Source organism: Pipistrellus hanaki (genome assembly GCF_964339955.1).
Source record: "Pipistrellus hanaki genome assembly, chromosome: 16".
NCBI lineage: Eukaryota > Metazoa > Chordata > Mammalia > Chiroptera > Vespertilionidae > Pipistrellus > Pipistrellus hanaki.
In genome coordinates this window covers 763042-830207 of record NC_140518.1, presented here as the reverse complement: position 1 = coordinate 830207, position 67166 = coordinate 763042, and the positions used below count along the sequence as shown (strand labels likewise).

General features: G+C 71.4%; 1 protein-coding gene across 2 annotated transcripts; it reads left to right on the top strand.

The window, feature by feature from the left end:
• Positions 1-25207: 25207 nt before the first annotated feature.
• On the top strand, positions 25208-66755 carry BAHCC1 (BAH domain and coiled-coil containing 1). Of its 2 annotated transcripts, none has more exons than XM_084861870.1 (28): positions 25208-25583; positions 28831-29149; positions 42182-42361; positions 48478-48600; positions 50890-52599; positions 52726-52831; positions 53214-53407; positions 53522-53680; positions 53872-54101; positions 54196-54526; positions 55269-56099; positions 57157-57356; positions 57456-57592; positions 57900-58028; positions 59337-59454; positions 60066-60334; positions 61699-61877; positions 61960-62252; positions 62685-62795; positions 62873-63017; positions 63231-63345; positions 63432-63507; positions 63606-63714; positions 64125-64244; positions 64328-64504; positions 64590-65749; positions 66103-66339; positions 66419-66755. In XM_084861870.1, the coding sequence occupies exons 2-28, from the start codon at positions 28999-29001 to the stop codon at positions 66623-66625; spliced, it is 7797 nt and encodes a 2598-aa protein (XP_084717996.1). In that variant the 5' UTR covers positions 25208-25583; positions 28831-28998; the 3' UTR covers positions 66626-66755. The 2 variants fall into 2 exon arrangements, with proteins under 2 accessions (XP_084717996.1, XP_084717997.1); XM_084861871.1 differs by having other exon boundaries at positions 25209-25583; positions 62688-62795.
• The last annotated feature ends 411 nt before the right edge of the window (positions 66756-67166 follow it).

Sequence of the window (67166 nt, the reverse complement as noted above, 5' to 3'; positions counted from 1 at the left end):
TGACCTGGCCCTGGACCCAGGGCCCCCTCTCAGCCCCACCCTCACAGGATGGCCCTGAGCCCCATTTCCGGACGGGGCAGGAGCGAGCGTGGCCCTCCGTGCGGGGACAACCTGCTTCCTGTCCGCTCTGCCGTCAGGGGTGGGAAGAAGGGATGGGGGGCCTAGACCCTCCATCCAGAGCCAGGCCCACTGACCTTGGCTGTTTCCTGCCCCTCTCCAGGAGAGTGCAGTCTGGGGGTGCTGTGGGCTGGGGCAGGACGGGGTGCTCAGTGGACTCCTGCTGGGCAGGGACAGGGAGGTGCAGAGATCCTGCCGGGAACGGGTGCCCTCCAGCCTGGCTCCCCTCTCTGGGCCCCAGAACCCCCCCCCCCACCTGCCTGGGAAAGGCTCCCAGCAGCTGTTTCTGGAAACAGCTGGAGGCTGGGGTCAGCGGGAGGCCAGCGGGAGCGGAGGGGGGTGAGGCCGGAGGCCCCCGCGGAGGGGCCCAGCCCCTCGCCTCTCCGGCCGGGCCGAGCGGGGTGGCCGGCCAGCCGGCAGCCGCAGGGGCACGCCGAGTGCAGGGCTGCGGCGAGCCGCCAGCAGCCTCGAACAATGTGGTTTCAATCTAATTGTCCCAAAATATTGTTACAACACAGACCACGTGCCACCCGCTCACCTGCAACTAATCAGCGGCCAAGCTACCGAATGGATCGGTTCCACACGGGGGCCGGCGGCAGGGAGCCGGAGCCGGAGCCGAACCCGGTGCCCGGGCCGAGGCCGCCCCGCCAGGCCCGCTGCCCGCTGGGGGTGAGAACCGTCAGGGCCCATGGGGGGCGCGGTGGACACTCCTCTCTTGCGGCCCCCACCCGCTCCGGGGGCAGTGCTGGGCGGCACCAGCCCCTGCGTGACGGTGCACCCAGGCCCCAGAGGCCGGCCGGGCACGGGGGCCAGAGCCGGTCAGCAGAGGCCGGCCGGGCACAGGGGCCAGAGCTGGGTCAGCAGAGGCCGGCCGGGCACGGGGGCCAGAGCCGGTCAGCAGAGGCCGGCCGGGCACAGGGGCCAGAGCTGGGTCAGCAGAGGCCGGCCGGGCACGGGGGCCAGAGCCGGTCAGCAGAGGCAGGCCGGGCACGGGGGCCAGAGCCGGTCAGCAGAGGCAGGCCGGGCACGGGGGCCGGGGCGTCCCCATCTTCCCTGCGCCCGGACCACCACCGGGGCCTGGGCCTCCGCTCCTCAGGAAGTGTTAGCTGCCGCAGGATGACACCTCGGCCTTCCGCCACCCCGGCCGCTCGGCAGTGAGCCGTGATCCCTCCGGCCCTCCGGGCGACGGGTCCCATGTGCTCGGCAGGGAGACTGGCGCCATGGAGTCCCCCGGACAGGCGGGGCCCCTGGCTACGGGGCTGGGACATCCACCCCTGGTTTGGCCCGAGGTCCCGGCTGGCACCATGCACACTGCTGGCCGGTCGGACGGACAGACGGACACAGCCCTCAGAGGAAGCCCGCGGCTCGGGGGGAGGGGACAAAGCCGACAAGTGTGAACTCTGACCTTCGGAGCCTGGTGGCCGCTGGCCACTGAGCTCGGCCTGAGGGTGGCGATGTGTCCACACAGGCGCTTCCCCAGCTCCAGGGGGACCTCCTTTTTGGGGGGGTCAAGGTGCCATTCAACCACTACATTCAACCCTCACCTGTCACCACGCTTTCTTTAAAAAGAGATTTTTTAAGACCAGTTTTGAGGGCGAGAGGAAGGCAGAGGGAGAGAAACGTGGATGTGAGAGTGGGTACTCGGCGGCTGCCTCCAGGGGCTGAGCCTGCAGCCCCGGGTGTGCCCGGACCGGGAGCCGGCACACCGGCGTGCGCCCAGCCCCGGGTGTGCCCAGCCCTGGGTGTGCCCAGCCCCGGGTGCGCCCAGCCCTGGGTGTGCCTGGACCGGGAGCCGGCACCCAGACGAGCGCCCAGCCCCGGGTGTGCCCAGCCCCGGGTGTGCCCGGCCCCGGGTGTGCCCAGCCCCGGGTGCGCCCGGCCCCCGGTGCGCCCAGCCCTGGGTGTGCCCGGCCCCGGTGTACCCGGCCCCCGGCTGTGCCCGGCCCCGGTGTACCCGGCCCCCGGCTGTGCCCGGCCCCCGGTGTGCCCGCCCCCGGCTGTGCCCGGCCCCCGGGTGTACCCGGCCCCGGTGTGCCCAGCCCCGGTGTACCCAGCCCCCGGTGTGCCCAGCCCCCAGTGTGCCCGGACCGGGAGCCGCTGGCAGCCTCTTCGCTGTGCAGGGACGACAACCCACGGCTGACCACTCCGGCAGGGCCGCCTGGGACCCGAGAGAGCACATGGGCCTAGGCCCCTGGCAGCGATGCGTGTGAGACCCCACAGATCACCCAAACCTTACCTGTCCGGGCCTCCCCTCCTCCCCGCCCAGAAGGGGACGCAGTCGCTGTGTATCTCCTGCCGGGCTGGGCCTGCCGAGCAGGGAGCCGCCGAGGTGGGGGGACACCCCGGGGGGACACACACACACCTGCACAGCCCCTCCCACTGTCCAGGCCGCTTACCAGTAAAACACACCACAGAGCCCGCTGCTGGACTGAGCGTAAGTGTGAAGCTCAGCGGCTTCAGTCCTGCACTGTGCAACCCCCCCCAGGCCCCACCACCAGTGCAGCCCAGACAGAAACTCCGTCCCCATCGGGTAATAACCCCCTCTCCCCTCTCCCCCGGCCTCTCGGTTCCTCTCCGTTACCTTCCGACTCCAGGGTCTGCCTGTTCTGAGGTAAATTACACTCCGTGTCTGGGTGAGAATCTTTCCCTGCGCCCAGTCACCCCAGCTCACCCGCGTCTACCCTGTCAGTCCTCACCCCCAGGCGCCCCCCCCCCCGGCCGGCGTTTCCGAGGAAGGGCCGCCGTGCCTCAGCTGTGGGCTTGGCAGGAGCCATGGAGGCCGGCACGCTCTGCCAAAGGCACTTTCCTTCGGCGTGTGAGGAAAACCACACTGAGCGCCGACCTAGGAACCAGGAGATCTGGGTTCGATTCCAGGTCAGGCACAGGCCAAGGGGTTTCGGGTTCGATCCTCAGCGGGGGGCGTACAGGAGGCAGCCGATCCATGATTCTCTCTCATCCTGGATGTTTCTTTCTCCCTCTCCATTCCCCTCTGAAATAAATAAAAATATACTTTTAAAATAAAAGAAAAACTGAACCGACACATGGCACCCGTGATTTCGCAGACATTAACTAACGCTTGGACCAGATTGGGGGGGGCGTGGCTCACAGGATGGGGTGAGTGAATGATGGACAGCTCAGGGTCAGGAAGCTCCCTCCCCCATCTGCTTCCCCCCCTCAAAGGGGCCTGAGGGCCTGGGCCCCTGGACCTGCAGGCGAGGGCGGGAGGTGCTGAGTGGGTGGGCACTGCCCCCGACCCAGCCCAGCAGGTGCCCCCGCTTGGTCCCAGGTGGTGCCGCACACTGGCCGGGCCATTGGCCTGCTTCCTGCCCGGGAGGTGAGAATGCTGCCCGGCTCCGGCGCCCACGGGAACCGCCCCCGGGCCCCGGGGACAGGTGTGCGGCCGGCCTCCCTCCCACCCCACACTTGCCGCAGCCGGGCGTCGGTGCCACTGGCCCTGTCCCAGGATGGCACAGCAGCTGGCTCACCCAGGCCTGGAACCCGGGCCGGTCCTCCTCTGCGCTGGGCGGGGAGCAGCTGCTTTGAGGGCGGGGCTGAGGCCTCGGGGTTCCCTCAGACTCCGCCTCAGGAGCTGGGGCCTCCCTGTGGGCACAAGCGGCGAAATGCATGCTGCCCTCAGGCAGAGCTCCCCCACACCCGCCGGGCCAATCCAGCAGCCAGCCCGGGAAGCAGGCCCAGGGGCGGGGCCTGTCCGTGGCTGCCGGCCTGGTTCGCAGCCTGCTGTGTGGCCTTGGCCAGGTTCCTCAGGGTCTCTGTGCCTGGTCCTCGCCGTGGGGACCCACGTGCCAACGCGGGCTGCTGCCACCAGAGCCAGGGCTTTCCCTCCTCCTCCCTCCCTTCCTGCCCTGCGCCCCGCAGCCGTGGGACAAACCATTAGGCGGGCTGGTGCTGGGACGCGGGCCCCACAGCCCCCGAGGCCGGAGCGTCAGCAGTGCTCTGGGCGGACCGGGGTGCCGAGGCCGAGTCCAGTGGCGGCTGCTGCCTGGGAGCCTGACCCCCAGGACACGGGCCTCCCTCCTCCCTCAGCCCGGCTTCACCCGCCCCCCATCAGACCGCCCCCGCTTCATCCTGCTCACGCCTGACCTCCTGGAGGCGCGGCTGGCGGAGTGGGGGTCTTTCTCGTGTCCCTCTGAGCGTGGTCACTGCAGGAGGCAGGGAGCCCTCTCTCCCCGCCCAGCCCTCCTGTCCCCTCGGTGGGCTCTGCTCTCCTGCTCTCCAAGGACAATGTCTGGGCGGGGCCTAGAGGTCAGCGGCCAATAGGCAGCCTGGAGCATCCTTGGGCCTAGGAAATCGCCTTTGCTCCTAGGAAACCACATCATCCATCCACCCCCCACCCCCCTTCCACCCCTCACACGCCCTGGGGAAGAGCCCCCCCCTGCAGCCCACCCCGGCCTCAGGGCGTTAGTCCACGGGCCACACCACACCCACACCCCAGGCCACTCTGCGGGCCGGGCTGGGGGCTGGGTTCCCACCAGGCCCCTTCACAAGGTGCCCAAGGCCCAGCCGCGGAGCCCGGAGCCCAGGCAGCTGCCTGCGGCCCAGGCCTGCTGGGGACCCGCCGCCGGTGCCACGCCGCCTGCTGGGGGGGTGGGGGCAGCGTCCTGAGCGGAGGCCTCTGCCCAGCGCTGGGCCAGACCCCCAAGACCTGTTCCTGCGGAGTGCGGGTCCTGCTGCCCGGACCCCTCCCCGGGGCCGGCTCAGTAATGAGTGCGTGGCGGGAAATTATTAATTTCCACCCAAGTTCACTTCTGGGAAAGTTTGCAATTAACTCGGCCCGCAGAGGCCCGGGAGGGAGAGGGGAGCGGGGGCTGGGGCAGGGGGACCCCACGGTGCTCGGAGCTGGAGGAGAGGACGGAGGAATGAGGACACCCCCACCCGCCTCCACCCACCCCTGGCCGCGGGCGAGCGGCAGGAGGGGGCAGGGTGCGCCAGCCTGTCCTCCGGGCGCCAGTGTCTCCTAAGTGTGTGTGTGTGTGTGTGTGTGCGCGCGCATGTGTGTACATGTGTGTAACTGTGTGAGCGCATGTGTGAACATGTATGCGAGTGTGCACATGTGCATGTTGGTGTGTATGAATATGTATGTGTGCATACATGCAATCGTGTGTGGTTTGTATTAGCATGCATGTGTGTAAGTGTGTGCGCGTATGTGTGATCATGTATATAATTGTGTGGTTTATATGAGCGTGTGTGTTCGTATGCATGTGTAAGCATGTGCGTGCATGTATGTGATCGTATGTGGGGGGTGATAGGCTGGCCCCAGTCCTGAGTGTCGAGGGTGGACCTCGGCGGACGGTCTGGCTCAGGCTCTGGGTGTCGGGAGCCGGTGGTGGAGGCCAGGGGCCGCCTGGGCCCCAGCCTGGTCCTCTGCAGTTTCGTTCCCCCTTTTGTGCGAAGCCGGGCCCCACCTTCCCGTGGGCTCGGCCGCCCAGGCCTTCGTGACCCTGGCTCAGCTCTGCCCTTCGGCCTTGGTCCCGCTGGGTGCACAGCACCTGGACAGGACGTGAACCCCCCCACCTCCCCTCGGAAGAATCCACGCGTGCAGGCAGGCTTCCTGGCCCCGGGGTCTGCGGCACAGGCGGCTGCTCTGGGCCTGAGGCCCCGGCCGCTGCCGGGTGTGGCTGGAGAGCCACTGGGCCCAAGGTCCTGAGCCGGGGAGGCCCTGCCTCGCGGCGGGCGGGGGCTCCGGCTCCGGGGCCGGGCCCGGCCGGAGACTTTTCACCCCTTTTCACCCTCCCGCCAGCCTGGCCGCACGGCTCCCCGCGCCCTCCTCGCTCTGCAGTCCTGGTCCGGCTTCACGTCGGCCGATTCCCCTCCCTCCTCCCAGGACCGCCCGACTGCCCCCGCCCAGCCCCACCAGCACTTAGCAACGTAAATTAAAATAAATTGCATTTTCAAATCGCAAATAGGGGCCATTTTATCGTTTTTATTGCATAACAACCATTAATGAAGTACAGTCCCAGCCGCCTTAATTGCCTGGGGACCAAAGTTCATCCCTGTCACCGGGCAGGCGGCGTGGCCGTCACAGCCACGCACCTGGCACCGCTTACACGCAATAACTCACGGCGGGACGGGAGCCTCGGGAAGGTCCTGCGGGCCGCCCCGGGGCCGCCTCCGGAGTGATGGATGGGCGAGGGCCCTCTTCCTGCCCGCCCTCCTGGCCACGGAGGTGGCTCAGCGGAGGCTGCTCTCCCCAGGCACCGGGAGGGGCGGGGGGGGCAGTCCCCTCACCTCCCTGGGCCAGCAGGAGGTCTGGGCCCTGCTGCCCACAGCAACCCCAGCTCCCACCTCTCTGGCCAACAGGTGAGCCCACAGCTGCTGCCCCGTTGAGCCCGGGTTCAGCCTGTGGGTGGGGCAGACGGACAAAGGACCCAGCTGAGACAGTGCAGAGGCCACGGGGACCGGCTGCCTGGGGGCATCCAACCCTGGAAACCCAGCAGGCACCACGGAGGCTGCCTCCCTCCCAGCCCCCCGCCCCCACCCCCAGGGCATTAATCTTTAACTGCCTCTGGCCAGCGCTGACCCCAAAAGCAAACAGGGATCGGATTCCTGGGGAAGGGACACTGGTGACGGCCGGCCTGGGGTGACCAAGGGGTGCAGGCAGGGGTGGAGGGGAGGCCCAGGACTCGGGGGCCAACCACTGGCTTCCCTGGGGTTCGGAAGGCTGCGCCCCCTCCCAGAAGTAACTGGGACAAGACCCCAGGCGGAGGAGGGTTTTCGGGGTACCCCCCCATCGCCAGAGGAGCAGGGAGGGGCGCTGCCTCCAGGAACCGCTGGGCCATTGTCACTTCCCGGCCGGAGGGCTCCTCCAGGAGGCTGTGGCCACGACACAAATAAGGTTCTGGAGAAAGCAGCTGCCCGCAGGCACGCGCCCCCTCCCAGCCCGCCGCCCGCTCAGGGTGTGCGGCCGGAGGTCAGCCCCCCGCCCCCGAGGATGGGGGGCGCCCTGCCCCCACCTCGTCCCAACGACCCTCTGGGAGGGGCCGGGCAGAATCCGGCTTCACAAACAGTAATTGGGGGGCAGAGGACGCCTGTCTGAGGCGGCGGCGGCTCCTGACGAGAAGGGACAGGCTGGGCCGCGGGCAGCAGCACCAGGTCGGCGTTGGGCCACCAGGGCCGCCGTCCTGGAGGGAGGGAGGGAGGCGCAGGGGCGGTCAGAGGCGACCCGGACGCCCACTCCCCGGGCGGCAGTGGGTGGAGGAGGCAGCGGCCCGGGCGAGCCCTCGCCCAGTGCGTGGGGCAGGCCCTGTGGGCGCGGCGGGTGCTGCTCGGTGGGCCTGGCGCACTCTCTCCAGCCCCTGCCGGGAGGCTGACGGGCGTCCGGGGCAGGCAGAGTGGCCAGCCCTCCGGGAGCTTCCGGAGCCGGCGCTGGGAGGAACGGGGACGTTTTCGGGATCTGGGGAAGCAGCGAGCGGCCCCAAGCCTTCAGGGTGCACGGCCCACAGGCAGGCGGGCACCTGGCCTTGAGGACGGACAGGGAGGTGGGTGGGGGCCTGGGCCGCCCCGCCGCCCCTCCTGGGTGTGAGCTCCTGTCTCTCCCACAGAAATCAGCGCTAATTCCTGGTCTCCCCCGGACGGAGCAACGGGGTGTGTGTGTGGGAGTGGAGGAAGGAGGGTGGGGGTCACACCCACTGGATTTTTTTTTTTACTTTAAAAATTACGTATTTTATGTCACAATCGCTTTCGTTAAGACCACAAACATCCAATTTGGCTCTGCTCAATAGCATCAGCCAGAGCGTCCTCACCGGAGCCATTGGGGTCTGCGCTGTGAACCCCAACCCATCCGCCATCGGCCGCTGTGGATGCGGGTCTGCCCGCCTCCGCCGCCCCGGGCGGCCTCCTGGAGGCGGCGGTTACCGGCGTGGCCGGGCCCTCCAGCGCCCCCCCACTCACCTCCTCTCCGCGGGTCCGCCTTTACCCCACCGCCCGGGCCGGGCTTCCCGGTCCCTCCGCCTCGGGCCCGGCGGCCGGGCAGCTCCGGGGCCCGCGGCCGGGGCTCAGCCGTGCGGGCGGGGCCGGAGCCGGTCTCCACCGGCCTCGGGGCGGGCGCGCTGGCGGACAAAGGAGCCGCCCGACGGGTTCCCCCCACCCCCTGGGCCCTCCCCATCACCCCCCCAGGCAGCCTGCACCCCGACATTTATCTGGCTCACAGGGGGGTACCTCTCCCTTCCTGGGACGGGGCCTGGGGGGCGTCACTCTGTCCACACCCCACCACAGCATCAGGCTGGGGGCTGGGGCGCTGGCCGGACGGGGGGGGGGGGTACCCCGAGAACACTGCCCTCCCCACAGCGCTGCTGGGAGGCGGCGAGGTCACCCGGTAGCTCCGAAGTCCCCAGGGACCCGGGGCCAGGGCCTTCTCAGGCCGCTGAGATTCACGGCCCGGTGGGTGCCGGCCGGCGCGCCCCGCGCTCTCCGGTTTCCGTCCTCTTGTCCCGCCGCGTCCGGCGGGCCCGCGGGGCGAACAAAGGCGGCGGGGGCGGGGCGGCGGCGGGTTCCCGGGCGGGGCCCTCGGCGGCCCAGGCTGGTGCCCAGCGCCGCCCCGCCCCCGGCCCCCGGCTCTCTCCACTCGGACCCACAGCCGGGCTGGGCCAGGGGCGGCGGCCCCCTGGGTTCCCGCATCGGCCGCACGGACCCGCCCTGGCGGCGGCGGCGGCGGCGGCGGCGGCGGCATCGCCCCAAACCGCCGGGAGGGCGCGGGGGCGCGGGCCGGGGGCCGGGGGCGCGGGCGGAGGCGGGGGCGGAGGGAGCCGGTCCGGCGGCCGCCGCGGGAAAGGGGTCCCGGGCGGGGAGGCGGGAGCGAGGCCGCCCCTCTTCGTGTTTTTAACCCAAAATGGAAAACGCTCAGTGCCGCACCCACAGCCCCAGAAAAGGGGGCCGGGCACCCGTCTCCGGCGCCTTCTCCGCCGGAACCGGGGCTCCGGAGGCGGGAGCCATTTCGGGGGAAAGGGGTCCGGGCCGTCCTTCGCCGGATGCGGGTCTCGCCCGAGCGCAGAGCGGGGGGCGCCCGGGGACCCCGCGTCCTGTCCCCGGAGCGGAGGCCGGAGCAGCCCCTGGCCGACCTTCCCTCCTCTCCGCCCCGAAGCCTCGGGCACATGGGTTCCCCGGTTCCCGCGCAGCCCCTTCCCCACCGCCTCCCCGCTCAGTCTGCCCCCCTCGGCTCTTTGTTCCAGTTTAGGGGGGGGGACACCAACATCCCTTCCCCGCTAACGCAGTCTCCCCGGGGCAGGGGTCCCTTCACCCCATGGGAGTCCTCCTCTCCCCGCCCCGGAGGAGGCCTCAGGACCGACGGGGAGGGGTTCCCGAGGCCCCTCCATCCGGGAGAGAGCCAGCGTGCCACCCCCGCTCTCCTAAAGGCCCCCCCTCTCCTAAGAGGCCCCCAAAGTAAAAGCGGCCCTTTCCTCCGACCCCCTCCAACCCTCCGCTTTGTTGTAGACTCGGCCCCGTCCCAGGGCGGGGGAAGAGGGACCCTACAGGCTCACATTCCGATTTCTCCCCCAAAAGACTCCCCAGGAGCTGCTTTTGTTTGAAGTGGGCGTGGGGGAGGGGAGGGGGGCACCCCTCAAAACAGCGACCCCCTCAGCGCCCCCCATCCTCGGCCCCAGCCCCGGGGCTGCGAGGGTTCCTCCTGGGCCAGGGGAGCTGCGGGTCCGCATGGGGCCAAGGTGGGGTCTCCCGGTGCTGAGCTCCGCCGGCCCCGCGGCGGCCGGGCAGGGCGCTCGCTCTCCAGGAGGTGAAGGCCTGAGGGACGGGACCCCTCCCCAAGGCGCCTCCTCCGCGCCCGGCCAGAGGCGGGGGGAGGCCCCGCGGGCCTGCGAGCGCTCCGGCCGGCGTCCCCCGCCCCCGGAGGCCTCCGGGGCCGCGGACGGACCGGGCGGAGGCCGTGCACACAGCGGGTCTATTCGCTCCTGAGCCGAGGGCGCTCCGGGCGCGGGAACAGGAAACATACCTGGCGGCTCTCCGCGGCGGCGTGGGGACCCCGGAGCCCGCCCGCCCGGCCGCCCCGCCTGGTCCCCTCCCCGGCGACGCGCCCTCCGCGCCGGCTCCGCGGGGAGCGACCGGGGAGGGGTTCCCGAGGCCCCGCCCAGACCGGCCGGGGGCTCCGACGCTGGAGGGCCCGTCCGACGCCCGGCTGCGGCTCGGCTGCAGGTTCCGGCCCAGGAGCGCTCTTCTCCGGCCGGGCTCCCGCCTCCCCACGTTCCCGCCGAGATGCGCGGACGGACCGGGCGCGGAGCCCTCGGGGAAAACGCGGCGGCGGCGGCCGGGCTGAAGCCCCCGGCGGCAGGGGTTCGGGCGGAGGGGCTGGCGGGCTCCCCGGGCCCCGCGGCCACCGCCCTCCAGGGGCGCCGCGCCCGCCCCCGCCGAGGCGCTCCGCCCCGGCCCCGCCCCGCGCCCGGGTCTTCCCGCAGCTCCCGCAGCCCCTCCCCGCCCTCCCCTTCCCTCCGGCCCCCACCGGCCGCACCCGGGTCTTCCCGCAGCTCCCGCCCGCCCGCCCTTCCCCCCACCGGCCCCCACGGGCCGCGCGCCCCGAGGTCCTCCCGCTGCGCCCCGGCCCCCGGTGCGGCTCCTCCCTCCCCCGCTCCGCCCACCTCCCTCCGCCCCGCCCCGCCTCGCCCCGCCCAATCACCGCCCGCCTGCCTCCGCCTCGCCCCGCCCAATCACCGCCCGCCGCCGCCGTTCCCTTTGTCTGGGCCGCTGGAGCGGGCCAATGAGTTTGCGCGGAGACGCGGGCGGTGCGCGTCTTAGCCAATGGGCGGGCCGCGCGGGCGGCGAGGGGCGGGGCCGCGCCCTGGGTGTCCGGGAGCCCGCCTCGCCTCCTCCAGGCCCGCAGCCAGTGTGCGCGGCCGTGACGGCCGTTAGTCCCTAACGGTTGGCGGCGGGACGTTGGGGTGTTTGTTATGCGGCATCGCTGGGCAACAGCTGACTAATCCCCCCCCCCCCCTCCGAGCTCACACAGAAACGGGTGCCCAGGAGCCGGTGACAAAGCCCCGGAATATGCGCCTCGGCTTGGCGGCGGGCCTGCGCCTGGCGGGGAGCGGATGTGGGAGCTGCATGCCGCCCCGGGGAGGCCCAACATTTGGGGGAACCGGGAGCTGGCGGCGCCGGAACGCGCGCGTTTCCCGGTCTGCAGCCAGGAGCCAGGCATGGGGATCGCAGGCTGGGCTCTGCCCTCCTCCTCATGGGTTTCTGTGCCCCACACCTCACAGGGACAGAGCATTTACATCCTCAGGGGGGGAAACAAAAATTAAATCTAAAAACTGTCCAAAAGCCCTCGTCGGTTTGGCTCCCTGGACAGAGCCCCGGCCTGTGGACTGAAGGGTCCTGGGTTCGATTCCCCGTCGGGGCACGCGCCCTGTTTGGGCGTGCAGGAGGCCCGTGATGAGATTCTCTCGTCACTGATGTTTCTCTCCCTCCCTCTCTGAAATCAATAAAAACATATTGGCTTTATGAGTCCAAAACTCAACTAGACATTTAAGGTGTAAACGTTTGGACACTGAAATAGGAAACACCCCCAGGGCCGTCGAGAAGCACACACACAGCTGAGCCTGGGCCCGGGCAGGTGGGCGGGCGCTCACACGGAACTCTCCGGAAGGCGGCGGGGACTGGAAGACGGTGCCACGCAGGAAGGGACGAAAGCAGCGTGGAAACAAGCCCACGTTCTCTGAGGCGCATTATTTAACGCAAGGAACCCCGAGGTCAGAGGCCACAGGCAAAGGCCGCAGGAAAACCACTCGCCTGAGGAAGACCGGGATGTGGCATTATCTGTCATAAGTCGTTAAATATTTTCATAGATTTTAGAGAGAAGGGAGAGAGAGAGGGAAACATTGATGTGAATGAGCCCACACCCTGGGCCACAGCAGCAGCTGCCAGCCCGTGACGACATTGAGAACAAAAGGATCAGACACATCCTCCAGGGAAAACCCAGGGACAGCCCAGGGCTGAGCCAGGAAGAGCCGCACCAGCCCTGGAGGCCGGCTCCCAGCGGCGGAGGAAGGTGAGGGAGGGCCTGCAGCCTTCTCGGCCACACCGAGCACCGGGAGAGTCTCCCACAAGCACCATCGGAAGTAACAGCTCCATCGTCCACCTCCTGAGAGTGAGGACGGAGCCCGAGGAGGCCTGGGCCCCGGAGCCGAACGGCTTTCCGCCAGGACACAGGCCGGAAACACACTCCCCTCTGGGAGGGCCTGTGGCCTCACCCGCCGCTTGAGGGAGGGGGCGGGGGGGGTGAGGGTGTGGGGGGTAACTTGGGGGGGTCAGTGGGGAGGGCTCAGGGGAACTAGAGTGGGAAGCCCTGTGACTTCCCGATGGGAACCGTTTGGATGCTGGTTGTTGTTAGTCCTCACTGGAGGGTGTTTTCCGTGTGTTTGGAGAATGGGAGGGAGTGGGAGACAGAGAGAAGCATCGATGTGAGACACGTGGATGGGCTGTATCCCACACGACCCAGACCAGAGCCAGGGGTCTAGCCTGCAACCCAGGCACATGCCCTTGCCCGGAATCGAACCCGGGACCCTTCAGCTCACAGTCCCGTCCCCCCACATCCACTGAGCCACACCAGCCGGGGCTGGATGCTGATTCCCTGGTGCCGGGGTGGGGGAGATGAGGTCAGACATGCACACCAGACGTTTGAAGTCGCCCTCGGTGAACTGTGAACGGAAAGATGGTGGAAACTCTGGCCTGGGGAGAAACAGGATCGGGCGGAGACGGCTGGCTGTGTCCCCAGAGGCAGGAGGCGGGCGGAGGGCACGGGGCACAGGGCACGGCGAGGAAACGGAAGCCACACACAGGACGGACGGACGGACAGACAGACACAGGTCCTGGCCGCCCCACGGCGGGGCGGGTGGGACAGGACGGACGGACAGACAGACAGACACAGGTCCTGGCCGCCCCACGGCGGGGCGGGTGGGACAGGACGGACGGACGGACAGACAGACAGACACAGGTCCTGGCCGCCCCACGGCGGGGCGGGTGGGACAGGATGGACGGACGGACAGACAGACAGACACAGGTCCTGGCCGCCCCACGGCGGGGCGGGTGGGACAGGACGGACGGACGGACAGACAGACACAGGTCCTGGCCGCCCCACGGCCGGGCGGGTGGGACAGGACCCCCGGCCCGGACCACCAGAGGAACGGAATAAATTCACAGCAGAAACCCCACGGCCCCTCCTCGCTCAGCAGCGGAGAGGAAGGAGACGCAGAGAACACGCCTGCCCGGGGCTCCGGCTGGAGGGGGAAGTCAGGATAGGATCACGAACTATTTATAAGCGAAGGAGCCATGGAAACGCTGACCCTCGGCGTCCCCGGGGAGAGCGGGCGGCAGTCACGGACAGCAGGGGGCCGGGACAGAGACCTGAGTGTTTACCGGGACCTTCCACAGAGCAGGCGGCCGGCCCTGGGCAGGGTCTCCGTCTGCGTTTGGGAGGACGGCGGGCCCCCGGGCTTCGGGTGCTCGGGCGGGACTCGGGGTCCCGGCCAGGAAACCGGGCTCTTCACTGGGGGTGGGGTCCCTGAGGAACCCTGGGGAACCCCGCTTGGAGGGGCGTCTCCAGTGTCTCAGTGAGGCCTTTTTTGGTTACGCTTTTTGTTTTGAAATAATTACAGATCCCCATGGAGCTGCTGGGAACATGCAAACACACACACAGAGTCCCTGACCCTTTCCCCAATTCCGGCCATGGCCACAGCATGCCAAAGCCTGCCTCATGTCACCGCCCCGGCTCCCACCGCCGGCCCAGGCCCGGAACGCCCCTCACGGGACCTCTCACCCACTCTCCACGGCCGCAGCCTGTCCCCGCCCGCCCTGGCCCGGCCGCCCCGCTCCGTTCTCCCCGCTCCGTGCTGCGGTTTCCAGACCCATGGCCTCGCGACGGGCCTGCTGGGGGGGGGGGGGAGGGGGGAGGCACACCCAGGCTGCTGTGCATAGCAACAGCGACCTCTCTCTCTCTCTCTCCCTCTCTCTCTCTCCCTCTCCCTCTCCCTCTCTCTCTCAATGTATTTTTATTGATTTCAAAGAGGAAGGAAAAGGGAGAGGGAGAGGGAAAAGGAGAAGGAGAGGGAGATAGAAATATCAATGAGAGAGAATCACGGATCGGCTGCCTCCTGCACGCCCCCTACTGGGGGTCAAGCCCACAACCTGAGGCATGTATCCTTGACCAGAATTGAACTCGGGACCCTTCCATCTGCAGGCCCACGCTCTATCCACTGAGCCACACCGGCCGGGGCTGCCGCTTCTCTTTCTCCCTGGGCAGTGTGGACCAGTCTGCCTGGCCGTTTGCTCTGGCACCTCTGGACGCCGGTGCCAGGAGCACGGCCGAACCATCCTCCCGTCTCCGGGGAGTGCCAGGAGCACGGCCGGTTTTTCAAAGAAACCACCCAGCTTTTCCGGGGGGGGGCTGCTGCGCCCCCCACCCCCAGCGAAGCCTGGTGCTTCCGTGGCTGAAACCTGCTGGCCTGGGCGTGGCCGGTGACTGCTCTGGCCCCGGCAGGTGTCGCCGGCCTCACGGAGGCCACGGCTCGCGCTCCCTGGTGAGCGCGGTGACAGCACTGTCCGGGGCCGCAGAGCAGGGCCGGAGCTGTCTCCGCCCGTTTTCTAACCCAGGCTCCTTCGTCACTGCCGCGGGGCTGGGGCTGAGCGTCAGGCCTGGTTTCCAGCTTGATCCCCAGTAGGGGGCGTGCAGGAGGCAGCGGATCCATGATTCTCTCTCATCACTGATGTTTCTCTCTTTCCCCCTTTCTCTCTGAAATCAAAATATTTTTTGAAAAAGCTCATTCTGGGCCTGAAACCTAAATGCTGGCCAGGCCCAGCAGGCTGCCCTCGGCACAGGTGTCGGCCGCCAGGGACCAGAGGCTGGCGCTCCCCGGGCCCCCTGAGCAGACCTGCCCCGCCGCCCCCCCCCCCCCCCGCAGGGCGGGGAGCTGCTCAGGGGCTCGGGGCTCGGGGGGGGGGGGGGGAGTCAGAGGCTGGGGAGCCGCACAGAGGGGGCCTCGTGCCAGGGCGACGAGGACACTGAGGCCCAGAGAGATCCCACCCTCCAGGATGGCACGGGCCTGCACTGCCCCACACCGTCTGGGGGCGGGAGGGAGGCTGGAAAGGTCTGGAAGGCCCTGGGTCCCTGAATGGAGTGTCCCCAATGGGGGCCTGGTGGCTGGGGCACTGCTCACCGCGCCACAGGCTCAGCGGCCGATGAAGTGTCTTTATTTGAAAGGCCTGGCTCCCACGCTCATCCGCGGTCCCGCCCGCGGCCAGCGAAACCGCAGGCAGGTGAGCGCAGGCTGAGTCCCGGCCTCACCGGGGGCGCGGGCCGGCACCCCCTTTCCACACCCCCCAACATGTCCCCACCCTGGTGTCAGTGCCTCTGGCCACACCTGCACCCACAGAGTCCTCTCCACACCCCACTCCGCGGCGGCCTGGGGGGCGGGAGCAGAGGCCCCTGGAGAGTGAGTCTCCAAACCCACCGAGCCACTTCCTATGACACGCTTCGTCACGCCACACGAACATACAACACACGATATACACACATCAGGGGTCGCTCATCGAAGGCGGAATCGGAATGTGGGTGACGGCTCTCCTGGGAGCCCGCGAGGTTTAAAACACGGAGCCCCCCTCAGGCCGAGGTCGGTCCGTCCGCAGGGCTGGCTCCACCTGGAGGCTCGGAGGGGGACTGCGGTCTCCGGTCCTCTCCGGGTCCCCTGGGCTTGTGGCCACACCACTCTGTCACTCGGCCTCTGTCTCCGCCCGCACAGCCTCCCGGTGTGTCTGTCTGCTCTGTGTGCGCGGCCTGGGCACAGCCCCGATTCAGAATCCAGCCGCCACCTCCTGGTGTCCGGCTGAGGCTCCAGCACGGAGCCACGCCACGGCCGGGCATGGGAACCTGAGGAACAGAGACGTATAGAGACCAGGAAAATGCCCAGGAGCCCTCCCGCACAGGCCTGGGCTGGGCCGGAGCCCCTGCCGCGGGGCTCGGGGGGGCCCCTCATCACCCCACCTTCCCGAGAGGGAGCCCCGCCCGCCCACAAGGAGGGCCAGACCCACGGGGCGGCCCCAGCCCTCAGGCCCCCCTCCGCCCTCTTCCCTCCGGCTCCAGGAGCCCCGCCTGACACCCGACCCGTCCTTCTCCTGCAGAGGCACCTGCTGGGCCTCCCTTTCGCCATTGGCGCTGAGACCCTGGCTGGCTGAGGGGTGCTGTGTGGGGGCCCCCCCTCTGTGTGTGACCAAGAACTCCTCCCGGGGCGTGTGCAGAGGCAACTGACCGATGTTGCTCTCTTTCTCTCACTCTCTCTCTCTCAAAATTAATAATAATAAAAAATATCCTCAAAGAGTCGGGCCGGTGTTGCTCAGTGGTTGGCGTCCACCTAGGAACCGGGAGGTCACGGTCCCTTCAATTCCCGGTCGGGGCCCAGGCCCAGGTTGCAGCCTCGATCCCCAGAGAGGAGCGAGCAGGAGGTAGCCATCCATGATCCTCTCCTCTTTGATGTTTGTATCTCTCCTTCTCCCTTCCTCTCTGACATCAATACAGATAAAATGAAAAATAAAAAAAGAACTCCCACAATCAGGCGCATGCCGGAGCCAGACCGGATCAGGGCTCATCACCGTGGCTTCCGTTCCCAGCGGGGCCTGGAGTGGCTGGATGCCCCCCCCGTTACCTCCCCCTGGGCCCCCCCAACCCCGCTGCCGGCCTCCCTCCCACCCTCCCAATGGCTCAGCGTGGGAACCGGAGAAATCCCGCTGGGCAAACTGCTGCGACCCTCGGGGTTGACACTGATGCCTCCACCCGGCGCCGAGCCCGGAAACACCGGGCCTCTGACGCCCACTCAAGGGTTAACCGCGGCCCAAGCGCAGCCACTCGGGTTCGGAGCCCCAGGCGCTGATGCCGGCTGGTCCCGTGGCCGCACGGAGCGAGGGGCAGACAAAGCCGTGTTCATCGGGCCCGGGTCGCCGATACAGCACAAGGACCCCATTCTGCGCCGTCCCCAGCTGCGTCCCTCCCCAGGAGCCTGGCGGGGCCGGAGGGGGCTCAGCTGCTGGGGCCAGGGCTGCGGGGCCTCCGAGCCGGTTCTGCCTGAGCGGTGCGACAGCTGCAGTCAGCCGGCTCGTCACGCCGCCGCTGCCGCGGACTCCTGAGCCTGAGGGGGTTCCATCAGCCCCACAGGCCCTTTGGGTCAGCCTTCCCGACCCTGCGCCGGGAGCAGCCCTCCCAGCGGCAGGACGGGCCTGCCGGGCGCAGCCTCCATCAGGTCTCCCACCTCAGGCTGGGCCCACGGAAAACAGGCCCTGGGGGTCCCCTGCGGGTGCTGCGCCCCGAGGCCCACGCTCTTGGCTCTTGGGGGCGTCCTGCCACGGCCTGCGCCCTCTCTGAGGCAGGGGCTGCCAGGACCACAGGCCGGCCCCACACCGGGTTCACAGCAGAGTCTGGGCCAGGTCCCCAGCCCCGTTGGAAGGCAGGCACTGGCTCTGTCTCCGCCCGTGTGCTCCGCCAAAACAGGCACCGCCATCCTGACCCGCTGCCCCGGGCTCCGGCGTGTGGCTCCTGGAGCCAGGAGGACAGGAGGGTGCTCTCCCTGAGCCCCGGGCCTCCCCCTCCATGTCCTCTCTCAGAAGCCCCCTCTCCCCCACTTGTTGAGAGCAGGCTCCCAGTCCCAGTGCATCCAGAGCTACATTGTATCCGGCTCAGGCCGTCCCCGCCACAATGTACCAGCCATGTCCCCGCTACAATGTATCAGGCTTAGGCCATTCCCACTACAATGTATCAGCCACGTCACCGCTACAATGTATCAGGCCCAGGACATCCCCGCTACAATGTATCAGGCTCAGGCCGTCCCTGCTACAACGTACCAGCCATGTCCCCGCTACAATGTATCAGGCTTAGGCCATTCCCGCCACAATGTACCAGCCATGTCCCCGCTACAATGTATCAGGCCCAGGACATCCCCGCTACAATGTATCAGCCCGTCCCTGCTACAATGTACCAGGCCATCCCCACTACAATGTACCAGGCCCAGGGCATTCCCCCACTACAATGTACCAGGCCCAGCCCCCCCCCCCCCCGCTACAATGTATCCGGCTCAGGCAATCCCCGCTACAATGTATCAGGCGCAGGCTGTCCCCGCTACAACGTACCAGCCATGTCCCCGCTACAATGTATCAGCCCGTCCCTGCTACAATGTACCAGGCCCAGGGCATTCCCCCACTACAATGTACCAGGCCCAGCGCCCCCCCCCCCCCCTACAATGTATCAGGCCCAGGACATCCCCCACCCAGGGCGTCTCCCCCCCACTACACTGCTTCAGGCCCGGGGCGCAGGGGGGCAGTGGGCAGTGCCGGAGGAAGCCGGGGACTCAGTCCCAGGGGTGGAGGAGGGGCGGGAGCGCTCTGCGCCCGGGCCTGGCCGCTGCCCTCGCGCCCCTGGGAGTGACCTTCCCGCGGCGGACAAAGGCCGGCGGGGTGGCGGCGCCGGAAGGATGCGGCGGCGGGGTCGGTGCCTGGAGGCGCCAGGCGCGCCCCGGGAGCCCCGCGCGGGCCGCGAAGAGCGGCGCTCTGGCCGGGCGGCCGGGGCCCTGCGTGCTCGCTGGTCCCCGCTCGCCGGGAGCCGGGGCTGGGCCGGTCCTCCCTGCGCTCCCCGCGCGGTGGGGATGGAGACGCGGAGGTGGGGAGTGAGCCAGCGCCCGGGCACGTAGGAGCCCCGACCTGGGCCGGGCCCTCCAGAGCCGGGACTGGGCGCGTGGCTCCCGCCCCGCGGGGCCAGCCCGGAGCGCGGAGGGCGGCCTGGCTTCTGCCCGGGATGCGGCGGGAGCTGGCGGGTCGCGGTCCCGCCCAGCCCGCGGCCGCAGCCGGATCCGGGAGGAGGCATCGGCGGGGCTCGGAGCGCTCCGCCGCGGCGGCCACACCTCCCCGCCCCGGCCTCGGTCCGGGCCGCAGACGCAGGGCGGGCGGAGCGGGGACTGGAGCTCGCTCCTCGCCATCAGTTTTCCGTTAGTGTCACCGGCCGTGCGGAGAGGGAGCGCGTCGCCCAGGCCGTGAGTTTGCGGTGACGGCGCTCGGGCCGCCTCCCGGTTGTAGGGCCGGGAGCCGCCGCCGCCGCCGAGCCGCCCGGTAGGTGCTGCGCGCGCTTCTCCCGACGCGGGTCCCAAAGGCCTTTGTTCCCGGCTCGGACGCAGGGGCTTCGACCCCTTCCCGCCGGCAGGCGCCGCTTTAAAAGCAGGAATGAACACAGTCCGGCCGGAGAAGGAGCGCCCGGCCCGCTCTGCTCCGGGGAAGCGGGGGGAGGGGGCAGCGGGGCCGGCGGCTGTGCCTGGAGGGACTGCCCGGGACTGAGCGCAGAGGCCGGGCACGTGTCCCGGGAGCCGGCCGAACTGCTGGGGCCGTTGGAAGAGGGGGTGTTCTGGGGTGTCTGTGGGACACTTCCCTGGACCCCCACTCCTCAGGGGTCATGGCTGCAGCCTCACTGATGGGCGGGTCAGAGAGAAAGGGACACCGGATGGTTTTTAATTAGACCATGGGCTGTCCTAGTAACAAAGGCCGCGGCGGCCGGCCCGAGGGGGGTCCCGCCGCCCTGCGCCCGCCCCGGCCTGGCCCTGGGCGGAGGGCTCGCTGCTCGGTGGGCGTTTGGATGGGAGTCAGGGGAGCCTCCACGGGCCGCAGGGAGCCAGGCCGCGGGCTCGCCGGACTCACCGGCACCACCCCCAAACCGAGGGCGCTGAGCCCGCCCGCCCGGTGCAGCCCGGCTCTCTGCCGGCCTGGCCGGTGGCTGTCATGGAGGAAAGCCTCAGGCGGCAGGAGCTGGGGGGAGGGCTGGGAGATGTGCGTGTGTGCGTGTGTGTGTGTGTGTGTGTGTGTGGGGGGGGGGGCAGGAGGGCGGCCAGGTGTGTGCCCCCAGGCCTCTGCTTTGTGTCTGGAGGAGTCTGCCTGGGCAGCGCCCTGCCCTCTGGGGCCCTCTGCTGGGGCCGGGGCTGGAGGGCCGGTTACACGGGAGACCCAGGTTCCTGCCCCGGGCGGGGCCAGGGCAGGTGCAGCCCCTGCACCTCCGGTGGCGGCCACAGCTCTGCCGGTGCTCAGGGGACTTGCGGGCCTGTGTGGTGGTGATGGGGGGGGGGGGGCTCTGCCAGCTCCCAATCCCGTCCCCCAGGTCTCTGAGCTGGGGTGCCTGCTGCAGCGCGGCCTGGACCAGCCGGTGTCCTTGGAGGGGCCCTGCCATCCAGCCTCCACCCTCTCCCCACCCCCCTCCCACGAGACCAGCCCCGGCCGCCTGGCCCCCAGCCTGGTCCGCACGCACCCGACAGTGACACGTGTAAACACACTCCAACACGGCCTGGGCGGCCGGTGCTTACTCGGCACTTTCCCGGCGGCTGGGCTGCCAGGCTGGGAGGCCGTGCCCTTGGGAGGACGGGAGCCAGGCTGGGGGGGCTGGAAGCACCTGGTGACCATCCCCCCCGAGGCCCCACTGGAGCTCCTATCAGCCACTGAGCCACCTGCCCCGGCCCTACTGGCGGCTCTGGGCCCTCCTCAGGGCAGGACGACAGGGCCAGTGTGGGGTCGCCCTGGGCCGAGACCCCCATGGGGCACCCCTCCCCGGCTGCCTTAGAGGGTGCAGTAGTGCCCAGAGAGAAGCTCCCTTGCCTCCTCTTCCTCCACCCAGCCTGGGCAGCCCCCCCCCCATTCCCTCCCAGACATCCCTGGGGTCCCCGCCTTCCTTCTGCTGAGATGGGAGCAGGGCCTGAGGCTTCCCTGCCCTGGGGGCCGGGCACTCGCACCACCACGTCTCTCACAGCGGTAACCAGCACCGCCCCACGTCCTGACAGAGAGGGAGAGGCCGGCCCGGTGGGGAAACCTCCTCGATGGAGCCCCACGGCTCCGGTGGACAGCCTCCCGCGGCCGCCCCGATGGTCCTCCCGAGCAGCCTCCATCGCCGCGAGGGCAGCTCCTGACCGGCTGGACAGGCTGGCCACATGGAACCAAAGCCCCTTCGAGGGAGGGGACGGACTCTGTTCCTCCCCGCAGGTCCGGCTGCCTTTTAAAGCGTGCAGCCACGTCCCGTGTCCCCGAGGCCGCGGAGCGGGGAGCAGCTGCGCTCGGCCTCAGGCCCGGAGGGGGATGCAGCCCGGGCTCAGGGCGGCCACAGGGAGAGGCGGCCGGCTGCTCACCGTGCTGCTCTCTCTGTCCATCCCGGGCCCGGAGCGGCCGCCCCTGATGGTGAAGGGCCGGGCCTGGAGGCTGGTTCTAGGGGGGCAGCCTCGTCCTCTCCCCAGAAAAACAGGCCTCCTCCCAGCAAAGCTGCAGCCCCCCAGACGGAGGCGCGGTCCAGAGAAGGCCCCCCGCCAGGCAGCCAGGTCCCAGGCAGCACCTGAGGGCGCTGGGGGCTGTGACTGGCCATTCTGATCTCTCCCCCACAGCCCAGCTCCTGGGGCACCAGCGAAGGCCCAGGTGAAAGAAGGCCCCACATCTGGGGCAGAAAACCGCACTCAGAGAGTATGTGGCCGGGGCTGACCCTGGGCAGCCACACGCCAGGTGGGAGGGAGGCTGAGGGCGGGTGGGGGTGCCGCCCTTTACCGTCCTACGTGCTCCCCACCCGCTGGGCAAGGCCTCTGGCCTCGCCCCTGAGCTCGGCGGGAGGAACCAAGGGTCCACTTTTGTCCAAAAATGGTTTCTCCTTTGCCGGCTGACGGACACACGGGGAACAATGGGAGACGCGGCACGGAGGCCCGGCCCGGCCCCGCGGCTCTCGGCCGGAGCAGGCGTGTGGTTGGCGCGGTGACTGATTCACGGTTTTACGTAACCCGCCTGACACCCCCCTCGTGTTCAACACCGATGATTCCAGGGTTCCTGCCGCCACTCTCAGGGCACGGGGTGTGGGCTCCAGGGCTGGGAGAGGCGGGGACACCCGGGCCCCAGGCTGTGCACGGAAAGGCAGGTTCTCTGGAGAGCTGTGCGTGGCCGGAAGGCTGTGCATGTACCTTGTACACGTTTATGCATGTGCGCTCACACGAGACTGCACGCGAGCACCATGCGTGTGCCTGGGCACTGTGTGTGTGTGTGTGTCAGGGCACAGCTGGCTGCACGGGGCGCCCGTTGTCTTCTCCTCAGGCCGGGGGTGGGGTGCGCGGGGCCGTGGGGAGGAAGAGGGCCCTGGCTGCACCCTGGCTGCTCCCCGCTGCTGGCCTGAGGGGAGCCCATTCGTGTCCCGCGTGCTGTCCCTCCCGTCTCCTCGGCCTCGGCCTTCCCCGGGAGGAGAGCCTGCGATCCCACACCAGATCCCACACCGCGCTGCTCCTCAGAATTGGAAACATTTGTCCGCCAGGACAGCGGGGAGAGTGAAAGGAGCCGGAGGCCGGGGCAGGCGTGTGCTCAGCCAGACATGCCCGCGGCCGCCGCTTCCCGTCTTCGAGGGGAACACGGGAGCCGCGGAGCGCCGCCCGCCTGGGCAGCTGCCAGCCCCTGCCGCATCCAGCAGCCCGTCTGCAGCTCTTGCTGTAACAACTGTTTTGAAACAGCACTTAAAAAAAAAGAAAAAAGCCCATTAGGCACTAGGTCTGCTGTGAGTGACGGGGAGCGGGAGGCGGCCGCAGGCAGGGAACTGGCTGGGCCCAGGCCCCCCAGCAGCTTCTCTGCGGCCGGGCAGGGGCAGGGGCAGGGCCCGGGGTTTCTGGGAGCCAGTTCGCACCCTCAATCAGGAAGCAGATGCCGGATGCTCGCAGCAGCCGGTGAGGGGGGTGGGGGGCAGGGCGGCCCTGACCCCTGAGGCCCTGTGCTGCCCCATCTCCGGAAGCCGTGGTAGGGCATCAGGCAACCTTCTGCCGAAGGGGGGGAGGTGTTGGGGCAGGATTTGGGGTCCTGGGGTGGGGCTTACCAGATGGGGCCACCCCCCCACACTGGTGTAGAGTGGGGCTAGGACCCCCCCCCCCCCAGGGCCGGGGCGCTAGGGGGGCGGGAGCACCGGCAGGAAGGACCCGCAGGTCGCCAGGGTGTGCTTTCTGGGAGGGAGAGGGTTCCTCTTTTATTTAAAATGTTTCAAATGGAACTTGAAAACAACGAAGTGCGGTTCCTCGGCCGGACAACCAGCTGGCTGGAGAACTCGCTTCCGAAGAAGAGCAGGAGCGCCGTCGGCGAGGGGCGCCCTGCGGCCGGGCCTCCGGGGCCGGGGAGCGCGGACCGGCGGAGCCAGGCCCGGGGGTGGGGAGGGGTTGCGGGGGGGGGAGGCGGCGGGAGGCCCCGGGGCGGGAGGCGGCAGAGGCCGCGGCTGCGGGCGCCATTTCTCCGGAGCCGGGCGGCAGCCCCCGGGGAGCGCGGGAAGCGGGCCGGCTCCTCCGCAGCCGCGGGGTCGGGGCCCGGAAGACCCGTCTCCACGACCCTCCCCGCCGGGCCGCGCGGCCACTGCAGCCTCCGGAGACCCGGCCGAGCCCGGGGTCCGCCCAGCCCCGCAGCCCCGCACCCACCCCGGCTCGGCCTGATCGGATCTCTGGGGCCGCCTCTCCTCCCGCCGCCGGGGTCGCTCCGGAGGGCGCGGCGCGCGGGGCAGCCCAGGGCTCCGGCCAGGCGGGGGACGGTCCCCGCCGCCGGTCGGCACGTCGCCGGAGCCGGGACTCCAGGCCGCGCTCCCGGTCCTGCGCCCGCGGAGCCCGGCGCTTACCTGCGGCCCCGGGCTCTCCGGAGCCCCCGCGGCCCGAGCCCCCACCCCGAGCCAGAGACGCCCGGGGCGGAGGCCGGCGGGCCGGGCGCCGCTTCCCCCGTCCCCCGGATCGCTTTGATCCCGGGCTCCCGCGCCCCGGGCTCCCGGGCGGACGGCGGCCGCGGGGGTCCTGGAAACGGTCCCCGGCGCCGCGCCTTTCATCCGCGGCCGCGGGCGCCTTGAAACCGCGGGGCCAGTAATTGCTTTTTTCGGGGCCTGGTGCCGCCTGGACAGCGGCCAATCAGCGCCTTGTTTACACTCGGTGATGGACAGTCCGCTGGCGCGGCGCCAGCCAATCCCGCGGCCCCGGGGGAGCGGGCGGGGCCGGGATCGGAAGGAGACAACAGCAGGCCCAGCTTAACCCCTTCGCGGCCCCGCCGGAGTGAGCCGGGCCGCCTTTCTATGGAGGTTAAATATGCTTTTTTTTTTTTGTCCCCGAGAGGGGGAGGAAGAGACTCACACGTAGAAGGAGAAGTAAAAATAATATACCCATCGCCACTCAGACATCACCTTGACTCCCAAGAATAAATAGCATTTCGTTGGAGAACATTTTTATTTTTTGTGGTTTTTTTTCCTTGTGGGAGAATATTTTTTAAAGTGGTTTGCCTATGATTACGATGAAGATAATGGTTCAGTGGCTCTTTTTTTTTTTTTTTTTTTAACTGGGGCGATAATTTAGTGGAATTTCAGGAGAGTGGCATGGAGAATATTATGCCCGGGTTTTTCACTCCGTGCGTATGAAGGTGGGCATGTTTTTCTAAGTCTAGTTGCAGATGAAAAAAAAGGCAATCTTTGTCTTGGCCATAAATCCTCGGTTTACATTTTGATCGGCGTTCCGTTGCAAAGTCGAGCGAGATAAAAAACGGAGAGTCCGCAGATAGATGACAGGACTCTTTCCCGCCCCCCCTCCCCGTCTGATTCCCGTGCCGGGGTAGGGGGACCAGAGTAGGCCGGGTAGGCCACTGTGGAGTCCGTGCTCACCAGCCGCCTGCAGCCCTGCGGAGGTCTGAGCTCTGTCCGAGCAGGCGGAGGTCTCAGAGTGGTGGGAGGGCCGGGGATCCCGAGGAATCAATCCTCTGTGCCGGGAGCTGGGGCCTACCTGTGCCTGGATCCAGCCACCTGCTCAGCGGATCCCAGGTATAAAAAAAGCATCTGCTGCAGAGGGTGCTGCTTTTTCTGCTCCTGGACTTTGTGCACCAGAAGCCAAACGTGAGACCTACTGGGTCCCATTAACACACACACACACACACACACACACACACACACACACACCCCGCACAAAAACAACCTTCTTTCCCCTCCCCCCCCCCCCCCCCCGCACGGACACGCGCTCCCCTCGCCCCGCTCCCCCTCCCGCCCGCGCCGCCACATTCCCATTCAGCAGCAGCGATCTGCGCAGAGGGAGCTGCGCAGTGGCCCGGCTTGAATTAAGCGCCAACGGGCTCGGTAGTAGCCCTGCTGCTCCCTGATTGGCAGCTCGCTGGCCCGGCGCCAGCCTATGGGGAGGCCTGTTTACGCGGAATGAGTGGCACGAGCTCCCGGCCGCCGAGGGCCGCGCGGCCAATCAGCGCGCGGGCTGCGCGGGCCGATGGCACGAGCTTATTAGTATGCAGGGCCGGCGGCCGGCGGGCGGCTGCGGGCGGAGAGCCGCTCTGGATGGGCTCGCAGGAGCCGAGGGGGAAGCGCTGCGCTCACAGCGCCAGTCAGCACACTGAAAATACCGATAGGAATACAAAACAAAGTCACATTCACTGGGCTCATTGTATTGCATTCAATTGTGTCCAGGAAACAGCCTCCAGTAAGTAACTGAAATTGCTTTAATTTTTTTGGTATTTTTATTGTTTTATTTTTATTTTTTTATTTTGGTTTTGGGGATTTACATTTTTAAGCAAGAGAGAATCAGGGTTGTGATGTTAAGAAATATATCTTCCCTTTAAAAAAATCCGTTAGAATGTCGAGCAGGGTTTTTTTTTTTTTTTTTTTTTGGACAATCTATAAGAGCGATTTTTTTTCCTCTGAAAAATTTTATCGATCGGTTTTAACCCCACCCCCCACCCCGTAACGCGTCCTTGCTTTGCTCTGAGCGCTTGTTGTCTCGATCGACACCCAGCATTAAAAATAAATAATCGCGACAGGACAGGGACCGGCGGGCCGGCTGCGTCCCACGCGAACCGCGCGGGCGGCCGCGGGCTGGACAGTCGCCGAGGTCCCGGGCGCCGCCAACGCGCGCCGGATCCGGTGGCACCGCCAGCGAACCCCGATTGTCTGCCCCCCCACACCCTGTCCCCGCCCCAGCGCATCCCGGTCACCCCCTCGCGGCCGCTCCGGGGCGCAGGGACCCGGCCGCTGACCGGAGGGGCTTTGCGGCTCGGTGCGGGGCGAGGGCGGAGAATGGCGAGGTTTCCGGGTTTCGGTTTCCAGATCCTAATTCGGGGGGAGGGTGTGCGGTGAGGACGGAGGAGGGAGCGGAGCGAGGCCGGCGTCGCGGGTCCGTTTCTCGGCCGCGATCCGGGCAGCGAGGGGCTCGGCCCGGTCTGCGCGGCGGGGGCTGCGGCCGGAGCGCCGGGAGCAGCGCGGAGCCGCTCCGGACGCCGGCGGGGGCGGCCGTTTCGCAGGGAGCGGGTTCTCCGGCGGCGCCGCCCCAGCCCAGCCCGCAGGCCCCGCGGACGGCCCGGGGAGCCCACCGAGGGGGTCCCGGTCCTCGGGGGAGGGCGGAGCGAGGGCGGGTTTCGAGGGGCGCAGCTTACAGTCAGAGCAAACCCGGGGTGTCCCGCATCCCGGGCCGCGCGCCACGGGAAGAAGGGACGGTCGGCTCCGGAGACCTCGCCCCGCCACCGGGTTCCCGGATCCGGTTCTTACAAAACGCCCTCGGCGGCGCGGGCTCCGGCTCCACGGGCCGGAGTCTGTCCGGTGCGGCGGCTCCGGGTGGGGGCGGGGGCGGGGGGCTCGGACCCTGGGACCGCGGGTGGCGGCTCGGCTCGCAGGCCTCGGCGGCCGCGCTGTCTACGGGAGCCGAGGACACAAGGGAAAGCCCACCCGGCGGCCCGCTCGCCGCGGAGGCCGCAGTGACCGCCCGTGTGCGGAGCCCCCGGGCTGGCGGGAGGGGTCCGCCGGAGGTGGGGTTCACGCTGCTGCGGGCGGCGGAGCCCGCGTCCCGAGAAGCGGAGCGGCCCGCGCTCCCGGGACGAGGTGGAACATTTTTATCGGAAACAAGGAATCTCCCCAAACAAAAGCCCCAGGCACGCAGCCCCTCCGGCACGGCGCCTGCGGGCCGCAGGTTCGGGACCCCCCTCCGCTCGCCCTCTCCCTTTGTCCCGCCCGCCCCGCGCCCGCTCCGGAGGCCGGCGGCCCGGGCGGCGCAGGCCGAGAGGCGGCGGCGGCGCGCGGTTTGTTGGACCCGGGACCGCGGCCGCGATCCCAGAGGAGAGGGCGCCGAGCCCTTTGTGGGAAGTAATGGAGAGACAAAGAGACTGTGTGGGCGCGTTAGCTGACAATGCAAAAGCTCTCCGAATAAATATTAAAAAGCTTATCAGCTGAGCAAATATGTATTCACTTCATACACGGTGTTTTCGGTCGTAGATTAAATCAAACACAGAAACAGCCTGCGAGCAGGACGCCGCAGCGCCCGCGGCCTCCGTGCTGCGATGCGAACGGCCCGCGCCCCGAGGCCCGGCCGCTCGGTGGCGGCGGCGGCCCGGACACGGCTTTCCGCACGGTCCCGGCGAAGCCCCTTTGTTGGCGGCGATGGAAACACAAAACCACGCGGCTCCGGGGACCGGGCCGCGCGCCATGCCCGGAGCCCACGTGGCGCGGCGCCTCCGGCCGCTCGCTCCGCGTCCCCAGTTGTCCCGTGTGCGCCCCGGAGCGGGCGCCCCGCTTCCGGCGGGGAGGCGGGAGGGGGCGTTGTTCGGGGGCCCTGCCCGGAGGAGATGGGGTGACCGCGGAAGCCCGGGGTCTGCTGGGAAGCCCCACGGAGTCTCCAAGGGAACAGCCTCCAGGTCCACCCGCCGCTCTGCGGCCCGGGGAGGGCGGCGCAGGCCCGGAGCCCCGAGCGGGCGCCGGGAGGGGGATAATCTGTCCCCTCCGCCCGGAGCCCGGCCCCGGAGGAAGGCCCGGCGGGCGGGCTGGGGGCGGGGTGACGGTTCGGGCCTCGCCGGGGAGCCCCGGGCTTGGGGTCGCGGGGGACGGGGCGGAGGGAGCCGGCGCGGGGCCTGGGTCCGGGCGCGGGGCCTGGCCCGGTCGGAGCGGGGGGAGGGGGCGGTGAGTTCAAAAGGAGGAGCTGGAAGATGCATGGGGGATGGGGAAGGGGAGAAGCGGAAGGTTATAAAAAAACTCCTGAGTTACAATCAATAAAATTACTCGCTTAATTAGCGCGGCTCCTCGGCGAGGGGGACGCGGGGAACCAGACTCGCCGCGCGGAACTGGTCCTTCCACGGAGCCTCCGGGTGGCGGGGGAGGGTGAGGGTGTGTGTGTGTGTGACTATGTGTGTGTGACTGTGTGACTGTGAGTGTGTGTGTGTGACTGAGTGTGAGTGTGTGTGTGTGAGTGAGTGTGTGTGTGTGACTGTGTGTGTGACTGAGTGTGAGTGTGTGTGTGTGAGTGAGTGTGTGTGTGTGTGACTGAGTGTGAGTGTGTGTGTGTGAGTGTGTGTGTGTGGGTGTGACTGTGTGTGAGTGTGTGTGTGTGAGTGTATGTGTGAGTGTGTGTGTGAGTGTGTGTGTGAGTGTGACTGACTTTGTGAGTGTGAGTGTGTGTGACTGAGTGTGAGTGTGAGTGCGCCCGCGATGGCTCTGCAGGTTTGGGGTTTATCGCCCGCGGAGCCAGCAGCCTTTGCCGCGGCGCCCTCGCCGCAGGGACCCGCGGGGACGCGCAGGGAAGCGGCGAGGGCTGCGCCCGGCTCCCCGGGCTCCGGGCCGAGCGCGGCCGGGACGGTGCGTGTGCGCGCGGGGAGCCGGGCGCGGGGCCCGGCCGGGCTCAGGGGCCGCAGGGGCGGGGGGACGGGCCCAGCCTCCGCTGACCGAGTCTCCTCTGCTTCCCTCCGCAGACCATGGACCCGCACGGCGGCCGCCGGCTCGGCGCACGGCCGCCCGCCGGGGAGCCCAGCCCGCCGGCCTGCTGACCGGCCCCGCCGCCGCCCGCGCCCCGAGCCGCCCCGGGCCCCGGCCGCGCTGCTCCCGGGAGGCGGCGGGCCGGGGCCGGGGCCGGGCCCGGCATGGATGGCCGCGACTTCGCGCCGCCGCCGCCGCATCTGCTGCCGGAGCGCGGGAGCCTGGGCCACCGCAGCGCCGCCGCCGCGCAGCCCGCCGCGCCCTTCCCGCCCGGAAAGTTCTTCCCGCCGCCGCTGCCCATGGCCTCGCACGCAGGTCAGTCCCCGGGGCGGCGGAGGGTGCCCGGCGCCTTCGCTTTCACTTCCCGGCTCCGGCGCGGGGCTGCCCGGCGGAGCGCAGTCCCCGCCCCGCGGCCGCGCAGACGGTCCTCGCGGGCCCCGTGGCCGCCCCGGCGTCCTCTCCCCGGGCAGCCCGGCCCCTGCGCCTCCCCCGCCCGCTCCCTGAGCGAGAGCCGCGGCGACTCCCTCCCGGCCGAGACCTTCGGGGCGAACCCGAGGGCTCTCCGCGGGCCGCGGTGCCCGGGCGCGGCGGGGGCGCCCGGTCTGTGTAAGGGGGCGGGGGTGTCGGGGCGCAGGGGTGGCGGCTGCTTCTGCTTTAACCGGTGCCCGGCCTCCCGCTCCGGCGGCGGCTCCGCGGGGCGGGGCGCCCGGATTTCGGTGCAGGCGAGTCAGCGGGAGTCACAGGCGGGTTGGAGGCGGGTTCCGGGCGCTTTGCTCTGGGGAGCGAGGAGGCGCGGCGCCCGCGCCCAGAGGGCCCTCCCGCAGGGCGGCCGGCGGAGCTGCCCCGGGCCGGGCGCCCTCCGGGCGGGGAGCGGGGCTCCCAGGCCGGCGCGGAGCTGGCAGCGGCGCGGGGACGGGTCACCCTGGAGGCGGCTGGTTTGGTGACAGTTTGTTGTAAACATCGGCGTCGGCGGTGGTTAATTTGGCAGGAGTGTCCTCCTTGCTGGCCTGATGAACTGTGAATGCTAATAAAATTATATCAGCCTTAATGGGATTACAATTAGCGCTGGATTAGGATGGAGCGGCGGCCGCGGACGGCCTGTCGGAAGCAGCGGCCCCGGGAGAAACGTCGTTTCCCGGAGAGAGAGGCCGCGGCTCCGTCACCGGCGGCCCCGGCGGCGGCAGGAGGCTCCAAAGGCCCGGGCCCAGGGCAGCCTCCGCCCCGGAGCGCGGCCGGCGAGGCCCGGCCCGGCCCGCCCCGCCAGCCCGCCTCCCGCCTGCCCGCTCCCTCTCCCGTCCCCTCGCCGGGTGTGTAACTAGAAAGAGCTCGCCGGGGTCCGAGGGGGTGGGGGCAGGGCCAGCTTCCCCCACAGCCCTTCTCCGGAGGCGGCATGGAGGCTGAGCCTGCCGCGGGGGATGGGAGCAGGGACTGCCTCTCCCCCTCCCCCCTAACCCCTCACCCCTCACCCCCCTCGCCTCCTCACCCTCTTCTCCCCTCTGGCCTGGCAGGGACAAGCACCTTGAAAACAAGGGTCCGAAAGCCCTCAGCACCCAGGCTTTCTGGGTGGTGCACGGGGAAGCCAGGCCATCCCTGGGGTGGCATGTTGTGGCGTGGCGTGTTGTTGCGTGGCGTGTTGTGGCGTGGCATGTTGTGGCGTGGCGTGTTGTGGCGTGGCGTGACCGGATCCCCTCTCCCTGTGCCCAGCCCTGCCGCCATTCCTCCTGGGGGCCGTCTCCACGTGAGGCAGTGGGAATGTGGTCGCGGGGCCCAAACCATTGTCTCGCTCACTGCACGTCTGACCACGTGGTTCTTGGAGCCAGGCCTGGCGGGTTTGGGGAATTGGGGTGGGTGCTGGCCTCCCCCGTAGGCAGGGTGCTCGGGAGGGCACGTGCCCCCCCCCCGCCCCCGGGACTGGAGAGACCTATTGTGCTCGGCGACACTCGGCCGGCCGTTTGTGCGGGGGCCCGGACAGTGTGTCCACCGAGAAGCATCTGCCCCTGGAAAGGCTTTCGAATCGCAGGAAAGCGGAAGGTTGTGTCGGTTTCTGAAATTTAACGACACCGTTGTTTTAAAAAAAGAATCGTGCCCTCAGCCCCTCGGTGCTGGTCTGGGTTTGTCTGTGAGCTGAGGTAGAGAAAAACAAGCATTCTTAAGTGAAAACGGTGGGGTTTTTTTACATCTCGTGTCCGGGTTTCCAGATGGCCGGTGAGGGGACTTCCTGTCCCTCTCGGTGGCCCAGGCCGCTGCCCCTCCCGCCGCCGGCCGCTCCGCGCTCCCTCCCCTCGGCCGGGCCGGAGCTGGGGCGGGGGCAGAGCCGGCCTGGGCTGGGCCGAGGGGCTCCCCGCCAACGCCGGCTGCTCTCCCTGCTCCCGCCCGGCTCTCCGCGGCAGCCCGAGGGACCGGCCGCGGGGCTCCAGGGCCTCGTCCCTACAAATGAAAGTGCCCTGGCGCCCCGTCGGACCCGGGCTGCGGGAGGAGCTGCTCCTTCACCGTGTCGCCGATGTGCGAGGGGCACGGCCGTCTCAGCGCCGTCAGCTCTGCGTGTGCAGCCTCCGCGGGAGGAGCCTGGGAGGCCCACGGCCCCCTGGGCGCCGCGCTGCTGGGCGACGGGGGTCCCCCTCCCCGCCCGCCCCACCCGGCACCCTCCCTGCGCCCAGGGGCCAGCCTTCGGGAATGCCGGGCTCCGGGAGGCGGGGGTGCCCCGAGGGAGCCGGTCTGGCTGCAGGTGGGGCCTCCCGCCGCCTCCTGCCCCCGTTGGGGTGTGAATGGCGAAGCCAGGCGCCCTGGGCCGGGGTGTTGTTGGCGTAAACGGGGGCTTGTCCCGGGTGCCCCCCAGGGGGGTGACTGCAGGCGCCCGCCCGGAGGACACGCCGGAGGGGAAAGTTTCCCGGTGAGAAGAGACCCTGTCAGAGGGCTCCCCTCCCCCTCGGTATTTTTTTTTTTTTTGAGGGAGAAAGAGTACATGTTCGTAAATACCTCATTAACTCGGCGACAGCGACAGCGCGAGTGTGTTCTCCACGCCGAGGAGGTGTGAAAGGGCCACTTTCCCAGACCCACCCCCCCCCTCTCGCTGGGGACAGAGCCAGACTTCAAAGCGCCCGCGCCCGAGGGCCCCGCCCCAGGAACCCAGGGCTCCGGGCCGCCGGGCTGTCCCCCGGGGGCTGTGCCCGGTCTCATGCCCTCTCGGGGCTCCTCCCGGCCACGGGAGACGCGGCACCTTCGCCGGGGGCAGGAGTGGCCGGCGGAAGCGCGCGCCCCGGGCGGGCTCCCGGTTATTCTTAGAAATCTCCGCCGGCTGCTCCGGCTGCGAGACAGGGTTCAGCAGCCGCACAGACAGGACACAACACATAGGAGGCTGTTAGCATAACATGGACGAGGCTAAAAATACCTCCGAAACACACATAAAACAGCCAAACCCAACAACAGAGCCGGCTAAAAATACGCCGGGCCTGGCAGCGCGGCCGGCCGCGCGAGATAAATTATACAGGAGCCATTCATGGGAGCGGCCGCTCCCTCTTACGGGAACTCCAGCTAATAAAAATAATAACTTACTGGCCACCGAGCTTTGCGTGCGTTCAAACTTAATTGGTGGGGCTTCTGGCATTTGTCACTTCGTGGCAATTAGTGGGCTTGCCCGGCCTGGGGCAGGCGGGAAGGTGGCACCTGAGCGGTGGGCCCTAGAGGCAGGGACGGTGTCTCCCCGCACCCGGTGCCAGGCAGGGTGCCCGGGAGGCGGAGGAGAGAGGGTGGGTGAGGACAGGCCAGGCGCGGCGAGGTTAATTTGATAAATGATGCTACTCCTTTAAGAGTGTGTTCGAACCGTCAGGATACACTCCGGCAAGTTGATAGGATGTTCGCCGTCAACTTACACATGTCGTCGGAGGGCTGTGAGCCCCCGCCAGCCTCTCTGGGCCCGGTGGAGCCTCTGTCCCCGGCGGGCCTCCCCCCCCTGGTGTCGGGCAGCAGGCAGAGGAGGCCGGGCTCGGCACTGTGGCCTGATCCTCCCTCTAGGGCACATGTGTCAAACACAAGGCCCGCGGGCCAAATCCAGCCTGCAAGGCCTTGCAATGTGGCCCGCACCGCGCTGTTATCACTGCACTCCGCTGTCAGTTTATGACATTGTCAGTTTATGACTGTTCAGTAAACCATTCGGCCCGCGATTTAGGCTGGATTTTAGATTTTGGCCCCTTCTCTGATTGAGTTAGACACCCCTACTCTAGGGAGTTCCCTGGTCTCCCCACCAAAACACGCCCCAGACGGCCGCTCAGAAACAGCCCGCCCCCCCCCCCCCCTCCAGGAGCCTTCCACTTCCCCCAGCTGCTCCCACAAAGGCCCTCCAACTCCCAAAGGACTACACTTCCCAGAATGCCCTGGTCCACCTCCAGAGTCTGAGCCTGGGAATTCCCAAGCCCAGATAGAGGTCAGCCAGTGCCCCTGGGAATGAGTGCTGGGGGGGCCCTCTCCCTCCTGGAAGAGGCCCAGCCCCGCCTGGCTTCCTCCCTACCATAAATATCTGAATAGAGGCCCCCTGCCCCCCAAACACACACACACACACACACACACACACACACACACACACACACACACACGCCCTGAGTAGCAGAGTCCCAGGGGCTTTCTGCTGACCCTTGACCCCAGCCCACTGCAGTGCTGCGACCTTCGGCGGCGCCTCCTCAGAGGGGCCCACCGCCCTGGGAGGCAGGACCAGTATCTGCCAGGGGGTCCCGTAGGAAGTCCAGCTCCGCCTTGGGTGCCCCCTGCGCAGCCTCACGCCCCCGGGGCAGGGCTCCCTCTTGGTGGGTGCGTGGTGCCATCGGAGAGCCTCGGGCTCACGGACACCCAGGACAGGGCCCTCTGCAGGCTGGCCGGCTCCCCCCTCCGGCTCCCGCTGCACCTCCTGCCCCTGGGGCCGCCCGCGGGAGAGCCTCCCGGGAGCCGGGCCTCTGGGTGCACAGCGTGCGGCTCCCGGTCTCCCCGGTCTCCCGGCCCCGGCAGCCTGCTCCCGGCACCGTGAGGCGAGTGAACAGCGGCCCGGCCTCCCGTCTGGTCCGGAGGGGCCGGCCGGGAGCGGGGGCGGCGCTCTGCTGCCCGCTGACGGCTTTATGGGGTAATATACCATCCAGATCACACGGGCCTATTTGTCAGGCCGCCCCGTTGGTCGTGATGTATAACATCGCCGCCTCCGCCCGCAGCTGCTGAGGACGGGTGGGCGTGGCCGGCGTGGGCTCCGGTGGGGGGTGGGGGTGGGCCTGCAGTGGGCTCCGGTGGGGTGGGGGGTGGGGGTGGGGGGTGGGCCTGCTGTGGGCTCCGGTGGGGTGGGGGGTGGGGGGTGGGCCTGCTGTGGGGCCCCACCGGAGCCCACTGGAGGCCCCCACCCATGGCCGGCAGTGGGGTCAGCTGGGTTTGTGGGGAGCGGGCCGTGGGGAGCGCCCAGGCCTCGAAGCGGCCACTGCTGTGTGGACACTCAGGCTGCAGGGGACCCGTGGGGAGCCCTGTGCTGTGTCTTCATCCTGACGGGAGGAGAGGGACACACAGGTGGGTTGGGCTCCCTGCCCCAGCCCCTCCCCAGTCCCCCCAGCAGAGTCCAGTGCCTTTAGACGCAGAGACCGTGGGTGCAGGAGGGGCCCCGGCGTGTGCCTGCAGCAGCAGCCCCTCCGGGCGGAGGTCTCGGTTTTCCACGGAAATTTCTGGAAGTGGTGGCGAGGGGACGGCGAGACTGGTGGGCTGCCCCAGAGGCCTCCGAGCAGCAGGCTCAGCCCCGCAGGGCGGCTGGGGGCGGCCCACCCCCTCGGGGAAGAGCCTTCTTATCCTGAACTAAGGATGGACCCTCCCAGGAGGCAGGGCACGGGGTCCCCCTGCCTGTCCTGCAGGGGCTCTCTCTCCTGGGGCTCCACCCGCAGCTGGGGGGCCACCACAGCCCCTCACGGCCAGGCAGGCGGGGTGGGCTGGGCCGGGGCTGGGATGCAGCGTGGGGGGGTTGGCCCCTCAGCCAGCGGGGCGGGGGGGGGGGTCCCCGCTGTGGGCAGAGGTCCCCCCTGCAGACCCGCCTCCGGGGCCAGAGGCCGTGCGCCTGGGCCGGGCCGCACACTCCGCCCGCTCGCTCCCCCGGCCTTGGCGTCCCGTCGCACCAGCCTGGCCGCCGGCTGGGGAGCCCAGGCCCCAGGGGCCCTCTCTGTCCCCAGGGGCTCTGGGTGGCCCTCTGGTCTCCGCTCCGTCTCCGAAAGGGCCACTCAGGCCCCGCGGGAGGGGCCACGGGGACCCTGTGCAGCCGCCCCCACCCCCCAGGCAGCGTGTCCGGTGCCCGGCCCAGGCTGTGCCCGGAGCCTGTGTGTGTGTGTGTGTGTGTGTGTGTGTGTGTGCACGTGGCCCAGGCTGTGCCGGGGCCTGTGTGTGTGTGTGTGTGTGTGCGCGCATGTGGCCCAGGCTGTGCCGGGGCCTGTGTGTGCACACGTGTTTGTGCGTGTGTGCACACGCACACACACACTCTGAAACACACTCACACGCACACGCACACGTCTGCCGGGAGGCTGCGTGGGGGGGGGGCCCAGGTGGCGGCGGCCACAGCTGTGTCCTCTGCAGGTGGTTCAGGTTTCAGGCTCTGCCCTTCGCCCGTCCGGGGTAGCCGGTCCCGGAGCCGGAGCCGGAGCCATGGGTGTCCCTGGGCCTCCCGCCCGCGGGGCTCACGGGGTCCTTCCTGCGGGCCCTGCCCGTCTCCGGCCCTCACTCCTCTCCCGCACAGCCCACGCCCTGCCCGCCCCTGGCTGTGGGCTCTCGGAGGCCCCCTCACTCCCCCTGGGGCCTGCAGGGGGCGGGGCCAGGGCCCGTGTGGCTCCTGCTGCCTCCTGGCCTGTGGCAGGGCCCCTGTGGCCTCTGTGGACGGAGGAGCCAGACTCCAGTGTCCCCTGTGGGCGCCTGACCCGTCCCGTGGCCTGCCACGTGCCACGGCCACGGCCACGGCCACAGCCACCGGACCCCGGGTCACCCGGGGCAGTCTGCCTGAAGCCGGCCCCTTTTGGGGACGTTCTGCCTCCCTTTGGGTCTCCTAAAAATAAGCCTTTAATTTACCTTAAATTAATATCACAATTAAACCCAAATTAAATGGGAGGCGGCTGTACCCGCTCGACAGCCCTCACGTGTGAGTGCGGGAGAATCAGGAAGGCTGGGAGGTGGCGTGAGGCCTCGGCGTGAGAGCCGCAGGCGGGGGGCTGGGGCACACTGAGTGTCCTGACATGTCTGCCGAAGCAGCTCTGCTCCCCGCGGGCTGACACCCTTGGCCCCCGGCCCCCGGCCTCCCTGTGCCTTCGAAGGCTCCTGTCTGCGCTGGGCTCCATGTCGGGGCGCAGACCCTCCCGCCGCTCTGTGCCTCCGGAGCTGCCGCGTGACGGAGCGTCCGAGCTCAGCGCAGGCCGGGCCGGCGGCACAATCCGCTCCCGGGGCGGGAGTCGCGGTCACTGTCCCGGGGGCTGCCCCCCCCCTGGCTGGCCGCAGGCCCCCGCCAAGCTCACCCTCTTGGCCCCCGGCCTCACTGTTCCCCCAGAAGCCGGGCTGCCCTCTGCTGGGGGGGCCTGAGCAGACGGCCTGCCCCCCACCTGGGCGGCCACCTCCCACCTGGGGGGTGTCCACTCGGGGCCCAGAGGCCAGGGAGGGGCCCCAGCAGCGCAGGGCCAGGGTGGCGGCCGCGGGCGGGCCGGCCGGTGCGTCTGGTGAGGAGCCGGTTAGGGTTTCCGGCTCTGGACGGCGCTCAGCTCGGCCGGCGGCTTAGGTGCCATCCGGCTGGCAGCGCCCGCTCCTCTGTTCCCTCGCCAGCCTGTCCGGTGAGGTCAGCAGGTGCCGGGCACCTGGGCTTCCCTGGCCGCCTGGCCCCTGGGGCTCTGCGGGCCGGTCCCCGGGGAGTGGCCGTGGGCGCGGCCCTGGGCGAGGCCCCTGGACCAAGCGGCGGGCGGGCCCCGGCACAACCTCCCGTCTGTGTCTCCCGGAGGCCGAGTGGGGCTGCCCCCGTGCCCTGCCCAAACCGGGGCACTTAGAGGGTGAGGCTGCCTGTCCGTTTCCTCTCTGTCCCCGTCCCCTCTCCGCCCCCTCCCCCCCGTCCCCTCCCCTCCCCATCCCCCCCCCCCCGTCCCCTCTCCGGACCCCGTCCCGCCCCCAGGAGTGTCCGTGCGGGGAGGTCGAGCGCGAAGGGGTGAGGACAGGAGCGGCATGGGGGGCCCTGCCCCCTCGGGTCTCCCCCTCTGTCTGGCCCAGGGCCTCTGAGTCACTCCTCTCAGGCTGAGCCCAGTCGGAGGCTAAGTTTACCCCCTCCCAAGCCCAGGCCAGGCTCCTCTGTTATTAGTTCTGGGCTGCTGGCCGCCGCCCCTGTCATTGCCTCCCGTCCAGGGTCCGTGGCTCAGCGACCACAGAGTTCTCCTATTATGGCCTGGGAGGCGCTGCGGGGCCAGCAGGGCTTCTGGAAAGTTCTCCGGGCTGGCCAGGAGGCACTTCCGTTGGGCGGACACCCCAGGCCACCCCCAGGGCTGGGCTGGCAGAGCTCCCCCATTTCTGTCCCACATCGACCCCCCTCGCCTTCCCCCTCCCCCGCCCGTCCCCTCCCCGCCCCCTTGTCCACCCTCAGAGCGTGGGCAGCAGCCGGTCACGGGGTGCGTCTCAGGGACTCGGGCCCTCGTAGCTGAGCGGGTGCCAGACGGGCCGACATTGGGGGCCCACACTGGAGGCTCCGTGGCCCCAGCACCCGCCCAGCCCGGCTGGAGGCGGGGTAGGGCTCCGTGTACCCCAGTGTCTGCACGCCGGGGTCTGGCTGCTCTGGGGGGACCTGGGCCCGGGGGGCTGGGCAGCAGGAGCTGGCGCACCCTGGAGGGCCCGAGGTGCCACCCTCATGGGGCCGGCGCGCCCGCCAGCCAGAACCCGGGCCGGAGCCTCCCAGCGCTCAGAGCCGCCAGCGCTACCTCCGAGGACACACTCGGACCCGCGCCCCAGACGTGTGTGCAAGTCGACCTGTGTGCGAGCCCGTGGACGCCCGTATCCGTGCAAGCACTGGGCACACCCGTGAGCGCCCACAGCCCTCGGTGCCCGCACCCCACACCCCGGCTGAGGCTCACCCCGGGGCTGCAGCCGCCCTGGGCCTCCCGGTGGGGGGCTCCCCGAGCGGCCCCGCCCTCAGGGCTTGGTCCCGAGGCCTCTGGGCCGGCGGACAGCGGTGCCCGCCTCCCGGGCTGGACGGGCCTGCCCCTTCCTCCCTCCCTCCTGCAGGTGGGGGTTCGGGCGTCACCCTCCGTCCTGCCTCCGTCCCCTCAGCTCCCTGGGGCCCGGCTCGGGCCACCTGCCCCCCTGCGCCCCGCCGCCCCCGTGTTCTGGGGGAGACCCAGGGGTGGCGGGGGGCGGGGCGCGGGGGCTGTGGGAGGGGAGCCTGGGCAGGTGTGAGCAGGGCGGAGCCGGCACGGGGGCGCCGAGGGGGCGGTTCGGGCTCCAGAAGCCGTGAGCGGGCGGAGCGGCCCCCCATCTCCCAGAGGCTTTTACCCCATTTCCCGGCTCCCTCCAGCCCGAGCACGGCTCGCTCCGCAGCCTCTCCCCGTCCGTCCGTCCGTCCGTCCGTCCACTCCTTCCCCCTCTGCCCCAGCTGGGGCGTGGCGACCACCCCGGCCACCCACCCCGCCCCACTCGGTGCCAGCGGCCCTGGGCAGAGGCTGGGCTCTGCGGCCACTGAGATCCTCGGGGGTCAGGGCAGTCCTGCTGCCTCCCCGCTGGGTGGCCGGGAGGGAAGTGGCTGCATCGCAGGGTCCGTCTCGGTCGGGTTGCGGGCCGGCCTCGGGCGTGGGACAGGCGGGCCGGGGTGGGGCGGGCGGGGAGCCGGCTGCGGTGTCAGCAGGCCTCCCGGGCGCTGGCTTCCGGAGCGGTTTTCTCAGCCAGCCCGGGGCCCGGGCCAGGCCTCCCTCGCGGTGGCCGGGCAGAGCCAGGCGGGCTGGGCTGGGCTGGGCCGCGTCAGGCTGCTCCCGCTGGGCCGGGCGGCGGGCGGCGTTTCCCAGGATGGCCCCCTTGCGCGGCCAGGCCTCCCGCGGCGCTCGGCCCTCTCCCAGGTCTCCCTGAGCGGCGCCCTGCCCGGGCGGGCGGGCGGAGGGACAGCCTGGGGGGCCCTGGAGCAGGGGCCTTGCTCGAGCCCGGCCTGGGGGCCCAGGCGGACGACGCCTGGTTCCCTCAGCCGATGGCACCCCCGCCCGGGATGAAGGGGTCACAGGGTGGCACGGGGTCTGTGAGCCCCGTGCAGACCGTGCCCGTCCCACCGCTGGGCAGCTCCCACCGGCCGGCGGTGCCCGCGGCGCTGGGCACGGCGGAGCCAGAGGAAGCCGCCGCAGCCCGGTTCCCAGCCGGCCCGGCCCCGGCCCAGGCCGCTCTGCTCGGCTCCGTCCGGGGCGGCGGGCGGGCGGCGGGCGGCGCTGGGAGGTGGCCGCCAGGTCTGCGCGGCCGCTGGCTGGCACGGTGCCACGGCAGGCTCCGCCGAGGGAGTGACCGCGGGAACCAGCATCCCTCCGACAGCCCCCAAACCCCCAAGCAGGGCCTTCCCTGCTCCCAGCTCCGGCCAGGCGGGGCGAGCAGAGCGCCCTCCGGGCCTGGGCGCTGGGGCCGGTGCAGGCCTGGGCGGGCACCGCTGAGCGTCGTGTGGGACCGGGGGGCAGTGCCAGTGGGACGAGGACAAAGAGGAGCGGGGACCCCGTGATGGCCCAGCCAGAGGCAGGGTCGCCTACAGGGTCCGGGGAGCCCAGGGGCACCGGGGGGCTGGGCCGGGGGCCCAGGACGGAGGCCGGAGGGCGGGAGGGGCGGGGCCAGGACCCTGTCCGGCCCGCTCCTGCCCCCCCCTAGGGCCGGGCCCTCCCTCCGGTCAATGAGAAGCTGGCTCTGAGGAGGCACCTGAGAGGGACAGGCCAGTGTGGGGTCTCCGGCCATGGGTGTCCTCCATGCAGCAGGGACACCCTTCCCGGACGGTCCGAACAGGGAACCCCTGAGAGGTTAGGGGTTCGGTCGGGTCTGGCGGCCTGGGGGCTGGCTGTGGGGACTCCGCGGGGGCGGCTCGGGCCTCGGTGTTCTGGATCCAGGACTGGGGAGTGGGGGTGGGGGGAGGGGCTGTGGGAGCGGCCCGCCCCGCCCCCGCCCCTGCCCCCGCCCCCCGCCCGGGTGTGGGAGCGCCCGCCGTGCGGGGTTCTCAGGCCGAGCGGCTGGAGAATCTTATCCAGACCCGCTGCTGGCCCGGCCGCCGCTGTCCCCGAGGGCCGGGGCGAGGGACTTTCCTGGGAGGGCGAGGGGGCGGGAGGCCGGGGGGACCCGCCGGGCGGGGCAGGAAGGGCCTGGCTCACCCCTCAGGCATGTCCCCCGCGTCCCCGCCCCCCTGGGAGCAGCACTCCCTCCGCCGGCCCTCCCGCCGGCCGTGCCTGTGGTCTGGCCGCCGAGCCTGCGGTCCGGGAAGTCCCTGGCCCCCGCCCCCCGCCCCCCCCCCCCCGCCCCGGCCCCCCAAGGACTGCCGCAGCCTGACCCGCCCGGCCGTCACAGCCCCTCCCTCCGGGAGCCAGGAGGCCCGTCCACAGCCCATTCACAGGCTCACAGGCTCACAGGCTCCGGGGCGAGGGCTCGAGGGGCCGAGGCGGGAAGCTGGGCTCCCAGCGGGGCAGCCCCTCCCGCTCCCCGGCTTGGCCTCCGCTCTGCTGAGTCACCCCGAGTCTGGGAAGCTCCGGCCGCGGGCTGATGAGGCTCACGGACCACGATTCCCTGCCTCCCCGGGCCCGGCCAGGAAACAGCTGCCCCAACTCACCGCGGCCCGGCCTGCAGCCTCCAGACCCGGCCCCCCCACCCCGACCAGCCCCCCTACACCCCGACTGCCCCCCACCACACACCCCGACTGGCCCCCCACCCCGACTGGCCCCCCCCACCCCGACCGGCCCCCCCACCCCGACTGGCCCCCCCCACCCCGACCGGCCCCCCCACCCCGACCGGCCCGCCCCCACCCCGACCGGCCCCCCCCACCCCGACCGGCCCCCCCACCCCGACCAGCCCCCACCACACACCCCGACCGGCCCCCCCCACCCCGACTGGCCCCCCCACCCTGACTGCCCCCCCCACACCCCGACTGGACCCCCCACCCTGACCGGCCCCCCCACCCCGACCGGCCCCCCTACACCCCGACCGGCCCCCCCCACCCCGACCGGCCCCCCTACACCCCGACCGGCCCCCCCACACCCCAACCGGCCCCCCCAACCCCGACCGGCCCCCCCACACCCCAACCGGCCCCCCCAACCCCGACCGGCCCCCCCACCCCGACCGGCCCCCCCACACCCCGACCGGCACCCCCACCCCGACCGGCCCCCACACACACCCCGACCGGCCCCCCCACCCCGACCGGCCCCCCTACACCCCGACAGGTCCCCCCCACCGACCGGCCCCCCCACCCCGACAGGCCCCCCTACACCCCGACCGGCCCCCCCACACCCCGACCAGCCCCCCCACACCCCGACAGGCCCCCCCCCGACCCTGACCAAACCCCTTACACCCCGACTGGCCCTCCCACACCCTGACAGGCCCCCCCACCCTGACCGGCCCTCCTACACCCCTACCGGACCCCCGAACGACCCCCCCAAACCCGGAACGGCCCTGCCCGCAGCCCCAGAGGGCCCAGCACAGCCCAGGACCCCCCCACCCCCCTACTCCCCTACCCCCCTGTCGCCTGTCTCCATGGAAACCAGGCAGACCCGCTCAGCTTGGCCTGGGACACAGGCCTTGGGCAGAGAGGGGGCCTGGTGCAGGGGGAGGGGTGTGGAGAGCCTGGGGGGGAGCAACCTGCGGGTCCAGGCGCCGCCTCAGGGCTGGGCCCTGACAAAGGGGGGCTGTGAAGGCAAATCCCTACACCTCTGCCTGGCCCCTCCCGCCGGCCCCTCCCACCACCGGCCCCTCCCACCACCAGGCCCCTCCCACCACCAGGCCCCTCCAATCCTCGCTCTTGCCTGCCTCAGTTTCTCCTCTTGCTCACCTGCCTGAGGAGCCGGTGAGCTGAGCTGTGGAGCGGCTAGGGCCGCCGTGGGGAGGGCCAGACCGGTGCCGGGGCAGGGTGGGCTCTGGTGCTGTGACCTGCCTTCCCGGGACTCGGGGCGCAGCACAGGGGTGTGCGGGCGAGAGGCCTGGAGCCCGGGGTCTCGCCCAGAATCTGCCGGACGGGCACCCGGCGGGGGTGCCTGGGTGCGGGCGGTGCCCTCGGAGGTTTGTGCAGTGACGGGAGCACTGGGCCTCCAGACCCTGCGCCTGGCTGTCGGGTCCGAGGGGGCAGCATCTCCGTCCGGGCGGCCCTGCCAGCCTGACCTCGCCCTGTGCCCACAGCCAGCGGCCGCCTGATGGGCACCGCCCCGGCCTCCTCCTTCATGGGCGGCTTCCTCGCCGGCGGCCTGGGCTCCGCCGCCGCCTCGCACCCCAGCGGCCCCGCGCCCGCGCCCGCGGAGCCCGCCTACCGCGGCGCCCACCCGGCCGCCTCCCAGCTCTGGTTCTCCCACTCCCACGAAGGTAAGTGCGGGCGGAGCCGCGGTGGGAACGAGGGGCACCAGACAGATGTGCGGGGGGGAGGGAGTGAGCATGTGGGCACAGCTGGCCGGCCAGCCTGGCTGCCCTCGAGCCCGAGGCCTCAGGAGGCACGGGCCCCAGGTGTGGTGGACGGGAGGGAGGCCGGAGGAGACGGGGGGGGGGGGGGGGGGAGGAGGGAGGAGGAGGGAGGCCGGAGGAGACGGGGGGGGGGGGGGGAGGAGGGAGGCCGGGAGGGAGGCCGGGAGGGGAGGCCTGGAGGAGGCCCGGAGGGAGGAGGAGGGAGGCCCTGAGGGAGGCCGGGAGGAGGAGGGAGGCCAGGAGGGGAGGCCTGGAGGAGGCCGGGAGGGAGAGGGAGGGAGGAGGAGGGAGGCCCGGAGGAGGCCTGGAGGGAGGCCCGGAGGAGGCTGGGAGGGAGGAGGAGGGAGGCCGGGGGAGGAGGGAGGCTGCAGCCCCGGCTGGCCCGGCCTAGCACACAGTCCCCCCCGCCCAGGCTCCCGGGGGACACAGCCGGGCGCACAGCAGGTGCCCCTGAGCACACGTGGCTGGCGGCCGCTCCGGGACTCGGGGCCGGCTCCCGCCATCGCTCCGCCCGCGGCCTGTGCCGTGGTGGTGGCCTGGCCCCCGGTGGCCGCTGTCCGCCGGCCGCTCTGCCCCGCGGCGCGGGGAGGGTTAAGCCGCGGCCGCACGCGGAGCGGGAATCAGCTGGCAGCGGGCACAGAGGGCCCGCTCGCTCCTGGCACCGGCCTCTGTAACTCAATGACGGCCGCGGGCGGGTGCGTGTGCCGAGCTCGGGCCTGCGCGGCCGCCGTGCTCCCGCGGAGATTAGCGCCGGAGCAGAGGCCGCTCTGTGCGACGGGAAGGCCTGCTTCCCGGCCGACAGGCGCCGAGGCCGCCGTGAACTGTGGGCGCCGAGGCCACGCACAGGCCGGCGGATAGAGCCCCGCCTCCTGCAGGGCCCGGCCCGGGACCCCCACCTGCCCGCGGCCCAGCCTGCACCACGGGAGCCCGGGTAATCCGGGGGTTGGCTCTGGGCCCTGCTTCTCCCAGCCCTTCCGCCCTCTGCCCACGTCACACGCCCGCCCACCACCAGCAATGCATCTGGCTCCCAGGCGTCCGCGGAGGCGGGGGGGGGGGGGGGGGCCTGCGTGTCGGGGAGCCTGCAGGGAGGCCTGCGGCAGCTGTGGGGCCACCTCAACCGAAATAGCAGCCACCACCCGTCCCTGGCCCAGCGCAGGCCTGCGGCCGGCTGCCTCAGTTTCCCCTCCTTGCACATGCTGCCCGCAGGGCCCGGGCACCTCGGGCGGGTGGCGGTTTGTGGGCAGCACCACCTGCCCGGGAAGACGGCCCTGCCCTCGGGGGGCGCGGAGGGCGGAGGCACCGCAGACGCCGACCGCCTCCCGCACTGACTTCCCCTGAGCAGCCGGTCCGCCCGCGGGGGTGCCCCCTGGCCAGCGCCTGCCACACACACACACACACACACACACACACCCGGGGCCTGGAGACGCAGCTCCTTGGTGGCGGCAGCGTGAGCAGAAGGGGCCGCAGCCCCGGGTGAGGGGTGGTCTGTCCGCCACCCGCCCCTGGGTGATGTGCCCACGGGGGGTCAGGGGGGCACCGGATAGGGAGCTGCCTCCCAGGCGCCGGGAAGGGACTTGGGGGTGAGTGTGGGTCGCACCTGAGGTCGGCGTGTGTGTGTGCACGTGTGCGTGTACGTTCCGGCCACGCGAACACACGCCCCCGGCCTGGCCTCTCGGCTCTCCCTCCAGTGAAGCTGCGCACGGGGCTCCTGCAGGGGGTGCCCGCCTGCACGTGGGGAGCGGGGGCGGGGCGGGCAGCAGTGCTGGCGGGCGGCCCTGGCTCTGTGCCCGGCTGCTCCCGTGCCGGTGCCAGCCGGGTCCCCGCGTGCCGGGCCTGTGTCTCTGCCGGGGCGGGGCACGCGGCGCGGCTGGAGACGGGCCCGGGCGCGGGGGCCGCGGGAGGCGGCGGAGTCCGGCCCACCCTCAGGTCCTCTCCTCGCTCCGGCCCGGGGTGGGGGGCCCACACGCCCGGCCAGGACGGGCAACAAGTGAGGGCAAGTGGGGGTGGGCCCTGTGTCCCCCCTCCAGGCGGCCGTTTGGGGTGGACTCTGCCTTCCCTGGGCGGTTGGGGGCAGGGGAGCAGCTGGAGCGCGGGGCGCGGCCCGAACATCTGGCCGACCCCCCCCCCCCCCTCCCCACGGGACGTCCAGCCCGGCTGCGCTCCCTCGGGCTTGGGGGGCGGGGCGGCGTCCGGGGCGGGGGCACGGCACAGCTGGTCCTACTGTCCGGGCCGGCCCCTCCCATCGGCGTGCTCCCCCAGCGGGAAGCTGCCTCCCGCCCCTGCACCCCAGCCCTGCCCGCCCGTCCCCCCGGGCGCCGGGGGGCGGCCAGCGTGGGGGGCGGGAATGCCTCAGGGACAGACCCCCAGCTCCCTTCCCCACAGCCGAGCGAGGCAGGCCTGCCTGACCTCTGACCCCTCCTGCCGCCGCCTCAGGGTCCCAGCCCCCCGTCTCCCCTCCAGCTGGGGGCCCTGACCCTGCTTCCCCGCTGGCGTCCCGTCCTGACCACCGTGGGCCAGCACCCAGCAGGGCTCTGCCAGCCCCGCCCGGCCTGGTGCTGCGGCTGCGGGCGCCCAGCGGCAGGGCCCGGCCCGTCGGGTGCCGGTCGGCGGGCCGCCTGTGCCTCAGCCAGGCCTTGCTGTCCGGCTCTGGCCCCGGGGGCGCCCCCTCGCCCACTTCCCCAGCCACGCCTGCCACGTGGGCTGCGGGCCACGTGGGCTGCGGGCTCCGGACCCGGACCTCAGGCCAGGCTGGCACCCCAGCCCGCTTCCCCGTCTGCACACCACACTCAGCGAACAGCCGCTCAGACCCTCCGTGATGCAGGCCAGCCCGTGCCACACGGAGGGCCTCGAACCCTGCCTGGGGCCGCCCTCGCTGTCCCTGTCCGCTGTGGGCCGCGTCACTGCCACGGCTGCGGCTGCCAGGCCGTTCCCGTCTCCGAGCCCCTGGGGGACCCCTCCCCCCGGGCACCAAGACCTGCTCGGCCTGGATGCTCGGACGCGGCGGGAGCCCACAGGAGGGCGGGGCGCCCTGGCTGTCGGCTGCCGTGTGGGGTGTGGGTGAAGGGTTGGGGGGCACCCCAGCTTGCCCCTGGCCTCTGAGGGTGCAGCGTGTCCGCTCTGTGCCCGGCGGGCTCCTCGGGGACGGCGGGGCTCCGATGGCGGGCAGGCTGCCCGGGCTCCGGTTCTCGGGGCACCGCCCCCTGCTCTCGGCCGGGCACACATGCCAGGCCCTGCCCCTCGGCCAGGGGTCAGCGTGTGCCCCTGTGCCCCCCACCCAGCCATCATAGCCGAGCCCCCGCTCCAAAAGGCCCAGCTGGGGGCCCTGAGGGGCTGTCACAGCGGAGCCAGAAAAGGGACCCCCCTCGGCGCCCCCACACTTTGAAAGATGGGAGACCTGGGGTCCGAGCCCCAAGGGCTGGAATTGGGGTGCTTGGCCAAGAACCGGGGACACGGGAGGAGCCTGAGAGCAGGGATGGCGGGCGTCCTGGCCGACCCCCCCACTTCCTGAGCTGTGGATGCACCCAGGACCCGCCCCACCCTCATCGGGCGTCACTGTCCCCCCAGCTGTGCACCAGGCAGCCACGGGCGGCCGAGGGAAGGGGGTGTGGAGACCGGTCAGGGCGGTTTTGGGCCCCGAGTGGCCCAGGCAGGGTCTCCTCGGGGTCTCCGTGGGGTCGTGGGGGGAGGGTGGGCGGGGGCGGCCCAGAGCCGCAGGGATCAGACGGGAAGGTCCGTCTGGAGCTGTGAGGGGGCAGCGGCCGGTCCGTCTGGAGCTGTGAGGGGGCAGCGGCCGCGGCTCAGCCAGGCGTGCAGGAGCCGCCCTCAGGCCCTGGGCCGGGATGTGACGGTGGGGAGAACTTCCTAGCAATTTGAGCCTCGGTATCTGTGAGGGGGTCACCCCCAGGGAGGGGCCACCACGCGGGCCTGGGCCCCCCTCCCTGGGCGTGTGGGGGACTGCAGGGCTGTAGCCCCCGGCCCTGTGTCCTCGCCCTGCCCTGGGCTCCCGCTCCCTGAGCCTCCCCCAAGGGACTCCTCCTTTCCTCCAGAACAGCCCCTCAAAGACCCAGCGGCCTGACTCCTCCGGCTTCTGGTCCGCGAACAGCTGCTCTGATTCACAGAAGCCATTCTGTGTCCTCCCACTCAGAGGGCGCGAATCGCTGTGGCCAGCGGGTGGGGGGTCTTTTCTTCTCCCGGCCGCCCCGAGTCCCGCTCCCCACCCCCCCACCGCCCCCTGGGGTGCCCGGGCGGGCGGGGCCCTCGGCCGCAGACGGAGGGGCCCTGGCTGTCCGCCCGCTCCTGGGGGACGCCCGCTCGGGTCAGAGGTGGGAGCAGAGGCGGGGCCGCGCCCTCTGCCCCGGAGGTTCCGGCAGGAAGGACCCAGCCCGGCCAGCTGGACCTGCTCCCCGGGCGGTGGGCGGCCGGACCTCCCGGGGGTCAGGGGCGCCTGGGAGGAGGAATTTACAGACCCCTGTTTACCACAACGAGGCCGTAAACCGCTTAACAGCGCCGGTTACAGGGCAGCTGCCGGCCCGCCTCTCCGCCTCTCCCCCCTCCCCGCGCTCACAGGCCGAGACCCCGGCCCCCGCCCGCCCCCGCCACTCCTGTCAGGCCTTCCGGGAGCCGTGTCTGATCCAGGAAACATCTGCTCCAGATGTGTCTCCGCACACTAACCAGGCCGGGGCCCGTGGGAACGGGCTGAGGGGAGGGGCCAGTGGCCCGGCGCCCTCCAGCCCCTGGCGGTCTCACGGGTGGTGCCCCCGCTCCGGGGGACCCGGGACGCTTGGGGGGGACGGGGGGCGGCCACACCTCGGACCCCCGGGTCGGGGCCAGCCCACCGCGGCCTTGGCTGAGGTGGCCGGTCACTGCCGAAGGCCGGCCGCGGTCCAGGCGGACGGCGGGACCCGCACCAGCCCCGTTAGACGTCTGACCACTTCCTACTTGGAGCTCTGCCCCCGAGCCGGCCGCGGTGCCCTGTGCCACTGCCCCTGGCACCCAGAGGTCCAGTCACCCCCCACCTCCCTCCAGCAGCTCAGCACCCGCCCCCGGGGCACCTCCAGGGCAGCCCAGGCCTCGGCGTGCCCGGCCGGAGGGCGTGCGACCCGGAGGCCCGACTCCGCGGGGCAGTTTCTCAGACTGCGTTCCGGGGCCGGAGCCTCCAGGTGTCACAGGGCGAAGGGGTTCCAAAAGAAACGTCGTTTGGGAACCAGAGCTCAGGAGCAAGATGACAGCTCTGCCTGGGCGCTGGCACCCTGCTCCCCGGCGCGGCTCCGGGCTCCCTCTTTCCGAGACGTGGCCCTCCCCACCCCTCCCTCTCCCGGCCCGGGGGAACCAGAGGCCGCCCGTAGCTGGGACCAAGCGGTCCTGGGACAGCGGGAGGTCCTGTTTTCCACGGGGAGATGCTCAGAGCGTGAGCGCCAGGCGGCGGCTCTGGAGCGAGCCAGGGTCCTGCCGCCCCACCCCCACCTCCTGGGCCTGCTGGGGGGCAGCAGTGGGGGCCCCGGCAGTAGTCACCCCTCTCCCGCCTGGCCGGCCTGGCCGAGCCGGTTCTGGCTGGACTCGGAGGTGCCAGGGAGCGTCTTGGGCTGGAGGCAACGCCCGGGGGTGATGCCACCCGCCGGGGGCCAGCACCCTTTGCTGACCTCACGCCGAGGGGGCTGGCAGGGGGAGCCCCGAGCTCGGGCCCCCAGTGTGGCCGGGAAGCCGCCCAGGCAGGGTGGGGAAGGTGTGGCAGGCGGTGCTGGGAGGGTGCCGGGCTGGGAGGACCTCTGCAGGCCGGCGTCCCCTCCCCCTGAGCCCTTGGGCCGCTCCGCTCGGGGCTGCGCTGAGAGAAAGGGGGCCCTGTGCACGCCCCGTCGGCAGTCCAGGGGGCTGCACGAGGACAGAGGCGTGGAGCCAATGGGACGTGCTGATGGTCGATGGCCCTCGGCGGCTGCTCTCGGGCTCCACGGGGTGTCCCTGGGACAGGGCAGGGTGGGCCGAGGGCTGGGGGTGCCTCTGCAGCCGTGCCTTTGGTTCTCCAGCTCCAGGGTACCCCAGGTTTTCGGGGAGCCTGGCATCCACCTTCCTACCCATGAGCCACTTGGATCACCATGGGAACAGCAACGTTCTCTACGGACAGCACCGTTTCTATGGAGCCCAGAAAGGCAGGTGCCGGCGGGGGGCTCGTGGGAACTGGGGCGCAGGCCTCCTGGGGGAGGGGGGCTGGCCAGCCTGGTGCACCCCCCCCCCCAGGGTCTGGAGATGGGGGTGGGCCTGCTTCTCAGGCCCCAGGACCCAGCCAGGTGCAGATTCTGCTGGCCGGACAGGGCACACGGCTGTGCGGTCTGAGCCTCTCCCCTCCCTCTCCCTGCGGGGCGCCCGGCTCCCTCCGCACCCAGCCTTGCCCTGCAGCCCAGCCCAGGGCCCCAGGGGCCAGGGGCAGTGGGAGGCCTGCACGTCCTGCCTCAGTGGGTGGTGGAAGGTCCCACAGCAGGGCCTGCAGTCAGACAGGCTGCAAAGGTGCACGTGTGTGCACGTGCATGTGTGTGCGTGTGTGTACATGCTTGCACGTATATGTGCATGGATGTGCGCGTGTGCTGGGTGCATTGTTGCTCCAGCAGACAGGAGGATCTTTCACCCTATTGGCAGGAGGGCCTCCGAGGGGTCCCTGGAGGGGGGATGCTGAGGATAGGCCTTCCTGGTGAGAACCGGGGCTGGAGGGGCGGGGGGGCCTAGCTCACACGTGAAAATACCTCGAGGCCGTGCCCCATCCAGGAGTCTGAAGCTGGGACAGGTGTGGGAGCCCTTTAGAAAGCTCTCCCTGGCAGCCCGAGGGGAGGCAGGGCGGCCATGGGGTGGTTACTGCGTTCTAGGTGACAGGTGGACTTAGGAGGGACACGGGGCCTCCTGTCCTGGAGGGGTGGGGGAGGGACTCCTAGGCACCGCATTCTGGCCCGCGGTCCGGGGGCACGCCGCAGAGCAGCAGGCAGAGGGTGCGCCGGCTTCCACGCAGGGGCGGGCCTTCCCGGAGGCATCCGCCCCCTCCAGCCTGGCCCGGCGGCGAAGGCCTTGGCCTTGCCCAGCCCAGGGCCGGCCGCTGGGTTGGTGCAGAGAAGGCCCTGCCGGCAGGAGGGCCAGGAAGCTCCCCTCCCCGCCCCGGGATGGACAGATGCAGACTCTCCCGCCACCGGCCGCTGGGCCCCCACGGCCACAGAGAAGCAGCTGGTGGCCGGCCTGGCCCCTGGCCCGCAGCCTCTGTCTGTGCTGGGCGCCCTCCAGCCGCTCAGGTCTGGGTCCGCTCGGCGGCCTCCCGCGGCTGCTCCTTTCACTCAGCAGGAAGGTGACGGAACGGGCACGGCTGGGCAGCTTGGCCAGCCCCTCTCGTGCCTGTGCTCCCGGCTGCTCCCTCTCGGGGCTCCAGGCCGGCCACGCTGCCTGTGCGCCCCCCCGGCCCCCCAGACAGGACCCTGGCCCCGGCATGGGGAGGCCCAGGGAGCGAGCCCGGCAGGAAGGCCCTGGCCCAGCACCGGGAGCCCAGGGCACACCCACCGGCCACCAGGACGGGTGGTCCGGGCACTGCGAGGGCTGGAAGCCAAGGGTGGCGGGAGGGGTCAGCCAGCTGGGACCATTTTCCTGACTCCGTTAGAAACGACCACCCTGTCCGGCCGGCGGGCGCAGGGGCTGAGCGTCGACCAGGACCCAGGAGGTCAGGGTTCGGTTCCCGGTCAGGGCATGGCCGGGTGGCAGGCTGACTCCCAGGCGAGGGGCGTGCAGGAGGCAGCCGGGCCAGGATTCTCTCTCATCGTGGATGTTTCTCTCTCTCCCTCTCCCTTCTCTCTGACGTTCATAAAAAATGTGTAAAATTAAAATATATATATAATGAAAACGGTCACCCAGTTTCCCAGCCTGAGGTACCCCCGTCGTGATGAAGGGGGTGGGGGCCTCAGGAGGTCGGACCAGGTCTCCCCTGGGCCTCCCTTCCTCCCGGCCTTCACCCTCCCGGGCCTCACTCCCCAGCGGGGCACCTGGCTTGGCACCGGGCACTGGGCACGGCACCGCCTGCATGGGCACAGCCACCCACCAGCCTCAGCACAGGGTTCTGATGGGCTTGTGAGGACTGGGCCGGTCCCCCCTCCCGCACATCACCGGGGCCCCTGCTCCCGCCCCTCCCCGAACCCCGGCCCGAGCCGGACAGAGGCCTGGCGTTCCCAGCGCCGCCCGCCCCCGGGGGCTGGACGTCCGTCGGCACCTGGGGGGCCACGGGGACAGAGCTCTGGTTTGGGGGGTGGACACGTGAGTGTGCTCAATGCCGAGCGGCCGCTGGACCCCGAGGCGTGAGGGCCAGGCTCCCGCTGCGGCCCCGGTGAAGGCGGGTCCCGGGCAGCGGCCACGGGGAGGCCCCGGGCACCCGCCGGGGGCCCCGCCCGCCCCTGACCCCGGCTCTCTCCCTGCAGATAACTTCTACCTGCGCAACCTGCCCCCGCAGCCCGCCCTGCTGCCCAACCACAGCTTCCCCGCACACCCGCTGGGCTCCTGCAGCCGCCACCGGGCCGAGGCCCCCGCCCTGCACAAGGGCGCCAAGGACTTCGACCGCTTCCCGCTGGGCAAGGAGCTGGGCAGGGACAAGGCGGGCAAGGCGCTGGAGGCCAAGGAGCGGGCGCCCGAGGAGGACGGCGGGGCGGGGCTCCGGCTGGGGCTGCCCCCGCCCGCCGACGGGCCCTGCAGGGAGGGCGCAGCCCGGGGCCCCTGCGAGGGCCGCCCCAAGCCCCTGGCCTCCTGCCTCCTCAACGCCAAGGTGCTCAACGGCGAGGGCAGCAAGGCCGCGCTGGCCAGCTGTGCGGGCGGTGGGCCGGGCGGGGCGCTGGCGCGGCCCGGCCTGGCCTCCGGGCGCTGCCCCAAGGAGGCGGCGGGGCCGGCGGAGCCGGGGCAGGCCTTCGGCGAGTGCCTGGAGCGGCGGCAGGCGCTGCACCACGCGGCCTACACGGTGCCCTCCGGCCTGCCCGCCGGGCCGCCCCCCGCCCTCGGCACGGCCCCGGGCGCCTTCCCCTGCCTGCAGCTGCACGCCGGCCCCGACGGGCTCTGCCCGCTGCAGGACCAGGCCTCCCGGGACCCGAAGGCCGGCGGGCCCACCTTCGTGCCTTCCGTGGGCCCCCCGGCCGACAAGGCCCGCGCCTTCCCCGGGGCAGAGGCCTGCGCGGTGGCCGGAGAGGGCAAGGACCGGCACCCGGACGGGGCCCTGGCGCCCGACCACGCCGCGCACTACGGGGTCTCCTACGCCCACGCCAAGGCCGAGCGGCGGCCCGGGGCCTTCGAGGCGGCCCTGAACCCCCGGCGGAAGGGCCTGGAGTACCTGCGGGGCGCGGGCCCCGAGGCCGCCTTCCCCGGGCTCCCCGCGGGCGCGCTGGACAAGGGCGGCTACTTCGAGCTGCCCGCCCCCGCCCAGGACTGCGTGCGGCCGGCCCTCCAGGACCCTCTGGGCGGGAAGGCCGCCCAGGCCTGCTGCACTTTAGACAAGGCCGCCCGCAAGGAGGCGCCCCCGGGGCCCCCCGCGGCCCAGAAGGTGGCCCGGGTCCGGCACCAGCAGCACCTGGTGGCCCCCGAGATGGAGCTGGCAGGCGGCGGGGCCGACGCCAAGCGCAAGTCCCTGGAGCTGGCGTCTCTGGGCTACGGGGCGCCCCAGCTGTCCCCGTGGGGCGTCCAGTCGGGCCAGGGCGCCGCCATGGCCGTCGGCGAGGAGCGCAAGGCGGGCGGCGGCTACCTGGACCCCTTCGGGGGCCTCCCGCAGGCGGCCCTCCGGCCCCAGGACCTGCCCGCGCCGCCCGACGAGGTCTCGGCCATGAAGAACCTGCTCAAGTACAGCAACCAGGCGCTGGTCGCCGGGCAGAAGGCGCCCTTCGTGGGCCTGGGCGGCTTCAAGGCCAGCTGCGCCCAGCAGGACGCCAAGTTCCTGGCCGCCAAGGGCCCGGGCCAGGCTGGCGAGGTGGAGAGGCCCGACTGCGCCCGCAGCCGGGAGCTCGAGGCCCCGCACGGCGACGGGGAGGTGCGGCAGCCCCCGGTGGGCATCGCCGTGGCCCTGGCCCGGCAGAAGGACACAGGGAGCCGGCAGGACGCGGCCTACGGCGCCAACCCCGGGCGGCAGAGCCGGGCAGCCCCCGCCCTCAAAGGTACGGCCCGTCCGCGGAGTGGGGGTGAGGAGGGGGGCACGATGCTGACACCCTCCCAGGGCTCCGGGGACCCCACCCAGGAGCCCGGCCCCCCACCCTCAGCCCCTCTGCCTCTCCGCCCTGCAGCTGGCGGCGGGGCCCGCTCCGCCCACACGCTGGACCTGGAGGCCGAGGAGGAGCGGCGCCTGTGCGAGGACCGCCTGGGGCTGGCCGGCCGCGAGCTGCTGCTGCAGTAAGCCCCGCCCCCGGGCAGGCCACGCCCCCTCCCGGATAGGCCCCACCCCTGGTCCAGGCCATGCTCCAAGCCGGCCCCATACACCGCGCCCCAGCCACGCCCCCTGCCCAGGCCACGCCCACGCCCCGACTAGACCCGGCCCCTAGTGCCCGGCCCCGCCCTGGGCTCATACGGCCAGGGGTCGGTTTGGTGGCCACGGGGGTGCCCGTTCACGTGGGGGCCGCTCTGCTAGCCCCCCGACCCTGAGCCGGGCTCCCCGAGTCCCCTCCCCACTCCCTCAGACTCTGATGGCCCTGGGGTGAAGGAGGGGGCCTTGGGGGGCGGGGCGGGACCCGTGGCCAGCAGCTGCCCTGAGCCCTCGCCGCCGCCTGCTGTGCAGGGACAACAAGGACCTCATGGAGTTCGGCCGGATGCACCCGTCCGGCGGCTGCCCCCGGGACCTGGCCCCTCACCTCATGCTGGCCGGAAGCTCCTCCCTGCAGAGCAGCCAGCTGGGCGGGGACCCGGCTGCCCACCCCCCGTGGCTGCCCCGCACCCGCAGCCCCTCCTTGTGGATGGGGGGCCATTCCTACGGTCAGTGTCTGAGGGCAGGAGGAGCCGGGGGGGGTGGGGGCCCGGCTGGCCCGGTGTGGGGGCTGTGACAGATGCCGCCCCGCACCCTCTGACCGCTGCGCCCTGTCTCCCCAGGCCTGGGGCACCCGGCCCTGCACCAGAACCTGCCCCCCGGCTTCCCTGCCTCGGTGCCCGGCTCCATGCCCTCCGTCTTCCCCCTGCCCCAGGACACCCCCGCCCAGCTGGTCCTCCTGCCCTCCGAGCCCACGCCCCACAGCGCCCCCCACGCGCTGGGTAAGGGCGTCCAGGCGAGGCTGCTGGCCTGTGGGGTGTGGGGAGCTGGTCTGAGAAGGGAGTAGTCTCCGGAGAGGGGTGGTGACAGGGGAGTGGGGGTGCAGTGGGTGGGCTGGGGGCGAGGAGTGGAAAGGCAGGGGACGCAGCCCTCGCCCCTCCCTGTGCCTGACGGCTCCCCGCCCTGCCCGCAGCCGACGTCATGGACCAGGCCTCGCTGTGGCCCCCCATGTACGGGGGCCGGGGCCCCGCCTCCCACATGCAGCACCCGGGCCAGCTCCCCATGTACTCGCGGTCCCAGTTCCTGCGGCAGCAGGAGCTCTACGCCCTGCAGCACCCGGCTCAGCACCCAACGCAGCACCCGGCTCAGCACCAACAGCCCCAGCCGCCGCCCCAGCCCCCGCTGCGGGCCGCCCAGTTCCAGGTACCGCCAGGGCTCCGGGCTCCCCTGCCCGCTGCAGCTGGGCCTGCGGGAGCCCCGGCCCCCCGCCCTCGCCTGAGCTCTCCCCTCCCCGCAGCGGAGGCCTGGGGACCACCCCCTGGAGCTGGAGGAGCCGGCCCCCGAGAAGGCCCTGAAGTCCACCCACAAGCCAGTTGCCTTAACCCCCACGGCCAAGGGCGCCCCCTCGCCCACCACCGCAGGCTCCGCCAGGCTGCCCCCCTGCTGCCACTCGCCCACCTTGAAGCCCCCCGCCAGCTGCCCCCCGCTGCTGCCACAGCCCGGCGCCCCCTGCACTTTACCCGCCTGCCCTGGCGGCAGCCCCAGGCCCGGCGCCCGGCTGCCCCGCACAGAGGACAGGAGCGGGGAGGGCCGGCAGGCGGGAGCCAACCTCAGCACGGCGGAGCCAGGTGAGAACCGTGCTCTGCTCCGGCCTCTCCCCTGCTCCACTGCCCCCCCCCCATGCCCCCCCGAGGGCAGAGGTGAATCCGGCAGTGTGCTCACCCACCCGGCCCCTGGCCCTGCTCTCTCTCTTGCTCCCTGCCCACAGTGGAAGGAGCAGGGGGTCCCTGCCATCTCCTGAAAGCCCCAGGCAGAGGGGGGGACAGGGTCAGGCCTCCACGCCCAGCCCCAGCCCCCCAGGAACCGGAAGCCAGGCCTGCGACACAGGGCAGCCACAGGCCTGTCCCAGCCTCCAGCCTCCAGCGCCCGGAGCTCCGGCTCAAGCCCTCAGGCCGGCGTTCGGCCTGTGAGGAGGGTTCTCGCCCGCCCGCGCCCGCCAGCGCCCCACGGCCATTCCATTCTCTCGGAATTGGCTGCGAGTTTGCACTGGAAACCCGTGTGGCGAACATAAAAGCGTCCCAATTCCGCAACAAGGAGACAGAGCCAGTGGAGGGTGTCGGTTTTTTTAGGCTTTTTCCCCTTTTTTTTCTGCAGTTAATGGGGCGTGAGGCCTCTGACAGGCCGCACTCTGGTTCCGGGGGAGCCCTGGCGAGCATCCCGTCCCAGCCGCCTCCCTTCCCCTCAGCCACACCGCCCGGGCCAGGGCCCCGACCCCCTCCGCACCCCATAACTGTTCCCGTGTCTGCCCCCCTCCCAGGGGGGTCTGAGCCCCGGCCTCAGCGGCCCCCTGAGGACACCCCTCTTTTGCAGACCTGCCTCCTGGACACACGTGCCCTGCAGCCGGCTCGGGCTTCTCCCTGCCCCCCCGTGTGCACTCATCGGACCTCTCGGACCCCAAAACTATGCAAAGCCCCGCCCCCCGGGCCCCGCCGGAGCCCTCCGGGCTGCCGGCGTCCGGGCAGCCCTCCTGCCGCAGCCCCCACAGCCTGCAGGAGCCCGGGCTGCCCTTGGGGGCCAGGGAGGCCCCCCAGAACCTTGCTGCTGCCCCCCACCCTGCCGAGCGGGGCCCCCCAGGGAAGGCAGTGGACCCCAGCCCGCTGGAGGGGCTGCAGGAACTGCGATGCGTGGCCCTCCTCCCGGGAGGGGGCCCCGAAGCTACTGGCCCTGCTCGTTCTACTCAGGGAGGGGCCCCCGGGGAGAGGACCACAGGGGCGGGGAGCGAGGAGGGGGCGCCAGGGCCCTCACGGGGGGCCGGCCCCCCGGCTCCGGAGCCACAGGCGGGGAGCCCCCGGGCCCCGGACCGGGACCAGCGGGACGCATGGCCGGCGCCCCGGGAGGCGGGCCCCGCGGAGGAGGCCCTGTCTGAGGAGGACGGACTGGAGGAAGGAGAGGAAGACGGGGACTGGGGGGTGCCCCCCGACCACGGCCGCCTGCCCCGGGCGCTGCTGGGCCTGGACGCCCTGGTGGCAGCCACCATCGACCTCGGGGACTTGCCTGGCCCAGGCCTGCCAGGACCTCAGCCCCCCGTGTCCCCCAGCCCTGCCCCCCCGCCCCCCAGCTCAGGGATCCCTGGCCTCGCCCTGCTGGGCGAGCTGGCCGACCTGGACCTCCAGCCTCCACGGAGCGGGCCCGCCCTGCCAGGTGAGCACCGCCCCCGCCCTCCCCGGGCCCGGAGCCGACCGCAGGCCTGGGCGCCAGGCAGCGGCGGACGCGGTGTGGCCACAGCTGCCCCCGCCCGCTGGCCGCAGGGTGGTGCCCCTGGGCCGGGGGAGCGGGGCCACGGCGCTGGGACTGGCGTCCGAGGGAGGGTCTCGGGGCAGCGCTGTCGCCCGCCTGGCCGCCCGCCGTCCCCGTGGTGCGATGGCCGCTTAGCCGGGAACCGCCAGCAGCAGCAGGGCTTGCAGAGAGAAAGTGGGAGGAACGCGGGGCGAGGCCAGAGCAGTGGGGAAAGGCCAGGTGGGGCCCTGGGACCTGGGGGTGAGGGGTCCGTGCCCCTGCCCCGAACCCGCCCTTCCGGCCCCCCGGCCCCCCGGCCGCTGCTGCCCTCCCTGCCCTTCGTGTCTGCGGAGCCCGCACAGCCCAGGGCGGCGCCCGTGGGAGGCCCGGCAGGCTGGGGTGGCTCTCCTGTCTCCCACCCCCGACGAGAGCTTTGCAGGGAGGTGTTTGGAGACCCAGGTTCACCCACAGGAGCAGGGGGGCGGGAGGGGGGAGCGGGCCAGGAACACAGGCAGCGCTGAGCTCGAGGTGCGTCTCGAGGAGCCAGTCTCCAGGGGCAGCAGAAGCACCGTCTGGGGTGCTGGGGTGCTCACTGCTGCTGGGGTGTCCTGTTCCCGGCTCTCGGAGGGCGGAGCCAGCGTACGTTCTGGAAGTCACCGCTGCCTGCTGACCCGTGTGACCCTCGGGGCCCCTTCCGGCCGTGGCTCCCGTGGCCTGGCCTGCCCGTGCGTGCTGACCCACCTCGGCTGTCGGGCTCGGACCCTGTGCTGGGTCCCCTCCACCCCCGAGGGCTGTGGCACTGACTCACGGGCAGTGTCTGTCCGGAGGGCGAGGCACCTGCCCTTCCTGAACGTGGGCCCCACCCCCTCATCCTCGGTCTTCACGCCTCGGGAGCCCTGCAGCCTCGGGGTGCTGGGCCGTGCCGAGCAGGCAGCTCTGAGCGGGAGTGTGCCCGCCGCCCACGCTCCCCCTCCACCCACAGAGGAGGAGGCCGTGCTGACCTTCAACCTGCAGCGCCTGGCCACGCTGGCCTCCGCCTGGTCCCTGCTGGAGGCCACCGGCCGGGGCAGCCCGCACCCCACAGCCCCGGCCCCTGCCACCGGCCCCCGCGGGGCCCCCACGCTCACCCCCCGAATGCAGATCCTCCAGCGCAAGGACACCTGGACCCCCAAGACCAAGCCTGTGAGTGGGGGCCCTGTTCACCCGCACCCTGAGCGCCAGCCCGGCCGCCCACCGGCCCTGCCGGGGTCCCGGCGGCTCAGCCCCTGTGCCCTGCCCCAGGTGTGCCCCCTGAAGGCCGCCATCGACCGGCTGGACACGCAGGAGGTGGAGCTGCGCGTGCAGCTGGCGGAGCTGCAGAGGCGCTACAAGGAGAAGCAGCGGGAGCTGGCCCGCCTGCAGCGCCGGCGCGACCACGAGTACGGCCGGGGACACACACACACACACACACACACACACACACACGGTGCGGCCAGGGCCACTGCCCGGGGGGGGGGCGGCCAGGTGCGCAGGCTGCACGGGGGGGGGGGGGGGGACATGGTGCGGCCAGGGCCACTGCCCGGGGGGGGCGGCCAGGTGTGCGGGCTGCACGGGGGGCGGGGGGGACATGGTGCGGCCTTGCCTCCCTGTGAGGACCAGGCTCCGAGGCCGTCCTGGGGCCTACGCCGCCCTGGGCCCCGTAGGGCACAGAGGGCGTGCGCCTCTGACCGCCCCCTGTGGCCGCAGGAGGGACGAGAGCTCTCGGAGCCCGGTGCGGCGCGGGCCCGGCCGGCCTCGGAAGCGGAAATACTCGGGCCTGCTGCCCGCCCTGCGCCCGGGGGGCCAGCTGCCCAGGGCCGACATCAAGAAAGTCAAGTGAGTCCGGGGGGGTGGGCACCGGGGCCCCTCGGGCTGGGGCGCCGGGCTGTGGGCACCCCTCTAGCTCCTGACCCCGCACTTCCCTCCCAGACTGGGGGCCACGGGCCGGCCAGGGGAGGCCCAGCAGACAGAGCCCAGCAGAGGCCCCCTGCCCCCGGCAGCCTGCGGCCCCGGGCACCAGCACGCAGCCCCCTGCCTGCCCCGCCCCCCCCCCCCCCCCGTGGCGGCAGGTGTAACGGCCTCTGTCGGCGTATAAAGCCGTTGGTCACGCTGGCGCGGCTCGCGCGGCCGCGACGTTATTATCCATTACCGCCCGGCGCGCACTCCGGCCGCATAATTGTCCTTCCCGGCTACAAATTGCCGCTCCCGGCAGGCCCATTTGCATAAATCCTCCGGCTCCTCCGAACGCGATTGGCGCACGCGTGCGCGCTCGGCATCAATCCTGATGATTTGGTAATAATAGTTAAATCGGCACTAAATGGTTCCTTCAATTAAGACGGAGGCAAAAAATTAATCTCGGGGCTTTATGTCACAAAACATTACCCAGCCCGAGGCTGCCGGCGTGGGGGACGCACCATATGGCCGGCCCGCCGTCTCCGCCCCCGCCCAGGTGTCCCCCGGGGGCTCCCTTTGAGAACCAGTCAGAGCCCTGGGGTCCTGCCCACGCTGCCCCCCAGCCCACTGGCACCACGCCCCCAGCCCTGACCCGGAACCAGGCCCGGCCGGAGGACAGGGAAGGAACCGGGTCCGGGGCCCACCCTCCCCAAGAGCCAGGGCTCCCTCCTGCCCACTCTCCACCCGTGGTCAGGCCCTGCCCGGTGGCTGCCGCAGCTGGGCCGAGGCAGGAAGTGGGGGGCTGGGGTCCCAGGGCCAAGGGAGGCTGTGGGCCGGCTTCCTATCTGGCCTGCCCTCTGGGCCAAAAGGGCTGGCCACAGGAGGCCAGGACCCCCAGCCCCCAGCCCCCATCTGTGACTCATCACCATTGCCGCATGTGGGTGGGGGAGGGGACAGGCCAGTGCCGCGCCCAGCGCCCCTGGTCCCAGCAGCCGGACGGGTGCCCCCGGGCCTCAGGTGGAAAGGCTAAGGCAGGACCCGCCTACACAGTGGCCGGGCCAGCGGCAGGGGGACGCTGGGGCAGGTGCCGGGCTCAGCACAGCCCCATGCCCTGAGGAGTCCTGGCCGAGAGAGAGGTGGGACCCGCCCCGGACCCCCCGTGGCGCCCGTGTGCCACCACGGGTCTGAGGGGCACGGCCAGCCGGCCGGGTATGCCACCTCCGGCCTGCGCCCACGCTCCCCTGCCCCCAGGGCGGTGCGATCCAGCCTGAGCCTGCTGTGCGCCGAGCTCCGGGGCGACGAGGAGCCGGCCAAGAAGCGGAGCCGCCTGGAGAAGGGCGTCTACCTGGGCCTGCAGCCTGGCTCCACGGTGAGGCCGGCGGCGCGTGGGCTGGGGAGGGGTCAGTTTCGGGACTGGCAGGCGGGGACAGCCCGGTCCCCAGCCAGACCCCACGGGGCCCCAGGGCTGAGCTAAGCCCACCCGGCGGCCAGTCAGGTCCCTCCCCTCCCAGCAGAGGCGGCCCCTGGGCCTGCAGGTGACCAGGCCAGTTCCTCTCCACCACACACGACACACACACACATTACACACACACACACACACACACACACACGGCACACACACATTACACTCATACACACAAACACAAGCCTGCACTCACACGACAAACATACACACTACACTCACAAATGCGCGCACGCGCACACACACAGGAGAGGAAGCCGGACAGTGTGGGTGCCGGTTCTGGGAGGGAGAGCCCCCAGGGCTAGTGTCAGGGGCATGCAGGACGGGGGTGCTCTCTGCCCCCCAATTCCAGGTGAGAGGTGCCTCTGAGTAGGTGCCACTATGCACATCCCTGCACCCAGGGCACCCGGCTCCTGAGCAGTGGGCCGTCGGCGGGGAGGGTGGCAGTGGGGGCGGGGAGGGCACAGGAGCCTGGGGCAGCCGGCCGGGGATGCTGAGGGCGGCCGCTGCCATTCCAGGACAAGGTCCGGTGCGAGAGGAGCCGCGCGCAGGGCGAGCTGGCGGCCAGCGTGGCCCACAAGGTGGCCCAGCTGAAGCCCAAGGTGAAGAGCAAGGGGCTGCCTGCCGGCCTGGGCCCGTTCCCCGGGGGCCGCGTCCGGAAGAAGCTGTCCCGGAACAAGAGCACCACGGCGGCCGCGGCAGCCAGACACCCCGCGCCCGGCGGCCCCGGGGAGCCGCCCAGGTTCCCGGCTCCGCCCGCAGGGGCCTCGGCGCACGAGGCAGGCAAGTCCCCCTCCGGCCTCGGCCACTGGTCACTCAGAAGGGGTGGGCATGGCTGGGACAGGACCCCGCCTCCCGGGCCGAGCCAGCGGCTCCCAGTGCCCACCCCACCCCACTGAGGGTCCGGGAGGAGTCTGGTGCATCCTGGAAAGGCAGCCCCTCCCGACAGCCGCTCCCCAGGCTGATCCCAGCACCGGGAGCCGGAAACAGACACTTCCTCCCGGCCCAGGCCCCGCCCCCAGGGCACATTTCCCCAATCCCGCCCCCACAGGCCCAGGCCCCGCCCCCACAGGCCCAGGCCCCGCCCCCAGGGCACATTTCCCCAATCCCGCCCCCACAGGCCCAGGCCCCGCCCCCACAGGCCCAGGCCCCGCCCCCAGGGCACATTTCCCCAATCCGGCCCCACAGGCCCAGGCCCCGCCCCCAGGGCACATTTCCCCAATCCCGCCCCCACAGGCCCAGGCCCCGCCCCCAGGCCCCAGCCTCAGCCCCGCCCCAGGCTGCCCTGGGGTTATCTGACCACCGGCACCGGGAGCCTGGAAAACAGACGCCTCCTCCGAGGCCCCGCCCCACACGCCCAGGCCCCGCCCCTAGAACAGAGAGGAAGCGGGAAATGGCCAGCGCAGGAGCAGGCGGAAAGGGCTGTCTCGGGCAGAGGATCCCCCACCGGAAAGGCATGCGCCCCACTGCCTAAGTGTGAGAAAGGGAACTGGCCCTGGCCGGTGTGGCTCAGTGGATAGAGCGTCCACCGACTGAGGAGTTCTAGGTTCGATTCCAATCAAGGGCACGCACCTCAGGTGCAGGCTCCATCGCTGGCCCTGGTCAGGGCGTGTGCAGAAGGAACCAGCTGTGTCTCTCTCACATCAGTGTTTCTCTATCTCTGCCCTCCACCTTCCACTCCCTGCCCACCAAAAAAGTGCTGGCTGTCACCATCCAATTTCAGTTTTTAAAAAAGGGAAACCGCCAAAACCGGTTTGGCTCAGTGGTAGAGCGTCGGCCTGCGGACTGAAGGGTCCCAGGTTCGATTCCGGTCAAGTACCTTGGTTGCGGGCACATCCCTGGTAGGGGGTGTGCAGGAGGCAGCTGATCGATGGTTCTCTCTCATCGATGTTTCTAGCTCTCTGTCCCTCTCTGTTCCTCTCTGTGAAAAATTAAAAAGGGAAACTGAGGCAGGGAAAGGAAGGTGAGAGAGGCATCGCCCACTGTCCCTGTCCACACACCTCACCTGGACACCGGCCCAGTGCTTCTCCCAGAGGCCCCAGGGGTGGAGAGCCGGGCTGAGCTCACACCCCTCCCCTCCCCCCACACACACACACACACACCCCTCAAGGTGCTGCTCACAGGCCCTCACCTGGACCTCCCCCCAGGCAGTGGCTCCGACGCCGAGAGCTTCGAGGGCTTCCTGGGGACAGAAGTGCCCCCCAAGGAGCCGGGGCCGGCCCTGCACGCCGGGGCCCCCGTGGCCATGCTGGGGCCCTCGCCCTCCTCCGTGGTCAAGATGGAGGCCAACCAGAAGGCCAAGAAGAAGAAGGAGCGGCAGGGCTTGCTGGGTAACTGGGCGGCCAGGGCAGGCGGGGAGCCTGGCGGTGGGGCCTGCATCTGGGCCCCCGGCAACGGCCCCTCCCTCCGCAGGGGCCTGCCGCCTGTCCAGCCCCGAGAGCGAGGTCAAGATCAAGAGGCGGACGGCCAAGGCCAAGGCGGGCACCGCGCTGGAGCGGGCTCCGGGCCGCCGGCTGCCGGGCGCCCCCGGCAAGAAGAAGGCCAGGGGCAAGGCCAAGGGCGGCCTGCGGGCCGAGCCGGGCGCCACCGGCAGGGACGCCCTCTTCGGCCCCCGCGCCTTCCCCTGCCCCGAGGGCGGCCCCCTGGCCAGCGAGCGCCTCAAGAGGGCCACACGCAAGAGCACCGTGCTCCAGCCCGGGCTGCGGGTGAGCGCGGGCACCCCCAGCCAGCGGGGACCCCCCGGCCAGCGGGCACCCCCACGGCCAGCGGGCACCCCCCCGGCCAGCGGGCACCCCCCCGGCCAGCGGGCACCCCCATAACCAGTGGGCAATCCCCCAGCCAGCGGGCACCCCAATAACCAGAGGGCACTCCCCCCGGCCAGCGGATACTTCCATAACCAGTGGGCAATACCCACAGCCAGCGGGCACCCCCCCGGCCAGGGGGCACTCACAGCCAGCGGGCACCCACAGCCAGCGGGCACCCACAGCCAGCGGGCACCCCCATAACCAGTTGGCACCCCCCCGGCCAGCGGGCACCCCCACGGCCAGCGGGCACCCCCCCAGCCAGCGGGCACCCCATAACCAGTGGGCAGTCCTGCGGGCGGAGGCGGCCGCGGTCACACATCCCCCGCGTTCCAGCAGCGCAGGAACGGGGCCCTGCCCCTGGCCCTGTCGCCCCGCAATGCCAAGGCCGTCCTGGGGAAGGGCAGGAAGGCGGGCAGGAGGACCAGCAAGGCCGTCGGCAAACAGGTAGGTTCCCGCCAGCCCTGGTCCCAGAGGGGGTGCCCGGACCCCCCTTCCCCGGGAACTGACTTCGCGGCCCGCAGGGCAAGGGCCACGCGGTGAGCCGGCTGCTGCACGGCTTCTCTGCGGACGAGGACTTTGAGTTCGCCGACAGCAGCAGCTTCTCGGAGGGGGAAGACGACGAGGAGGCCAGTGGGCCCCTGAGCGCCGAGCAGAGCGCAGCCCTGGGTGAGGGGCGGGGCTCCGGGTGGGGGGCGGGGCTCCGGGTGAGGGGCGGCGCTCCGGGTGAGGGGCGGGGCTCCGGGTGAGGGGCGGGGCTCCGGGTGAGGGGCGGGGCTCCGGGTGAGGGCGGGCGGGCAGGGGCCTGGGCCTCTGAGGCAGCGGGGGGGGGGGGGGGGGGGGCGGGGGCGGGACTGCCTCTGACCCCTGCCCCGCCCCCAGCGCGCTCCTGCACCATCCACAAGGAGGACCTGCAGGACGGGCTGCCGGTGCTCATCCCCAAGGAGGACAGCCTGCTGTACGCGGGCAGCGTGCGGAGCCTGCAGCCCCCGGACATGTGAGGCGGGTGTGGGCGGGGACCCCACGGCCTGGGTGGTGGCGTGGCCCGCAGGCCTGCCTGACGCCCCCCGCCCCCGCCCCCAGCTACAGCATCGTCATCGAGGGCGAGAGAGGCAACCGGCAGAGGATCTACTCGCTGGAGCAGCTGCTGCAGGAGGCGGTGCGGGCACCTCCGCCGGGGAGGGGGCTGGCTGCTCCCGCACCTCCAGGGCACCCGGAGCCCACCCGCCACTCACGCGTCTGCCCGCTGTACCCCAGGTCCTTGACGTCCGGCCGCAGTCCAGCCGGTTCCTCCCGCCTGGCACCAGGGTCTGCGCCTACTGGAGCCAGAAGTCCCGCTGCCTGTACCCGGGCAACGTGGTCCGAGGTGAGCCCAGCCGGCCCTCCCCTCGGGCAGAGGCCCCGGAGGGCCCGGGAGGGGGTTCTGGGGGACAAGGAGGGGTCCAGCTGCCCCACGGCCTGCAGAGGATGGGAGTGAGTCCTGGTCCCAGAGGTCGGGACCCGGCCGCTCGGGCACAGCTCCCGGGGGAACCCTGGGCCCCGGGTAGGGGGGGCGAAGCCCCAGGGCCTGACAGTGAGGGCAGGTGGGCAGCGCAGGGCCTGGGCCTGACGTGGACGCACATGGGTGGGGAGGGCTGGCGCACGGGTGATGGATGGAGGCCATATTGCCACTGTCCGGCCGCTCCAAGGTCGAACGTGCTCAGGGAGCACAGTGGCCAGTGCGGTGGGCCAGGCGCCCAGAGCCCCCGGCCCCCCTCAGCCCGGCCTCGCCCCCAGGCACCTCGAGCGGCGAGGACGACGACCTGGACTCCGTGCTGGTGGAGTTTGACGACGGGGACACAGGCCACATCGCCGTCTCCAACATCAGGCTGCTGCCCCCCGACTTCAAGATCCAGTGTGAGCAGCCGGGCGGGGCCTCCGGGTCAGGTTCCGGGGGGTGGGGGGGGCCGGCCACCTGAGGCTGCGCGTCCGCTCCGCAGGCACGGAGCCCTCGCCGGCCCTGCTGGTGCCCACCGGCTGCCGCAGGACCAAGAAGGCGTCCTGCCAGGCCGCCCCGCCCGGCGAGCCCGCCGCCCCCAGCCGGTCCCCCAAGGCGCACGAGGGCCCCGACGCCGCCAAGGCCCCCGGGAAGAAGTCCGTCAGCAGAGACAGAGCTGGTATTGGGGGGCTGCCCAGAACCCCGGGGGCGGGGGGACGCCCACGGGGCTGCCCCTGACGCCCCCGCCCCCGCTGCCCCCGCAGGCAACGCGGAGCTCCTCGCCTCGGGCGCCAAGGCGGCCGCGGGGCCCCCGGACCCCTTCCTGGGCCGCCGGGCCCCGCTGCTGAGCTGGTCCGCGGTGGCGCAGACCAGGCGGAAGGCGGCGGCGGGCAAGGGCCCGGGGCTGCTGCAGAACCTCTTCCCCCTCGGCGGCGGCGCCCGGCGGCTGCGGGCGCGCGAGGCGCTCTTCCCGGTGCACGGCGTGCCCGCGCCCGTGTTCGGCAACGGCTTCCGCGCCGACTCCTTCAGCAGCCTGGCCAGCGCCTACGCGCCCTTCGTGGGCGGGGCGGGGCCGGGGCTGCCGGGCGGCGCCCACCGGCTGCTGCGGGCCAAGAGGGCGGAGCGGGCGGAGGCCGAGCGGGGCGGGCGGCGGCGGGCGGGCGGCGAGCTCCTGGTGAAGCTGGACCACGAGGGCGTGACCTCGCCCAAGAACAAGAACTGCCGGGCCGTGCTCCTGGGCGACAAGGACCTGGGCCCCAAGCCGGGGCGGCCGCTGCCCGGCGCCGGCTACGCGCACCCCGCCCTCGCCGGCAAGGACCGGAAGGGCCGGGCGCCCGCCGCCCCGCTGCCCGTGGGGCTGGCGCTGCGCAAGCTGGCGGGCCAGGCCGAGTTCCCGCTGCCCTGCGACAGCGACTGCCACAGCTCCTGCTCCGACGAGGACGACGGCCCGGGGCTGGCGCCCGGCCTGCCCGCCCGCTTCCTGGCCCGCCTGTCCGTGTCCTCCTCGTCCTCCGGCTCCTCCACCTCCTCCTCCTCCGGCTCCCTGTCCACCTCCAGCCTCTGCTCCTCGGACGACGAGGGCTCCTCCTTCAGCTCGGACGAGGAGGACCCGGCCCTGCTGCTGCAGACCTGCCTCACCCACCCGGTGCCCGCCCTGCTGGCCCAGCCCGAGGCCCTGCGCGCCAAGGGGGGCGGCCCGCACGCCCACGCCCCCCGCTGCTTCCTGTCCCGGGCGGCCGTAGCGGGCGGGGGCCCGGGGCCCGGCGGCGGCAAACCCAAGCTCAAGCGCAAGGAGCCCCTGAGCTTCTCCAAAGCCAAAGAGGGACCGCGGAGGCAGCGGCTGCCGTCCGTGGAGAACCGGCCAAAGATCTCCGCCTTCCTGCCGGCCCGGCAGCTCTGGAAGTGGTCGGGGAGCCCCACGCAGGTAGGTGGGCCCCGGGCGCGGGCATGCCCCGTCCTCCCCTGTCCGCCCTCGCCCCACCGCCGGTGCCCGAGGCGAGCCGCCGGCCGCCCTCCCGGCCTCGCTGTGCTGGCGTGACCGTGGACGGGCTGGCCCTGCCGTGGGGTCGCCTGACACCTGCCTCGGCCCTTTCCCGAGTTCTTTCTCGGGGGCCGCGGCGGCCTGCGCTCAGACCCGTCGCCCCAGCGTGGACCCCCCTCCCCCGGCTGGTCCGGGAAGGTGCCCGCACCCACCCCCGCACAGACAGGCCCGCCCGCCGCTCTCGCGTCCGTCCGTCCCTCCCTCCGCCGCCGGCCCTCACCGCCCCGTGCCCGCAGCGCCGCGGCATGAAGGGCAAGGCCCGCAAGCTGTTCTACAAGGCCATCGTGCGGGGCAAGGAGACACTGCGGGTGGGCGACTGCGCCGTGTTCCTGTCGGCCGGCCGCCCCCACCTGCCCTACGTCGGCCGCATCGAGAGCCTGTGGGAGTCCTGGGGCAGCAACATGGTGGTCAAGGTCAAGTGGTTCTACCACCCCGAGGAGACCAAGCTGGGCAAGCGGCACAGCGACGGGAAGGTGGGCGGCGGGCCCGGCGGGCGGGCGGGGGGGCGGGGGGGCGGGGGGGCCAGGCCGGCCTGACGCCACCGCCCCCCAGAACGCGCTGTACCAGTCCTGCCACGAGGACGAGAACGACGTGCAGACCATCTCCCACAAGTGCCAGGTGGTGGGGCGCGAGCAGTACGAGCAGATGGCGCGGAGCCGCAAGTGCCAGGACCGGCGGGACCTCTACTACCTGGCGGGCACCTACGACCCCGCCACGGGGCGCCTGGTGACGGCCGACGGCGTGCCCATCCTGTGCTGAGCCCGCGCCCGCCGGTGCCGCTCGGGCCGGGACTGGGGCGGACGCCGAGGGAGGCGGCGCGGGAACAAATATGCAAACCAGCGAGGCGGGATCAGGCCGGTTCCCGGAGAGAGCCCGCCTCGGCACCGCCCCGCCCGCCCCGCGGGCGCCGCCCCCCCCACCCGCCCACGGCCCGGCCTCTGCCTCCCGCCCGCCCGTGGCTCAGAGAGAAGCATCCAAGCCATATCTTCCCGAGTACCTCCGACTGTCCCACCAGGGAGAGAGAATCAGGTGTCTGTCTATTTATTGCTCTGTACATAGTGTGTTTCTGCGGGGAGTTTTATGAAAACACACGGGACAGGACTTGCTTCCCGTGTGCGTGACGAGGGTGTGCGTGTGCGTGCGTGTGCGGGTCTGTTCGGGGCTTTCTTTGAATGCACTGTCTCCTCAGCCGGCTGCGTCCGGCTGGGCGTCTGTGACCACGGAGGCGGGGCCGGGCCGAGCTGGGCCGTCAGATGGAGGCCACACGTGAGTGTCTTTCACGTGACTCCATCTCCTGGGC

Bases quoted from the DNA above. Each gene is read 5' to 3' on its own strand.
- BAHCC1 (XM_084861870.1), top strand. From the start codon at position 28,999: ATGGATGGCCGCGACTTCGCGCCGCCGCCGCCGCATCTGCTGCCGGAG. The intron at 59,455-60,065 runs GTGAGGCCGGCG...CTGCCATTCCAG, and splicing joins GCCTGCAGCCTGGCTCCACG to GACAAGGTCCGGTGCGAGAG. The intron at 63,018-63,230 runs GTGAGGGGCGGG...CCCCGCCCCCAG, and splicing joins CGAGCAGAGCGCAGCCCTGG to CGCGCTCCTGCACCATCCAC.